Source organism: Ranitomeya variabilis, chromosome 3 (assembly GCF_051348905.1).
Source record: "Ranitomeya variabilis isolate aRanVar5 chromosome 3, aRanVar5.hap1, whole genome shotgun sequence".
Classification (NCBI taxonomy): Eukaryota; Metazoa; Chordata; class Amphibia; order Anura; family Dendrobatidae; genus Ranitomeya; species Ranitomeya variabilis.
The window spans coordinates 486,915,500-486,987,588 of record NC_135234.1 but is presented as its reverse complement, the minus strand read 5'-3'; the positions used below and the strand labels follow the sequence as shown (position 1 = coordinate 486,987,588).

The following is a 72,089-nucleotide window of genomic DNA, read 5'->3' as shown; positions in this document are numbered from 1 at the left end:
ATGATTCTCCAGGTAATTACGAGTTCATAGACACTATGAACATAGACACTAGGTTTATTTTTATCTAAGTGGTGAAAAAAAATTCCAAACTTTGCTAAAAAAGCAAAAAAAAATTGTGCAATTTTCCGTTACCCATAGAGTCTCCATTTTTCGTGATCTTCGGTTGGGTGAGGGCTTATTTTTTGCGTGCCGAGCTGATGTTTTAATGATACCATTTGGGTGCAGATACGTTCTTTTGATCTCCCCATTTTGGTGGCGCTCATAGCAATCAGTCATCAACAACCATAGAGGTCTGCAGGAGACCTCTGGTTGTCATGCCAATGCACGTGACGGGGGTCAGCGGTGTGCACATTTAACTAGTTAATAGGCGCCCGTACCTATTGCGGGCACATGTCAGCTGTTCAAAACAGCTGACATGTCCCGGCTTTGATGCAGCCTCACTGCCGGAGCCCGCATCAAAGCGGAGGTTCTGCCATCAGACAGAATAGTTTGTCTAGGGGTTAAGAAGCCCTCCTACTCTGCACTCATTACCTGTATTAATTTCACCTGTTTGAGCTCATTGCCTGTATAAAAGACACATGTCCACACTCTCAAACACACTCCAACCTCTCCACCATAGCTAAGAACAAAAAACTGTGTGAGGACACCAGGTACAAAACTGTAGACCTGCACAAGGCATGGATGTTCTACAGGACAATAGACAAGCAGCTTGGGGAGAAGGCAACAACTGTTGGCACAATTATTAGAAAATGGAAGAAACACAAGCTGAGTCAATCTTCATCGGTCTGGGGCTCCATGTAAGATCTTGTTTCATGACATAAGGATGATTCTGGGGAAAGGTCAGGAATCACCCTAGAACTACACAGCAGGACCTGGTCAATGACCTGAAGAGAGCTGGCACCACAGTTTTAAACATTATCGTTAGTAACACTACGCCGTTATGTATTAAAATCCTGCAGGGCACGCACGATCCCCCTGCTCACACCAGTACATGTCCAGGCCCATTTGAATTTCGCCAATGACCATCTGGATGATCCAGAGGAGGAATGGGAGAAGGTCATGTGGTCAGATGAGACCAAAATAGAACTTTTTGTTATCAACTCCACTCACCGTGTTTGCATGAAAAAGATGGATGAGTACAAACCCAAATACACCGTCCCAACCGTAAAGCATAGTGGAGGAAACATCACACTTTGGGGTGCTTTTCTGCAAAGGGGACAGGATGACTGCACTGTATTGAAGGGAGGATGGGTGGGGTCATGTATTGCGAGATTTTGTCCAACAACCTTCTTCCCTCAGTAAGAGCATGGAAGATGGGTCATGGCTGTGTCTTCCAGCTTTACAATGACCTGAAATACACAGCCAGGGCAACTAAGGAGTGGCTCTATGAGAAGCAGTTCAATGTACAGGAGTGGGCTAACCAGTCTCCAGACGTGAACCCAATAGATAATCTTTGGAGGGAGCTGAAACTCAATGTTGTCCTGCGACAGCCTCGAAACCTGAAAGATCTGGAGGTTTTCGTACTAAATACTAAGTTATGTTTTTCTATTGTATCATATACTTATTTCATGCAATAAAATGCAAATTATGTAAAAAATCATACAATGTGATTTTCTGGTTTTTATTTTTAGATTCTGTCTCTCACAGTTGAAGTGTATCTACAATAAAAAATTGCAGACCTCTCCATTCTATGTAGGTGGCAAAACTTGCAAAATTGGCAGTGTATGAATTATAGTCCCCACTGTATGACTTTTTGATCGCTTTTTTATTCCATTTTTGTGTCAGTCTGATCAAAAAATCTACATTTTGGGCGTTTTTTTTATATATTTATTTTACAATATTGAAATATTTCTAAATAATTTTTACAATATATAAATAACATGGTCGTCACAGTCACAGCGATACCAATTATGTCTACTTTTTTTTTTTACTTTTCTTTTTTCACAAAAGCGGCATTTTAAATGGTGTAGCAGCTATTTGTAATTTTTTTTTTACATTTTTCACGTTTTATTTATTTTTCCTAGTTTCACTGTGGGACATGAGTAGATTTCACTTTGATCGCTGGTCTCATGCACTGCAGTACCAAAGTACTACAGTGTATGAAACCTGAAAGTCTTTCACTGACACAGACTGTAAGACTCAGCTGAAGGTAGGGGTCTAAAAAGCCACCGAGATCCAATGTCATTACAAGACCTCGGGTTGCGATAGCAGCTATTCCCTTCACCTGCGATGGCGTTTGTGGGAGCTGATAGGATTAAAGAAAGAGCCTTCTCACTCTTTAAACCGTTTAAATGCCGCCATCGCTTTTGACAGTGGCATCTAAGGAGTTAATCGCCTCATCTGACCTGCATGTGCCTTTCCCCAGATTTGTGCCTCAACTCAACTTTATGGTATTGCTTTTGCTGATATATAGTCAACGTTGACAATGTAAGGCTAATCACGTGGTAGATACAAGGAGCTCAACTTTTTGTCCCTGGAAAACCTGTTTAAATGTATTTTACAATAAGGCTGCAATGTATTAATATGTATAAAATACAAATGGGTCTAAAACAGTTCATTTTGCATTACACGGGTAAGGTTACAGCCTGGACAAAAAGTGCAATTTGCCCAGGTTTCCTCCATTCACAAATATACCGTATATACTCGAGTATAAGCCGAGATTTTCAGCCCACTTTTTTGGGCTGAAAGTCCCCCTCTCGGCTTATACTCGAGTCATACCCGGGGTCGGCAGGGGAGGGGGAGCGGGGGCTGTCTAATTACACTCACCTACTCCAGGCACGGTCCCTGCACGTCCCCTGGCTTCCCTGGCGCCGGCAGCAGCAGCTTCTTCCTGTACTGAGCGGTCACATGGTACCGCTCATTACAGTAATGAATATTCCCATAGAGGTGGAGCCGCATATTCATTACTGTAATGAGCGGTAACGGTGACCGCTCAGTACAGGATGAGGCTGCGGCGTCGGGGAAGCAGGGACTGCACAGCGCCAGGACCAGGTGAGTATAACGGGGAGGGGGAGCGCAGCGCTGCGCGATAGTCACCTTTCCTCGTTCCGGTCGCCGCTCTGTCTTCGGCAGTGACGCTGAGGTCAGAGGACGCGGTGACGTGGTTAGTGCATGCCCTCTGCTGAACGTCAGTGTTGAACATGGAGCGGCGACTGGAACGAGGAGCAGGTGACTATTGAAAGTGCCGGGGCCTGAGCGACGGAGAGGTGAGTATGTGATTTCTTTTTTTTTATCGCAGCAACAGCAAATGGGGCAAATGTCTGTATGGAGCATCTATGGGGCCATAACGTTTGTGCAGCACTATATGGGGGCCATAACGTTTGTGCAGCACTATATGGGGCCATAATGTTTGTGCAGCACTATATGGGGCCATAATGTTTGTGCAGCACTATATGGGGCCATAACATTTGTTCAGCACCATATGGGCCCATAATGTTTGTGCAGCACTATATGGGGCCATAACGTTTGTGCAGCACTATATGGGGCCATGATTGTGCAGCACTATATGGGGCCATAATGTTTGTGCAGCACTATATGGGGCCATAATGTTTGTGCAGCACTATATGGGGCCATAATGTTTGTGCAGCACTATATGGGGCCATAATGTTTGTGCAGCACTATATGGGGCCATAACATTTGTGCAGCACCATATGGGGCCATAACGTTTGTGCAGCACTATATGGGGCAAGTGTCTGTATGGGGCCATAATTAACGTTTGTGGAGCATTACGGTATATGGGGCAAGTGTCTGTATGGAGCATCTTATGGGGCCATAATCAAGGTTTGTGCAGCACTATAATGGGCAAGTGACTGTATGGAGCATCTTATAAGGCCATAATCAGCATTTGTGCAGCATTATATGGGGCAAATGTGTCTATGGAGCATCTTATGGGGCCATTATTAACCTTTATGCAGGATTATATGGGGCATATTTTAATATGGAACATCTTATGGGTCCATCATAAACTGCATGGAGCATTATATGGGGCTCCTGATTCAATATGGATATTCAAAAACACTTAACCTACTGATGTCTCAATTAATTTTACTTTTATTGGTATCTATTTTTATTTTTGAAATTTACCAGTAGCGGCTGCATTTCCCACCCTAGGCTTATACTCGAGACATTAAGTTTTCCCAGTTTTTTGTGGCAAAATTAGGGGGGTCGGCTTATACTCGGGTCGGCTTATACTCGAGTATATACGGTACATTTCCTATGTGTAAAAGTATTGCAAATTTACAAGAATTATCACGTTACAGTGCTATTATTTGGCACTATATGGCATTGTCACAAGCTCACTTTTTTCTGCTAATATATGGTCCACACAATAGTATTTTACGCAATGTATTCTACTGTCATGAGTTTGGTGGCATTATTCAGCCAATATAAAGAATCAATTTATCTCGATTTTTCCAAAAAATTCCATGCACTACACATTGTCCCCAGGGGTCTCCACAGACCATGGCTGACCATCTGTCTAACACTTTACCTTTTATTCTTTATGAAAGAGGAATTACGTCTGCTGTCAAGATGTTAGCTACTAATGTCAGCAAAAAATGAAATGAGGCAGATAAGCCTGAGTAAATATTTAATCACTTAACAGCACAGGACCCTGGCTACAAAGACCTGTTATGGCTGTAAACTCATGGGAAAAGATTGTTCGCATATTTCATATATTACAGTGAATTTGTCACCAGGTTTTTGCCACGCTGAGCACAATGAATGGGCAGAGATTCTGATTCCAGCTGTATCATTACTAAGCTGCTTGCTGTAGTTTTTTTTTTATAAAATACCTGTTTTATCTGCTGCAGATCTAGCTGTTCTCTGAATGCTGAGCTCTGTATAACCTCGCCCACATCACTGATTGGACAGTGTGCACAGGAGGCTGTCAATCAGTAGTGGGGGCGGGGTTTTACAAAGCTCATGAATATAGAGGACTACCTGGCAGCAGACTTTCTAGTCCTCTAGTGATAATCTCCTGCTGATAAAGTAATGATTTTATCAAAACTACACTAAGCAGCCCAGTAAGCGACACATACCCGCAATCAGGATCAGGGATCTGTCTCTACATTATGCTGCTCTCAGATGAGGGGGGAAAAAACTGGTGATAAATTAAAAAAACAATAATAATAATTAGAAAATCCAGAAAAAAAAAAAATATAAAAAATTACAAAGTGACCCCCTGCATTTAATGGTTAGCATATTATTGAATGTCTAAAGTGAATGGAGAGGTCACAGACCCCCACTACGGTAAAATGTCTTGCAATGATTTGCTATATTGTTTATCCCGTTAATTCTGATGTCGGACGCTATTCTCCTATCTGTTGAAACCTGTATAATACCATCAGTTGTATAATTCACTGTATATACTTTATTTATTTGCTATTATTTTCTTTTATTTAGTACATTGATGAAGGTCTATGACCGAAACGTCATATTGAATGTACTCTCCTCAAATTAAATTCTCACTTGCATCTCATCACGTGTGTGCCAAGTTTATCTATAATATTATATGGTTTGGGCACCTACTTGTGCACCACTATCAATAGTAGTGCCTACGGCTATCTTTCACATACCGTAAAAGACAAACACTGCAGAAAAAAAATGTTGAACGCAATGCAAACTTGCATACTTTGGACCCTGCTTGACTCATTATACTCAATGATTCTCATGGGGGATCATCTGGATCCCATTATTCTGTGTTTCAGACAGAAGCAAGTGATCGAGTCAGTAAAAGAGCACAAAACGTGGCGATATACTTGCCTAAGCGAGCGACAGTACTCATTCAAATCATCAGTATCCATATCTATCTCTAACAAAACATCTCTTCATTCAAAGGAAACCATTTTAAAGTGTCTTATTCTGCATATTAAAGAATCATCATTATTACCATAAATCCTTATTTAAAGGGAATGTCCAGTTCTCAGATATTAGCGATCTCTGACAGGCTGCAGTGCTCACGTGGTAAAACAATGTCACACGACACTTGGCAGACTCAGCGTTGACATCGCTGGAATGGCATCAACATTACTGAAATGGCACTCATGCAGGAAAATGGTGGAGGTCCACAAAGCAGAAGACGGCTATAAGTAGATAGCAAAGCGTTTTCAAGTTGCCCTTTTCTCAGCTCAAAATGTAATTAAGAAATGGCAGATAACAGGGACAGTGGAGGTCAAGATAAGGTCTGGAAGAACAAGCAAAATTTTAGTAAGAGCTGCTCGTAGGATTACTAGATTGGCAAATTAGAACCTCCACTTGACTGCAAAAGACCTTCAGAAATATTTAGCAGACTCTGGCGTTGTGGTACAGTTGTGGCCAAAAGTATTGACACCCCTGTAATTCTGTCAGATAATACTCAGTTTCTTCCTGAAAATGATTGCAAACACAAATTCTTTGGTATTATTATCTTCATTTAATTTGTCTTAAATGAAAAAACACAAAAGAGAATCAACATTTCACACAAAACTCCAAAAATGGGCCAGAAAAAAGTATTGGCACCCTCAGCCTAATACTTAGTTGCACAACCTTTAGCCAAAATAACTGCAACCAACCGCTTCCGGTAACCATCAATGAGTTTCTTACAATGCTCTGCTGGAATTTTAGACCGTTCTTCTTTGGCAAACTGCTCCAGGTCCCTGATATTTGAAGGGTGCCTTCTCCAAACTGCCATTTTTAGATCTCTCCACAGGTGTTCTATGGGATTCAGGTCTGGACTCATTGCTGGCCACCTTAGAAGTATCCAGTGCTTTCTCTCAAACCATTTTCTAGTGCTTTTTGAAGTGTGTTTTGGGTCATTGTCCTGCTGGAAGACCCATGACCTCTGAGGGAGACCCAGCTTTCTCACACTGGGCCCTACATTATGCTGCAAAATTTGTTGGTAGTCTTCAGACTTCATAATGCCATGCACACGGTCAAGCAGTCCAGTGCCAGAGGCAGCAAAGCAACCCCAAAACATCAGGGAACCTCCGCCATATTTGACTGTAGGGACCGTGTTCTTTTCTTTGAATGCCTCCTCTTTTATCCTATAAACTCTATGTTGATGCCTTTGCCTAAAAAGCTCTACTTTTGTCTCATCTGACCAGAGAACATTCTTCCAAAACGTTTTAGGCTTTTTCAGGTAAGTTTTGGCAAACTCCAGCCTGGCTTTTTTATGTCTCGGGGTAAGAAGTGGGGTCTTCCTGGGTCTCCTACCATAAGTCCCTTTCATTCAGACGCCGACGGATAGTACGGGTTGACACTGTTTTACCCTCGGACTGCAGGGCAGCTTGAACTTGTTTGGATGTTAGTCGAGGTTCTTTATCCAACATCCGCACAATCTTGCGTTGAAATCTCTTGTCAATTTGTCTTTTCTGTCCACATCTAGGGAGGTTAGCCACAGTGCCATGGGTTTTAAACTTCTTGATGACACTGCGCACGGTAGACACAGGAACATTCAGGTCTTTGGAGATGGACTTGTTCACTTGAGATTCCTCATGCTTCCTCACAATTTGGTTTCTCAAGTCCTCAGACAGTTCTTTGGTCTTCTTTTTTTTCTCCATGCTCAATGTGGTACACACAAGGACACAGGACAGAGGTTGAGTCAACTTTAATCCATGTCAACTGGCTGCAAGTGTGATTTAGTTATTGCCAACACCTGTTAGGTGCCACAGGTAAGTTACCGGTGCTGTTAATTACACAAATTAGAGAAGCATCACATGATTTTTCAAACAGTGCCAATACTTTTGTCCACCCCCTTTTTTATGTTTGGTGTGGAATGATATCCAATTTGGCTTTAGGACAATTCTTTTTGTGTTTTTTCATTTAAGACAAATTAAATGAAGATAATAATACCAAAGAATTTGTGTTTGCAATCATTTTCAGGAAGAAAATGAGTATTATCTGACAGAATTGCAGGGGTGTCAATACTTTTGGCCACAACTGTACATTGCTCTACTGTTCAGAGACACCTGCACAAATATGGCCTTTGTAGAAGAGTTATCAGATGAAAACCTGCTCCTGCATCCTCACTATAAAATTCAGCATCAGAAGTATGCAAAATAACATCTAAACAAGACTGATCCATTTTGGAAATAAGTCCTGTAGACCAATGAGATTAAAATAGAACTCTTTGGCCACAATGATCAAAAGTATGTGTGGAGAAAAAAGGGCACAGAATTTCAGGAAAAGAACATCTCGCCAACCATTAAACATTAGGGTAGATCAATCATGCTTTGGGGTTGTGTTGCAGTCAGTGGCATGCGGAACATTTCATGGGTAGAGGGAAAAATGGATTCAATGAAATTTCACCAAATTCTTGATGCAAACATAACACCATCTGTAAAAAAAAAGCTAAAGTTGAAAAGAGGATGGCATCTACAAATGGATAATGATCCTAAACACAGGTCGAAATCCACAATAGACTACCTCAAAAGGCATAAGCTGAAAAGTTTTACAATTGCCCTCACAGTTCCCTTATCTGAACATCATTGAAAATCTGTGGCTAGACCTCAAAATAGCAGTGGATGCAAGATAACCATGGAATCTCACTAAACTGGAAGACATTTCCAAGGAAGAATGGATGAAAATCCCTCGAACAAGACGTGAAAGACTCTTGTCTGGCTACAAAAAGCGTTTACAAGCTGTGATACTTTCAAAAGGGGGTGCTACTAGGTACTAACCATGCAGGATGGCCAAACTTTTGCATAGGCCCATTTTCCTTTTTGTAATTTTAGGATGTAAAAGATATATATATATACACTCACCGGCCACTTTATTAGGTACACCTGTCCAACTTCTTGTTAACACTTAATTTCTAATCAGCCAATCACATGGCGGCAACTCAGTGCATTTAGGCATGTAGACATGGTCAAGACAATCTCCTGCAGTTCAAACCGAGCATCAGTATGGGGAAGAAAGGTGATTTGAGTGCCTTTGAACGTGGCATGGTTGTTGGTGCCAGAAGGGCTGGTCTGAGTATTTCAGAAACTGCTGATCTACTGGGATTTTCACGCACAACCATCTCTAGGGTTTACAGAGAATGGTCCGAAAAAGAAAAAAAATCCAGTGAGCGGCAGTTCTGTGGGCGGAAATGCCTTGTTGATGCCAGAGGTCAGAGGAGAATGGGCAGACTGGTTCGAGCTGATAGAAAGGCAACAGTGACTCAAATCGCCACCCGTTACAACCAAGGTAGGCCTAAGAGCATCTCTGAACGCACAGTGCGTCGAACTTTGAGGCAGATGGGCTACAGCAGCAGAAGACCACACCGGGTACCACTCCTTTCAGCTAAGAACAGGAAACTGAGGCTACAATTTGTACAAGCTCATCGAAATTGGACAGTAGAAGATTGGAAAAACGTTGCTTGGTCTGATGAGTCTCGATTTCTGCTGCGACATTCGGATGGTAGGGTCAGAATTTGGCGTAAACAACATGAAAGCATGGATCCATCCTGCCTTGTATGGAGCATCTTTGGGATGTGCAGCCGACAAATCTGCGGCAACTGTGTGATGCCATCATGTCAATATGGATCAAAATCTCTGAGGAATGCTTCCAGCACCTTGTTGAATCTATGCCACGAAGAATTGAGGCAGGTCTGAAGGCAAAAGGGGGTCCAACCCGTTACTAGCATGGTGTACCTAATAAAGTGGCCGGTGAGTGTGTATATATATATATATATATATATATATATATATATATATATATATATATATATATATATATATATATATATATATATATATATATATATATTTGCATAATATACAAAGGATGTCATCTTTAACTTTAAGCTTTTTAGAGATCATTTCATCTTCAACTTGCTTAAGTGTTCACATTAACAGTCATTTTTATCAGGGGTGCCCAAACTTTTACATGCCACTGTAGCATGTGGCAGAGCTCAGAAAGTTAATCCTGCCCCCACCATAGCTTTTGCGTACATTGTCTATTGACAGTGAGCTGCTTATCAGAGGAGGGTGTGTGGTCGGTCTAAGGGTACTGTCACACTATACGATTTACCAACGATCACGACCAGCGATACGACCTGGCCGTGATCGTTGGTAAGTCGTTGTGTGGTCGCTGGGGAGCTGTCACACAGTCAGCTCTCCAGCGACCAACGATGCCGAAGGCCCCGGGTAACCATCGGGTTACTAAGCGCAGGGCCGCGCTTAGTAACCCGATGTTTACCGTGGTTACCAGCGTAAAAGTAAAAAAAAAAAAACGTACATACTTACATTCCGGTGTCTGTCCCCCGGCGTTCTGCTTCTCTCCACTGTGTCTGCGCCAGCCGAAAAGCACAGCGGTGACGTCAGACGTCACTGCTGTGCTCGCTTTCCGGCCGGCCGGCGTTCACAGTGCAGAGAAGCAGAACGCCGGGGGACAGACACCGGAATGTGAGTATGTACTGTTTGTTTTTTTTACTTTTACGCTGGTAACCACGGTAAACTTCGGGTTACTAAGCGCGGCCCTGCGCTTAGTAACCCGATGTTTACCCTGGTTACAAGCGAACGCATCGCTGGATCGCTGTCACACACAACGATCCAGCGATGACAGCGGGAGATCCAGCGACGAAAGAAAGTTCCAAACGATCTGCTACAACGTACGATTCTCAGCAGGGTCCCTGATCGCTGCTGCGTGTCAGACACAGCGATATCGTATGGATATCGCTGGAACGTCACGGATCGTACCGTCGTAGCGACAAAAGTGCCACTGTGTGACAGTACCCTAACAGGCATGTGTGACCTAGTCCAGGCAGTGATAATCTAATTCTGGTAAACCCCTCATTGTAAGTAAACAACAGCACACAGTCTGATAAGTGACATATCCCTGAGTGTTTTAACCCTTACCTCATGCTGTCCTCAGAGTACATAGCAAAAACCTGCTGACAGATTCCCTTTAATAAAGGGTTGTCTGAGTGCTGGACAGACACTTTAAGGAGCCGATGCAATTATTTAGACTAAAGTACATGACAAATACTTTTTTACTGTAACAAGAGTGTTAATGAACAAACCTCCATACGTGCAGATCATCGAGTGTGTGTTGAAAACAAATGAATCACTGAACTCCTGTTCTACTATAACATCCGGGTAATTGACATTCTTCCCATTGGGTGTGGTAACGTTTGCCATAACACACAATAGACTGTCTATTAAAAGCAAACATATTTTAGACACATAATATTTGGACATTGATAACCTAAAATGTAACTTGTGGGTTTTCCATTTAATTGAATGGACACCCTGTCAGGGGTAACACATGAGCCAATCGAATTGATAATCTTGTACAGCATACGTCAGACCAGCATAAATACCCTTTATTATAGGTGGGTCTCGTAAAATTGTATTTTGTTAGTTGTAGTAAGGGATTAAATAAAGCATATTGTAATATGACATTTCCTGTGTGATAAAGGCTCTAGATAACTCTTTGGAGCTACACACTGTCCCTACAATAAAAAGGGATACACCGGTTTCACATTATTTGGACTTGAGCTAAAATGCAGAGAAAATCCAGTGCCATCATGTCAATATAAATGTTGCCTTAAAAAAACTGCTGCTAAAAAGGATCTGTCACAAAAAATAGTGATAAAAGTACAAAAACAGGAGTTGACATTGCAAGCAAATGAAAACTAAAAGTTTCTAAAGCTATGATGGCTGAAGTATCGGCACATAATGCTATAGAATATGGCTTTTTCAGTCATCTATTAGCCCTCGAAAAACGAATAAACTGTGATCAAAACATTGTAAATTCCCCAAAAGGGTAGTAATAAAAAGTTACACTCACCAAGCAAAGCAAAAGAGCACTCAGCTCCATTGATAGAAAAATAAAAAAGTCACTGGCCACATAAAATAGGGACACTTATTACAAAGATCGGAATTATTTATAAAAAAAAATAAAAATGTATGTTTGGTATTGTGAAAGTTGTGCTGAATTGAAGAATCATGTCGCCAGATTATGTCCACAGTATAATGTACACAGTAAAAACAAGACCCTCAAAAAACTATTGTGGAATTACATTTTTTTACTATTTCACCCCAATTTGACGTTCGTTCTTTTTTTCAGTACATTTTGTGGTTTTCATTGACACAATTCATCTTCCCACAAAAAAAGTTCTCATAAAAGGGAACCTGTCACCATGATCATGCAGTGCAATCTGCAGGCACACTGTTATGGAGCAGGAGGAGCTGAGAAGACTGATATGCAGTTTTGTGAGAAAAGATCCAGTATAACCGGTGTTTTATCATTTAAGCCTCTGCAATTTCAGAGTCCAGATGAAGGTCTTATCAGTGACTGACAGCTGTCTTTTGCATAATTGTGCATACAGAGGTAGCTGTCAGTCACTGATAGGACAGGCCACTGGACTGAAAATCCCAGAAAGAGCGAAGGATTAAATGATAAAACACCGGTTATACTGGATCTTTTCTCACAAAACTGGATATCACTTCACTCATCTCCTCCTGCTCTATAACATGGGGCCTGCAGATTTGACGGTATTATTCATGGTGACAGGTTCCATTTACAGACGGGGAGGAAAAAATGAAAACTAAATTTACATTTACAAATCAACTTAGGCCCTATACAACCCTCACCTCCACATGTACATTCAGTGGTGAGCATCAGAGACACACAGGTGCTTCTCACAAAATTAGAATATCACCAAAAAGTTAATTTATTTCAGTTCTTCAATACAAAAAGTGAAACTCATATTATATAGTCATTTCAGAGTGATCTATTTCAAGTGTTTATTTCTGTTAATGTTGATGATTATGGCTTACAGCCCATGAAAACACAAAAGTCATTATCTCAGTAAATTAGAATACTTTATAACACCAGCTTGAAAAATGATTTTAAAATCCAAAATGTTGGCCTACTGAAATATATGTTGTGTAAATGCACTCAGTACTTGGTCAGGACTCCTTTTGCATCAATGTGGCGTGGCATGGAGGCGATCAGCCTGTGGCACTGCTGAGGTGTTATGGAAGCCCAGGTTGCTTTGATAGCAGCCTTCAGCTCGTCTGCATTGTTGGGTCCGGTGTCTCATCTTCCTCTTGACAATACTCCATAGATTCTCTATGGGATTAAGGTCAGATGAGTTCGCTGGCCAATCAAGCTCAGAAATACTGTTGTTTATAAACCAGGTATTGGTACTTTTGGCAGTGTGGACAGGTGCCAAGTCCTGCTGGAGAATTAAATTTCCATCTCCAAACAGCTTGTCGGCAGAGGGAAGCATGAAGTGCTCTAAAATTTCCTGGTAGATGACTGTGCTGACTTTGGACTTGATAAAACACAGTGGACCTAAACCAGCAGATGACATGGCTCCCCAAACCATCACTGATTGTGGAAACTTCACACTAGACCTCAAGCGGCTTGGAATGTGTGCCTCTCCACTCTTTCTCCAGATTCTGGGACCTTGATATTCAAATGAAATACAAAATTTACTTTCATCTAAAAACAACACCTTGGACCACTGAGCAAGTCCAGTTCTTTTTCTCCTTGGCCCAGGTAAGACGCCTCTGGCGTAATCTATTGGTTATGAGTGGCTTACCACAAGGAATGTGACACTTGTAGCCCATGTCATATGTCTGTGTGTGTTGGCTCTTGAAGCAATGACTCCAGCAGCAGCCCACTCCTTGTGAATTGCCATCAAATTTTTGAATGGCCTTTTCTTAGCCATCCTTTCAAGGCTACGGTTATCCTGGTTTGCTTGTTCACCTTTTTCTACCACTTTTTCCTTCCACTCAACTTTCCATTAATATGCTTGGACACAGCACTCTGTGAACAGCCAGCTTCTTTAGCAAAGGCCTTTTGTGGCTTACTCTCTGTGTGGAGTGTGTTAATGACTGCCTTCTGGACATCTGTCAAGTCAGCAGTCTTCCCCAAGATTGTGGAGCCTACTGAAACAGAATAAAAAGGACCTTTTGGTTTTTTTGTTAATTATTCTAAGTCACTGAGATAATGACTTTTGGATTTTCATTGGCTGTAAGCCATAATCATCAACATTAACAGAAATAAACACTTGAAAAAGATCAGTCTGTCTATATAATATAGGAGTTTCACATTTTGTATTGAACAACTGAAATAAATTAACTTTTTGATAATTTTGCGAGATGCACCTGTATGTAAAATGATTGTCTAGCTTTGATTAAAAAAAAAAGGGGAAGCAACACACGTACTAAGACAGGCAAATGGGGAAACTAAAGTTTTATTGCACAGCAGATATAGAGCACTCAATATTAATAATCCTATTTTGGGGTTTTATTTAAGTGTTGATCTGGAATCTGAGAGGAAAATTCCTACATAAGTCCTCTGCTTGCTTGATTTGGATACAATTGTCATGTGACAGAAGGACATACGGCTCTACACAAGACCCTGCATTATGGTCTTTACCAGAGTGCTAAGAAACCTGAAAATTAGAGACATCATCGCTTTCTCAATCTACACCAACAGCATGAAGTCTTTTTCTCCAACAACATAAGATGAAGTTTTTTTTATTTGAAGTGTTGTCTGGTCTTATAATATGGATGATCTGTTCGTAAAATGGTCTGATGGGTAGAGGGTCCAACCAGTAGCATAGCTACCGGAGGGCAGGCAGAGGGTACAGTCAGCCCTGTTCTTGGAGTAGCCCACCCGAAGCTACCGTTAACTATGTCAGCGTACCAATATACAGAGTGGGCCATTAATATGGATACACCTAAATAAAATGGGAATGGTTGGTGATATCAACTTCCTGTTTGTGGCATATTAGTATATGGGAGGGGGAAAACTTTTCAAGATGGGTGGTGACCATTGCGGCCATTTTGAAGTTGGTCATTTTGGATCCAACTTTTTTTTTTCCAATGGGAAAAGGGTCATGTGACATATCAAACTTATTGAGAATTTCACAAGAAAAACAATGGTGTGCTTGGTTTTAACATAACTTTATTCTTTCATGAGTTACTTACAAGTCATGACCACTTATAAAATGTGTTCAAAGTGCTGCCCAATGCAACCCTCTTCTCCCACTCTTGACACACTGATAGCAACACTGCAGAATAAATGCTAGCACAGGCTTCCAGTATCCGTTGTTTCAGATGCTGCACAACATATCTTCACAACATAGACAATTACCTTCAGATGACCACCAAAGATAAAAGTCTAAGGGGGTCAGATTGGGAGACTTTGGTGGCCATTCAACTGGCCCACGACGACCAATCCACTTTCCAGGAAACTGTTCATGTAGGAATGCTTGGACCTGACACCCAAGATGGTGCACCACCACATTAAGGCCATTTATAAAGTTGGATCCAAAATGGACGATTTCAAAATGGCCGCCATGGTCACCACCCATATACTAATGTGCCACAAACAGGAAGTTGATATCACTAACCATTCCCGTTTTATTTAGGTGCATCCATATAAATGGCCCATCCTGTAGTTAATCTCTGTGGAAGAGCAGGGTGGTACCATCTCTCTGCGCTACTGCTCTCTGATCTGTAGACCGCAGGTGATGTGCCAATTGCATGCACAGGACTTAAGTCACGTCACGTGCGATGACGGCACCTTAACCGCATGACTCATCAGGATCCTGGATTATGTGCCTTTAATTTTATTTAAAACGTGATGGGTTTGGGGGGCATCAAAGCAGCTTAAAAGTAAATCCGTTGGCCCTTATACAGTGTGGTAGCAAACTCAGTGGCCCTTACAGTGTGGAACTTAATGCCAGGGTTCTTATACAGCATGGGACCTAATACCAGTGGCCCTTGCATACAGCTTGGGAACTACTGCAGGGGCCCTTATACAGCATGGGACCTAGTACCCAAGCCCTTATTCAGCATGGGAGGTAATCTGGGAGCCCTTATACAGCATAGGAACTAATTTGGGGGCCATCATACAATATTGAAGCTAATGCCAGGGTCCTTATACAGTAATGGCCAAAAGTACTGGCACCCTTGAAATTGTTCCAGAAAATGAAGCATTTCTCCCCCAAAATTATTGTAATTACAAATGTTTGGTTAAATACGTTATGTTTCATTTCTGTATATTGGAATACAAAAAAAGGTTAATTTGATATAATTTCACAGAAAAACCCAAATATGGGCCAGACAAATTTGTTGGCACCTTTCCAAAACTGTGGATAAACAACTTTGTTTCGAGCATATGATGCTCGATTTAACTCACCTGTGTCACGTAACAGCTGGGGTAATATGAAAATTACACCGGAAACCAGAAAAAAAGGGGAGAAGTTCTCACACTTTGCATTGCATGTGTGTGTGTGCGCTGCACTAAGTATGGTGAACAGAAAGCGAAAAGAACTGTCTGAGGACTTGAGAACTAAAATTGTTGAAAAATATCAACAATCTCAAGGTTACAAGTTCATCTCCAGAGATCTTGATGTTTCTTTGTCCATGGTGCGCAACATAATCAAGATGTTTACAACCCATGCCACTGTAGCTAATCTACCGTAAATGGCAGAGAAAAATTGATGAAAGGTTGCAATGCAGAATAGTTCAGAGGGTGGATAAGCAGCTCCAATCAAGATCCAAAGAAATTAATGCACCCTGAGCCTGCTCGACCGCTTGAGTGTCAGCGCAAACGGTCGACATTTGAACAAAATGAAACACTATGGCAAGAGACCCAGGAGGACCCCACTGCTGACACAGACAAAGAAGCAAGACTGTAGTTTGTCAAAATGTATGTAAGCCAGAATCCTTCTGGGAAAGCATCTTGTGGACAAATGAGACCAAGATAGAACTTTTTGGTAAAGCACATCATTCTACCGTTTACAGAAAACAGAATGAGGTATACAAAGAAAAGAACACAGTACCTGCCAACATGGTGAAGATGCTTTGGAGTGGTTTTGCTACCTCTGGAACTGTGTACAAGGCATCAGGAAATCTGAAGATTACCAAAGGATTTTGGGTTGCAATATAGTGTCCAGTGTCAGAAGGCTGGGTTTGCATCCTAGGTAATAGGTCTTCCAGCAGGACAATGACCCCAAACATACTTCAAGAAGATCCCAGAAATGGATGGAAACAAAGCACTGGAAAGTTCTTAAGTGGCCATCAATAAGTCCAGATTTAAAACCCATTGAACACCTGTAGAGATCTTAAAATTGCTGTTGGTGGAAGGCATTCTTCAAATATGAGAGACCTGGTGCAGTTTGCAAAAGAAGAGTGGTCCAAAATTCCAGTTGAGAGGTGCAAGAAGCTCGATGATGGTTATAGGAAGCGATTGATTGCAGTTATTTATTCCAAAGAGTGTGCAACCAAATATAAAGTTGAGGGTACCGACAATTTTATCAGACCCATTTTTTGGGGTTTTGTGTGGAATTATGTCCAATTCGACTTTTGTTCTGTTTTTTTTGTGTTATTCCAATACAAACAAAGGAAATAAACATGTGTATAGCAAAACAATGTGTAATTGCAATCATTTTCTGGGAGAAATCATTCTGAAACAATGTCAAGAATGCCAAAACTTTCAGCCTTGATTGTATAGCGTGGGAGCTAATCCGGAGGCCCTTGTACAGCATAGGACCTAATGGTAGCGCTCTTATACAGCATGGGAGCGAATGCCGTGGACATTATACAGTGTGGGGGCTAATAAGGGGGCACCAATACAGAGTAGGAGCTAATCTGGGGGCTATTATACAGTGTGGAAGCTAACGCCGGGCCCCTTATACAGCATAGGAGCTAAATAAGGGGGCCCTATACAGCATTGGACCTAATGGCGGGTGCGTGTACAGTGTGGGAGCTAAATCGGGGTCCCTTATACAGGTACCTAATGCCAGGGCCATTATATGGCATGTGAGCTAATGCCGGGGCCCTTACACAGTGTGGGAGCTAATCAGAGGGCCCTTATACAGCATGGGAGCTAATCCAGGGACCATTATACAGTGTGTGAGCTAATACAGGAGCCATTGTTCAGTGTGTGAGCTAATGCAGAGCCATTATTCAGCTTGAGGGCTACTGTGGGGGTCATCATACAGTGGGAGGCCTTTATACAGTCTGGGAGCTACTATGGGGGCTGTCACGCTGTGGTGACTACTTTAGGGGCCATTATACATTGTGGGAGCTAATGTGAGGGACATTATACAGTGTGGTGGCTACTGTGGTGACCTTCATATAGTGTGGGGGTCATTATACAGTGTGGAGGCTACTGTGGGCACCATTTAAAAGTGTGGAGGGCATTATACAGTGTGTGGACCATTATGCTTTGTTTTGGGTGAGCTGTGGGTCCATCATACTTTAAACAGGGGAGCTGTGGGGCATTATACGGTGTATAGTGGAGCTGTGGAACCATCATTATTCATAGGGGAGGTATAGGGAGCTGTACATGGGGGGGACTCCAGGGACATTATTAGATGTTAATTGGGCACTTAAGAAGCATTACTGTTTTGTAAGTATTGTGATGGTCAAAGGTACACATGGGGCATTATTGCTTTCTAGTGGCAAAATGTGGACACTGTTTTCTACGGTACTTGCACATGGCTTTACTATTTTCTATGGGGCCATTTTACCATCTAGTTGTCACAAAGGAGGCATTTTACTATATAAGGGGGCACAGTGGAGGGAATTATGTGGGGCAGTAAGAGGACAGTTTTTGTACCCCTTTCCAAATGTACTAAAGAAACAAAATCGTGTAATAATTTGAAATATATAGTTTATTTCCTTTTATTCAAACATTTAGAAATATACAAATTTAAAAATTTGTCTACGAGACATACCATTAACTTAAACGCTTCCTCTATAAATTTATAAGAAATACATTGAACGACTGCCTTGTCATACATATTAAAATACAATAAAAGAAAAAACCTATATTCAACTAAATATACTTTTAATAGTCATTTTACTTATTCCTATATACTGTATAACTATAGTCCTTCATTGTAGGTACATCCATCTGGGGATATTTCAAAGAAATTCTTAAAATAGAGATCAATTCACAAACTAAGCGATTACTATCTTACTGCTATATTCCTTATCCAAAAAAAAAAATCCAGCTTTAGTGTGGGGGTTCTAATTGTGTATAGCCCCCATTACTAGTTATATGTTGTAGGTTGATGAAAATACAAGATAGAAAAAGATTGCTGCCACCTAACAGCAGGAACAAAAAATAAAAATAAATGGGGAAAAACAGAATTCTATTGCGGAGATGTACTAGGGTCACTATATAATAGTGAACAATAACGTGCAGTTTCATAGAAACAAACTTTCATTTGCCCCTTACATTGGGCAAACCTATTTACATAACAATGACTGCCTAACTGGCGTGAGTCTAAAAGTTCCGAGAGCCTAATAAGACGGTAACCGTTGCTGAATCGCTTTTCCTTTGAGAACCCGTCTAATCTGTAAAAGAAATAAAAAAATGGACACATTAGAAAGAGTCAAAAATGCACATGCCTTAGTATACTTCTATCCATCCGTCCAAAATGCTTTCACAATGTTTGCAAATATTTATGCATGCCTTTAGTCACAGCATAATATTCTAGACTAAAAGTGCAGGTTGGCCACTACTTTTTAGTTGATGGCATATCCCCCATCGGTAGGACAGGTCATCAATATCTGATTGGTGGTGTGCGACACCCAGGACCTCTGCCAATCAGCTGTTACTGGCGCCAGCAGTGGTGGGAAGTTCCTGGATTCTGCTGGAACACAGCACCTCCGTCATTCCTAAAGTGGGCGCAGCTAGGTACTGCAGATCCTCGCTCCATAGGGGGTGGATTGGCAATACCCAGCCGCTACTATAGAAATGGCAGAGCCGATGTGTTCTGGCAGCATCTGAGAACTTCCAGCCGGCGTTGGTAACATCTAATCGGTGGGGCGCTGGGTGTCACACCTACGCCATTTTAAGAGAAATAAAACTGTATAATACTCTTCATGTTTTCGCACTTCATTATGAAATGCAAACTGGTCACCGTCCTGAAGTTATAAAACTAACAATATACTATACTATACACAAATATTACCTCTTCGCCTACAGCTCCATCTGAAACAAGGTGCACAGGCTGCTCATTCTCTAGGTTCCTAATGCTGGGGTCAGCCCCCTTCCTCATCAGCAGTCGCACAGCCCCCACATGGGCTCTTCTACTCTGTAAGCTTGCTGCAACGTGCAATGCCGTGTTTCCATTGTAGGCCTGAGAAAAAGAAATAACTTTAGTCTGGTTTGAAACATTAACAGCAGGAAGCAGTTCAAACTATTTCCTTTACAAATATTGGATTTTCAAGTTAAACTTAAAAAAGGAGAACTGAATGTGAACTTAGTATGTGAAAGTAATATTGACCACAACCAAAGGAAAGCACAGCTCACAGTTACCTTAGCATTAATAAACACCAGACTGGTTGGCAACTCCAAGAACAGGCTCATCAGTTCAAGGTTTGCTTCTTCACAAGTTAGATGTAGGGCCGTTCTTCCACTTTTACGGTCCTGTAAATAAGTTTAATTCAGGCTTTAGAAGGGAATTCAGAATTATCATCCACTACAAAAATTAATTCACCTAGACTTCAATACTGGGCCATATGATGCTCCATTAAATAGAAAGTGGAGAAATCTGGGTTCCTACCAAGTGCATCCTACTTCCTAATGAAGCACAGATGTGTTTAGAGTATGGTCAGTGAATATTTTGCCAGTTCTTCATGCTCCAGTGGAGATCTGACAGTTGAGTGGGTAATATGGCCACTGGTGCTCAGCGCTGGATAGCGATGTAAAGTTACATACATACAGGAGAAGACCTTGGTGGATTCATAGAATTTGCTTTATAGAATGCCATCCTGTGGTACAAAGAAATGTCAAGCATGAAGATGAAACAGAAACTCACTGTTGAGTCCACAGAAGCTCCCATGTGAAGAAGGGTCTTAACGGTGTCCACCATGGCCTTGTTCTTCATCAGCAGGTCATCTGTTGCGGGTGTACTGAACTGCAATTTCTGAACTATGGCATTGTGAGCAATTACAGCACAATGCAGTGGGGTCAGACCTATGTAACACAAGAAAAACTATTAAAAAGGCAAGCGACAGGAAACTAAAGATTCACTTTGTGTCAACTAAATGCCTTGACCTAACATTATCAAAGACTTACCATCATAATTGACCGCATCCACGTCAATGTACTGATTGCCAGCTGAGGCGCTTTTCTGGATTGCCTAAAAGTACAAAAGTTAAACCATTAGAAAGTTAGAACTAAAAGAATATATGAAATTGCCTAAACTGTGCAAATTTAAAAACAAAAATAAAAAAAAAAAAAAAAATGTGCTGATAAACAAAACAATGACTGTGCCATTGAGCAAAGCTTGACTCTGGCCCACCTGTAGCACTTGCGAGTATCCCCGTTCTGCACATACATGAAGAGGGGTACGGCCCCAGAGATCCGTAGTGTTGACTTGTGCTCCAAGGCTGATCAAGTCTTGAACAATCAGATGTTGGTTTGCAGCTACAGCTAACTGAAAGGCACTCTGCATGGTTGAAAGGGAAAGTGTTAAAGGAACAAGGAAATAAAGCTAGAAAAACACACACACAAACATAAGAACGAACAAACTGATAAGACAAGGAGAGATGGTGACAGGGTAAGGTGATACCAGCCCCTGGGAATGGACTTTGAGTTCCATTATCTGAATGATAAGGATAGCTGCTCTACACCATCAGGGTTGCTGATTAACAATATGGCATTGAAAAGAGGAACTTCATACATCATGATCTAACCTCCTGCGTAGTAGAGCGTAAAAAAGGGAAATGTACCAAGAGTGGCATGTTACCTGCTTGTTATGTTCTTTAATATCCAACATATGGAGGGATGCCATCTTCTGAGCAATTACATAAGACCGAGCACGTCTTCCTTGTACAACTGCAATGTGGAGCATTCTGTAAAAAAAACAAGGAAAATAGAGTTACAACAAAACAATCCTGCTAAAATTTACTGCAGTCTTACTTACAATTATACCATATATTTTTAATAAAAAAAACTATTGTATAATGATTCTGTCCTTGTATCAAACAGAACCGTGAACCAGCTGTAATATGAACACAAAAAAAATGATTGTTCCACTTACGTATCACCATCTGCATCTTGAGACAGAAGCTGCTCCGGGGATAACATGGCCAGTTTACTCTCTTCTTGTTCTATTTGCCAGTGGAAGAAGGACTTTCCGATCTGGAACGGGTTTGTCTGGTTGACCTCAGTGTGGCACACTGGTGGAGAAGACTGGACGGCATTTTGACTTAAAAACTGATTACAAGGAGGGTGTACAGGCAAGCTGAAGGGTGGAATGACTGACTCTGTAGGCATCTTCTCAGCTGTAATTTCAGGGGGGGAGTCAATGAGTGACAGGTAGCTCTCTATGGCGTAGCTGTCAAAGACGCCCTGAGTATTTAGGGTATCTTGGTTGTTTTCTAGCCGAGGGTAACCGTTACAGTCTCCAGCATAGTGTGGAGAAACATTCTGGACTTGAGGGACTTCAGTCTGGTACTGATCATTGTTATGTTGTGAGGAGCAACCACTGAAGGGCTGAACACATTCATCGGGTAAGAAGCCCTGAGCTCCAGGTTGATAAAACTGTCCTTGTGTGTGCATCCAGTCTACTCGCACCGTGTTCAGGGACACCTGGGGGGACTCATTTTTTATGTTCATTAAACTCAGCAGATCTGAGTCTCCAGTCATCTCGGTTTTTGAAGCATCATCCATGGTTTCACCAGAATTTGGTGTACTTGGCGGGGTCTAGATAGGAGAGAGAGAAATATTAGTTGGTTGCTATGTAATTTATAATACCGTAACGTAATAGAAGAACTGTATCGCATTTACCAAGAAAGAGCTGGACTGGTAGGCACAGGCTTTCTTTGGAGCTGGTGCATCCAGCATGAAATCATTAGTCCGCTTCTGGCCAAATATGCCCTTTATTTCTGAGAGGAAAGCACACATTTAGCCATTTGTGGGATTTAGAATGATCCTAACATTACTTCATAGTTTAAAATCTATACATACCAGTGTAGTGTTCAGGGCTTTTTGGTTTCTAGTGGGGAAAGAAAAAAAAAACATGCAATGAGTATCCTCTAGTACATTCTCCAACGCTTTCTGAAAGTTAATATTAAATATCTAGCATTAACACCACCGTCACCTCTTATGAAACGCAGCTGCCTAGCGGCCAGTTATATAGGTGGTGAAAGACTCGCAGAGTTTACTGTGAACAAAACCAGAGACAAGTACCTGTAACTGGCAATCGTCTGCTCCATGTCCGGCCTGGTTTCTCATCCGGGTAAGGAGTTCCCGCACAGAATTCTTCACTCGAACCCCCTGAAAGGCTCCTTTTGGCTGACGTCCTGCACCATTGGCTTGTTCAGCTGAAAAGTGGAAAAACATGTGTCTTATATACCTGTAACCATTTATGACATGTTAGGGTTAATATGCTAGACATGTAGATATAGCGTCAGCTTTAATAATCAGTAAAGTCAATGGGATTTATGTTTAATATCCATAAAAACAGCTGGCCGGGCTATGTTTGTATCCACTTTGCTATTTAGCGTTCTTTGCCTCATTATTCTGTAGAAAAGTCTAAGAGGTGCCAACCGCCATAGTTCAGAAGTGTTTATGGTGGGGGCGATACCTTCAAACGAAAATCTTATTATACTACAGTTATAAAGCCCACTATGCACAAAGCTTCAAACACGGGACTGTAACCAAACATGTCACAGCGGTAAAAGGGAAGATATTGTTGTTGAAAATGGAAATAAAAAGGTTTCCTAACTGGAGTGGTGACTTAATTAAAAAAAAAGCAAAACAAACAAAGGGACAGAAAATGCAGCAGGAGCCCGGCTTCTGTACTGACGGAGGAGACGCAGGCCGGGAACGCTGCCAGCAGCAGACGGGACGGTCGGCATCGCCCAGGCGCACCTCGCCTCCGCTGACGTCAGCAACGCTGAATCACGGCAACAAACGTTTCTGCGAGTTTAACTATACAAGTGCCAGTGGTTTCCTGCCGCCACAAGACAAGTAGCCAAGAACTGAAGAACTGCATTAGCTCCAAATAGATAGCGATCAGCACAATATTCATAATGCCATTATTACTGATAGTGACTGGCAGCCACAGCACATAACGCAGGAGGCCAGTACGGGGAAGGTTGTGCCCACAGCACCTATGGTAGATAATATGAGGTCTTACCGCTCTGGGTGCGGGGCCAGGAGCTGCCGCCCTCGCCGTCCGAGGAGGGGGAGCAGGGGCCGGAGGAGCCGGAGTGTGACGGGGAGGACGCGGGCTCGGAGCCGGGGGAGCCGCCACACACAGAGAAGAACTCCATGGGGCTGTTCATCCACTCCTGCTCCAGACACTCCCGGGAGTCCTCGATCACCCGATCCAGGATCATGGCCGCCGCGGCGCTGCTGCTGGGATCTGCTCTGCTGGGATCTGCTCTGCTGGGATCTGCTGGGCTCGCACTAACTTACAGGTGGGAAATTCCACCAGCGTTATGTATGACAGCTGTCAGCGCCGCGCCCACGCCTTCCGGGGCCTGACCAATGAGAAGCTGGCGTCCTGGGAGCTGATTGGCTGTTGCTACGTACAGTGCAGGGGGATGGGCCATTAGGGCGGGACTTACGGGAAGCAGAGGACGAGATTGCGCAATGTCGCCGGTTCTCACCACTGCAGGGATCCGGAGGGAGGCACGTCAGCCGGAAGCTACAGCGGCTGGGGGAGGGTCACCACATGCAGCGCCAGCCACACTCCTGCTCTTACTGGGCAGGTTAATGACTCATGCTGGTGCACACAAGTCTTATAGCCCACCGCCATGCTGGGAGAGCCACACACCGCTCTCCGCTACAATACACTTCATATGTGACCTAGTATGCAATGCACACAGTGAGGCTGGCAACATCAGCTGGCCGTCACTATCGGGAGCTGTGCAATACTGCCTGCTGGTGGCAAGCCGCGGTGCTGCACTCGGCATGCCCGCCACCTGAATAACGTGCTGTCCCTGGTCTCACCGAGGTTACACTCTAAGGGCAGAATTGCAGGAAAAAGATTTGCTGCTTCCATAATCCGATTATTTCTAAACACTCTTTTTCGGTGATTACTTTGCATCTCCGTTCATACTGCACCCACACACATAAATGATACACCATTTGAAACGTAAACTTGCCCCCTTCAGCAAGAAAATATCCAAACAAACCACACTTCCACGATGCGATCACAAAATACAGTTTAAACAATTTTCATAACCCTGCAGTAAGGAAAAATGACTTGCAGGTGGCACCACACTACCCCAAAGCACACGACCACAAACCTGCTTACAGACATCACAAATCCTAACATTTGCCTTGGGGGCTTTCCAGCTTACCGAACTCCTTGCCCAGCCAATTTCAGGCACATTGGAGAATTGCACACTTCACTGCAGGTGAGTCACAGATGCAAACACATTTGTAAACATGCACTGCTTTTTCGGTGATTACTTCGCCACACACTCACAAATACACCATTTGAAAGGTAAACTTGCCCCCTTCAGCAACAAAAGACACAAACAAACCACATATTCACGATTTGATCAATAAATACAGTTTAAACATTTCCAGAAACCAGAAAAAAACAACCTGCCACACCACAACCTCAAGACCGCCCCTGGGTGAGTATAATCTAACCTGTTTTTCTCATCTTTTAGGATACATCGTGGGCTTATCTACAGCATTACAGAATGCTGCAGATAAGCCCCTGATGCCGGTGACCTTAGCTCATATACGTTTTTTTGGGGTGACAGATTCCCTTTAAATCCAACCTCCCATAAAACGAAGTAGGAAAAAAAATCTGTCAAAAAGTTGCATGTACCTCACAATCTAAAATTCCTTATCTCTTTATTTTTTTAAAAAACGAACAACCTCTTATTTTACCCATTTATAGAGCACTATCAAACTCCACAGCACTCTACAGATGTTACCATCAATGCCCCCACTTGGGCTCACAATCTAGATCCCTATCAGTATGTGTTTGGAGTGTGGGAGGAAACCGGAGTACCCGGAGGAAACCCACGCAAACACGGGGAGAACATGCAAACTCCTTGCAGATATTAATAACAAAAGACTGACCATCACATCCAAACAGAAAACTGGTGTGTACAGTCATGGACAAAAATTTTGAGAATGAGACAAATATTAATTTTTCCAAAGTCTACTGCTTCATTTTTTCTAATGGCAATTTGCATATACTCCTGAATGTCAAGAGTGATCAGCTTAACAGCAATTACTGTACTTGCAAAGTCAATATTTGCCCAGAAAATGAAACTTTAACCCCCAAAACACATTTCAAAATCATTGCAGTCCTGCCTTAAAAGGAGCAGCTAACATCGTTTTAGTGATTGATCCATTAACCCCTTTCTGACATCTGATGTACTATCCCGTCGAAGTGGGGTGGGCCCGTATGACCACCGACGGGATAGTACGTCATACGCGATCGGCCGCGCTCACTGGGGGAGCGTGGCCGATCGCGGCCGGGTGTCAGCTGCATATCGCAGCTGACATCCGGCACTATGTGCCAGGAGCGGTCACGGACCACATGATCGCGGTGTGCCTGCGGTACAGGGAAGCATCACGCAGGGACGGGGCTCCCTGCGGGCTTCCCTGAGACCCCCGGAGCAACGCGATGTGATCGCGTTGCTCCGAGGGTCTCCTACCTCCCTCCTCGCCGCAGGTCCCGGATCCAAGATGGCCGCGGCATCCAGGTCCTGCAGGGAGGGAGGTAGCTTACCGAGTGCCTGCTCAGAGCAGGCGCTGGTAAGCCTGCAGCCCTGCACAGCAGATCTGTAATGTCCCCCCCCTGGGACAAAGTAAAAAAAAAATTCCCCACATGTGTGTAAAAAAAAAAATAAAAAAAATATCCTAAATAAAGAAAAAAATATATATATATTATTCCCATAAATACATTTCTTTAGCTAAATAAAATAAAAAAAACAATAAAAGTACACATATTTAGTATCGCCGCGTCCGTAACGACCCAACCTATAAAACTGCCCCACTAGTTAACCCCTTCAGTAAACACCGTAAGAAAAAAAAAACGAGGCAAAAAACAACGCTTTATTATCATACCGCCGAACAAATTGTGGAATAACACGCGATCAAAAAGACTGATATAAATAACCATGGTACCGCTGAAAACGTCATCTTGTCCCGCAAAAAACGAGCCGCCATACAGCATCATCAGCAAAAAAATAAAAAAGTTATAGTCCTGAGAATAAAGCGATACCAAAATAATTATTTTTCTATAAAATAGTTTTTATCGTATAAAAGCGCCAAAACATAAAAAAAATGATATAAATGAGATATCTCTGTAATCGTACTGACCCGACTAATAAAACTGCTTTATCAATTTTACCAAACGCGGAACGGTATAAACGCCTCCCCCAAAAGAAATTCATGAATAGCTGGTTTTTGATCACTCTGCCTCACAAAAATCGGAATAAAAAGCGATCAAAAAATGTCACGTGTCCGAAAATGTTACCAATAAAAACGTCAACTCGTCCCGCAAAAAACAAGATCTCACATGACTCTGTGGACTCAAATATGGAAAAATTACAGCTCTCAAAATGTGGTAACGCAAAAAATATTTTTTGCAATGAAAAGCGTCTTTCAGTGTGACGGCTGCCAATCATAAAAATCCGCTAAAAAACCCGCTATAAAAGTAAATCAAACCCCCCTTCATCACCCCCTTAGTTAGGGAAAAATAAAAAAATTAAAAAATGTATTTATTTCCATTTTCCCATTAGGGTTAGGGCTAGGGTTAGGGCAAGGGTTAGGGATGGGGCTAGGGTTAGGGCTAGGGTTGGGGCTAGGGTTAGTGTTACGGCTAGTGTTAGGGCTAGTGATAGGGCTAGGGTTATTGCTAGGGTTAGGGCTAGGGCTAGGGTTAGGGCTACAGTTAGGGTTGGGGCTAAAGATAGGGTTAGGGTTTGGATTACATTTACGGTTGGGAATAGGGTTGGGTGTGTCTGGGTTAGAGGAGTGGTTAGGGTTACTGTTGGGATTAGGGTAAGGGGTGTGTTTGGATTAGGGTTTCAGTTATAATTGGGGGGTTTCCACTGTTTAGGCACATCAGGGGCTCTCCAAACGGGACATGGCATCCGATCTGAATTCCAGCCAATTCTGCGTTGAAAAAGGAAAACAGTGCTCCTTCCCTTCAGAGCTCTCCCGTGTGCCCAAACGGGTTTACCCCAACATATGGGGTATCAGCGTACTCAGGACAAATTGGACATCATCTTTTGGGGTCCAATTTCTCCTGCTACCCTTGGGAAAATACAAAACTGGGGGCCAAAAAATAAGTTTTGTGGGGAAAAAAAAGATTTTTTATTTTCACGGCTCTGCGTTATAAACTGTAGTGAAACACTTGGGGGTTCAAAGCTCTCACAACACATCTAGATAAGTTCCTTAGGGGGTCTACTTTCCGATATGGGGTCACTTGTGGGGGGTTTGTACTGTTTGGGTACATCAGGGGCTCTGCAAATGCAACATGACGCCTGCAGACCAATCCATTTAAGTCTGCATTCCAAATGGCGCTCCTTCCCTTCCGAGCTCTGTCATGCGCCCAAACAGTGGTTCCCCCCCACATATGGGGTATCAGCGTACTCAGGACAAATTGGACAACAACTTTTGGGGTCCAATTTATCCGGATACCCTTGTGAAAATACAAAACTGGGGGCTAAAAAATCATTTTTGTGAAAAAAAAAAGAATTTTTATTTTCACGGCTCTGCGTTATAAACTGTAGTGAAACACTTGGGGGTTCAAAGCTCTCAAAACACATCTAGATAAGTTCCTTAGGGGGTCTACTTCCCAAAATGGTGTCACTTGTGGGGGTTTTTAATGTTTAGGCACATCAGGGGCTCTCCAAACGCAACATGGCATCCCATCCTAATTCCAGTCAATTTTGCATTGAAAAGTAAAATAGCGCTCCTTCCCTTCCGAGCTCTGCTATGCGCCCAAACAGTGGTTTACCCCCACATATGGGGTATCGTCGTACTCAGGACCAATTGCACAACAACTTTTGTGGTCTAATTTCTTCTCTTACCTTTGGGGAAATAAAAAAATGGGGGCGAAAAGATCATTTTTGTGAAAAAATATGATTTTTTATTTTTACGGCTCTGCATTATAAACTTCTGTGAAGCACTTGTTGGGTCAAAGTGCTCACCACACATCTAGATAAGATCCTTAGGGGGTCTACTTTCCAAAATGGTGTCACTTGTGGGGGGTTTCAATGTTTAGGCACATCAGGGGCTCTCCAAATGCAACATGGCGTCCCATCTCAATTCCAGTCAATTGTGCATTGAAAAGTCAAATGGCGCTCCTTTCCTTCCGAGCTCTGCCATGCGCCCAAACAGTGGTTTACCCCCACATATGGGGTATCAGCGTACTCAGGACAAATTGTACAAGAAATTTTGGGGTCTATTTTCTCCTGTTACCCTTGGTAAAATAAAACAAATTGGAGCTGAAATAAATTTTTTGTGAAAAAAAGTTAAATGTTCATTTTTATTTAAACATTCCAAAAATTCCTGTGAAACACCTGAAGGGTTAATAAACTTCTTGAAAGTGGTTTTGAGTACCTTGAGGGGTGCAGTTTTTAGAATGGTGTCACACTTGGGTATTTTCTATCATATAGACCCCTCAAAATGACTTCAAATGAGATGTGGTCCCTTAAAAAAAATGGTGTTGTAAAAATGAGAAATTGCTGGTCAATTTTTAACCCTTATAACTCCGTTACAAAAAAAAATTTTGGTTCCAAAATTGTGCTGATGTAAAGTAGACATGTGGGAAATGTTACTTATTAAGTATTTTGCGTGACATATGTCTGTGATTTAAGGGCATAAAAATTCAAAGTTGGAAAATTGCGAAATTTTCAAAAGTTTCGCCAAATATTCGTTTTTTTCACAAATAAACGCAAATTATATCGAAGAAACTTTACCACTATCAAGAAGTACAATATGTCACGAGAAAACAATGTCAGAATCGCCAAGATCCGTTGAAGCGTTCCAGAGTTATAACCTCATAAAGGGACAGTGGTCAGAATTGTAAAAATTGGCCCGGTCATTAACGTGCAAACCACCCTTGGGGGTGAAGGGGTTAACACAGGTGTGGGTGTTGATGAGGACAGGGCTGGCGATCAATCAGTCATGATTAAGTAAGAATGACATCACTGGACACTTTAAAAGGAGGCTGGTGCTTGGTATCATTGTTTCTCTTCAGTTAACCATTGTTATCTCTAAAGAAACACGTGCAGCCATCATTGCACTGCACAAAAATGGCCTAACAGGGAAGAGTATCGCAGCTACAAAGATTGCACCTCAGTCAACAATCTATCGCATCATCAAGAACTTCAAGGAGAGAGCTTCCATTGTTGTCAAAAAGGCTCCAGGGCGCCCAAGAAAGACCAGCAAGCGCCAAGACCGTATCTTAAAACTGTTTCAGCTGCGGGATCGGACTACCAGCAGTGCCGAGCTTGCTCAGGAATGGCAGCAGGCTGGTGTGAGTGCTTCTGCACGCACTGTGAGGCGGAGACTCTTTGAGCAAGGCCTGGCTTCAAGGAGGGCAGCAATGAAGCCACTTCTCTCCAGAAAAAACATCAGGGACCGACTGATATTCTGCAAAAGGTACAGGGAGTGGACTGCTGAGGACTGGGGCAAAGTCATTTTCTCTGATGAATCCTCTTTTCGATTGTTTGGGACATCTGGAAAACGGCTTATTCGGAGAAGAAGAGGTGAGCGCTACCACCAGTCTTGTCTCATGCCAACTGTAAAGCATCCTGAAACCATTCATGTGTGGGGTTGCTTCTCAGCCAAGGGAATCGGCTCACTCACAGTCTTGCCTAAAAACACAGCCATGAATAAAGAATGGTACCAGAATGTCCCCCAAGAGCAACTTCTCCCAACCGTCCAAGAGCAGTTTGGCACCCAACAATGCCTTTTCCAGCATGATGGAGCACCTTGCCATAAAGCAAAGGTGATAACTAAATGGCTCATGGAACAAAACATAGAGATTTTGGGTCCATGGCCTGGAAACTCCCCAGATCTTAATCCCATTGAGAACTTGTGGTCAATCATCAAGAGACGGGTGGACAAACAAACCAACAAATTCTGGCAAAATGCAAGCATTGATTATGCAAGAATGGACTGCTATCAGTCAGGATTTGGTCCAGAAGTTGATTGAGAGCATGCCAGGGAGAATTGCAGAGGTCTTGAAGAAGAAGGGTCAACACTGCAAATATTGACTGCTGACTTGCTGCATTAACTCATTCTGTCAATATAACCTATTGGTACTCACAATATGATTGCAATTATCTTTCTGTATGTGATATAAACATCAGACAAACACTAATAAAAACCAGAGGGCAGCAGATCATGTGAAAATATAATTTTGGTGTCATTCTCAAAACTTTTGGCCATGACTGTACAGGTGCATACTAAGAGTAGCCATCTCCATACATAACAAAAGAAGTTGCACTCTGCAGTGCTATAATACCTGAAATATTAACTGCATAAGGCTATGTGCACACGTTGAGCATTTGATTGCAGAAATTTCTGCAATGTTTCTGCATTTGAATTTGTTGGAAATAATGCTCGTTTTTGATGCATTTTTGGACAGCAATGAATACTTTTTGGAGCTAAATAAAGATATTGGAAAAAAGCAAAAATTCTAATATTATGGCACCAACCTGACACTGTCTGTAGGTTACTCAGCACAATGCAGCTGACAGGTTCCCTTTAATCTATGCATCCCTGCTCATCTGCATTTTTCTCTGCTAAGATCGGACTGGGGGACAAAAAAAAGCAAACAAAAAAACGGACTGCATATGGACCATGCAAGTCGAGTCCAAGTTTTATACACCCATGTAACTAAAAGCCTAACATTTCATCTGCCGCGTACAGTAAAATCACAGCGTGACCCGACAATAGGATAGATTACAAATATACACATAGAATAGATATACAGAGGTCAGCGACATACAATTAGTGCAGTGCTTGTGTAGCTTACTGTACATGTATTTTATTACTAAACAAATTATTTTCAGAAAAAAAATGGCATGGGGTCCCCTGAAATGTTTATTAAGCAGCAGATGGAAAGCCGACAGCTGGGAGCAGATGTTTATAGCCTGGGGTGGGGATAATACCTATGTAGCTTCCCAGGCTATTAAGATCAGCTCACTGCTGTATATTTCACCTTTACTGGTTATTAAAATGGGGGACCCCTCCAAAAAATGACATAGGGTCCACATATAATTAATAGCAAAGCAAATGTTTGGCAGACAGCTGTGGGCTAATAATGAAAGCCTACGAATGGGCAATGGATATTGGCCCCATCAAGGCTAAATAAATAAAACCAATTTTTCACCTGCAGTTGACTTTTTCATTCTGCCTCCCAAAGATTACAGTAAGGCTCTGCTCACACTTATCCTGCGCTGTGCGCTGAACACTTACACTGGGCTGTCCATGTAAATCTCTGAAATACATGATTCAGACAGAACCCACAGCAGAAAATACCCTGAAAGGAGGCAGATGGAGCCACTGTGGACGCCATAGGACCTGTAATCACTGGTGTCCGTCTTTTCAGGATTACATAAAAGTGCCGTCGGCCACAGTTTTGTGCACTTCTGAAAAGACAACACTGAACAGGGGCCAGACGGAGTGCACAGAAACTGTGTTGCCTCATTATGGTGAATTAATCCCTTGTGGGTTTCATCTGAATCACGTCACTCGGAGATTTAGATAGAAACCACCAAAGTGGTCAGTGTAGAGCGCTGGATAAATGTGATCCTAAACGTTATTTAAGATGTTCCCAATAAAAGTTTCAAACCAATCCTCAAAAAAGCAAGCGCTCACTCAGGTCTGTCATCTGTTAACGGAAATATAGGGGGCTTCCACGTTACTGGTAGCACAAAGGCTCTGGAAAAGTGAAACAACTCCTCACCCTCCTAAAGAAAATCAGCAAATTCTGCGCTCCCACATTCACATGGTCCCCTCCCTTTTGAGCCCCACAGTGTACTTAAACCACATATAGCATTTCATGTGTTTGGCATTTCTGAAGCAATGAGAGCCCCCAAGTTATGGGTGCATGTTTTCACATGTAAAGCGCCATGGAATAAATGGCACTATAAAAATGAATAATAATAATAATAAATGTCTCCCGAAGCAAGAGCTAGGCATAATGTACTGGTCACTACAACAGCAGTTTGAACTCGCCAACATGCACTGCTGCTTGTTTCTAGAAAACACCCATGGAGTCAAAATCGTCACTACACCTGTAGAAATTCTCAAATGGGTATAGTTTCCAAAATGGGGTCACTTGAGGGGGATTCTGCTCTTCTAGCAATTAGGGGCTCTGTAAATGGAGTCCGCAAACTGTTCTAGGAAAATCTGCGCTCCAGGAGGCAAATAGCACTCTCCGTGTGGAGTCTCTCCATATGGCTATGTAGTACTGTACAGCCAAATATGGGGTATTGCCACGTTCAGTAGAAATTGTGGTTCAAATTATGGTGCCATTTTTACCCACTTCTTGTGTGAAAATGTAAAATCTGTGGCTAAAACTAAATTTTGATGGTAAGAATGTAGTTATTTTTCCTTCAATGCCCAATGGTATAAAATTCTGTGACACACACCTGGTGTCAATATGATCAATGCACTCCCTAGATAAATTAGTTGAGAGGTGTAGTTTGTAAAACGGGGTCACTTATAGGGGGGTTCTGCTGTGCTGACAACTCAGGAGCTATCCCAGTAGGTCATGGCACTCGCAAACCAGAACAGTGAAATCTGCACTATAGTATGGCAATCATTTCCTTCTGAGCTTTGCGCTGTGCCTGAAAAATATTTCCCGATTACATGTATTGGCGCTCAGGAAAAAATGGACCTCAGTTTGTTGTAAAAAAAATTCCCATTATCCCTTTTAATTAAAAACTTGGAGCTAAAACAACATTTTAGTGGTAAAATTTCTTTCTTTCTACACCGCTCAATGGTATAAAATTCTGTGAGGTACATGTGGTGTCCTAGGATCACTGCACCCCTAGATTAATTAATTGGGGAGTGTAGTTTGTAAAATTAGTTAATATATACGTGGTTTGTTGTTCTGGCACCTCAGGGGCTCTGGCGATGTGTCATGGCACCCTCAAACCATTCCAGCAAAATCTGAACTCCAATATCGTGCCTCTTCCCTTCTGAGATTTGCACTGTGCCTCAAAAGTAATATTTCCCCACATATGGGGTATCGGCGTACTGAGGAGAAATTGCACAACAAATTATATGGTGCAATTCTTCCTGTTACTCTTAAGAAAATGCAAAATTAGGGGCAAAAATAACATTTTTGTGGAGAAAATGTGATTTTTTTTTTTTGTTTTCATGGTTTAACATGATAAACTTCTGAGAAGCACCTGGGGGTTCAAGGTGCTCACCACACATCTAAATTCTAAATACATTCCTTTAAGTGTCTAGTTTACAAAATGAGTTCACTTGTGGGGGTTTTCCACTGTTTAGGCACATCAGGGGCTCTGCAAACGGGACATGGTGTCCGCTAATGATTTCAGGAAATTTTACATTCAAAAAGTCAAATGACCTTCCGAGCCCTGCCATGCATCCAAACAGTAGTTTTCACCCTCATATGGGGTATCAGCGTATTCAGGAGAAATTGCACAACAAATTTTGGGGTCCATTTTTCCTGTTACCCTTGTGAAATTAAAAAAAATGTTTGGGACTAATGTACATTTTTCATGAAAAATTTTTTTAAATGTTCACTTTTTTCACACATTACAAAAATTCCTGTGAAGCACCTGAAGGGTTAATAAACCTCTTGAATTTCGGTTTGAGCACCTTAAGGGGTGCAGATTTTAAAATGGTGTCACTTTTGGGCATTTTCTATAATATAGACCCCTAAAAGTCACTTCAAATGTGAGGTGGTCCCTAAAAAGAATCGTCTTGTAAATTTTGTTGGAAAAAGGAGAAATCTCTGGTCAACTTTTAACCCTTACAACCTCTTAATAATAATTTTGTTTAAAAAAAAAGTGTGCTAATGTATAGTGTTATGATCCAGTCCGGGGTTTGTTTTGTGCTATGCTCTCTCTCGACTGGTCATGCAGGGGTTAATCTCCTCTGCCTTGTTTTGGAGCTGGCTGGGCTTTTTCAGTCCTCTGCAATCTGCTGGCCAGCATCAGTGATAGTTCTTGCTTCCAGGCTAGAGCAGCTGACCCGTATACCCTGGTGATCCTTCTGCCTCTGACTTCCCGTATTTGTGCGAGACCCATTCCCTGTCACTGACTTGGTGTTCGTCTGGTTGTTCCCCTTCAGTGTATGACTCGGCCTGATCTCTGTACCCCACCTCTTGTTTTCCGTTCCCCGACCGGTATAGACTCACTGGCTTGTACCCAGACTTCGTCTTACGTCTCACATTTTGAATACCGCATTCCCATTTGGCTCGGACTTCTGGCTTGTCTCTGACTACGTGCATTGCTGTGACCTCTGGTACTTCTGCTCCTGACAGTTTCTCGCTCAGCTCGTCTGACCACTCTTTCGTTACCTGTGACACTTGTGCGGCTGCCCAGTGTTGCTTCACTGTTTGTGTGCAACCTCTCTTCTCTCACCAGCACCCCCTGGTAGAGATTGCGCTATACTGCACTGCAGCCACATCACATATAGTAGACATGTGGAAAATGTTATTAACTATTTTTGCGTGACATCTCTCTGATTTAAGGTCATAAGAACTCAAAGTTTTACACATTTTTGCCACATTTCCATTTTTTTCACAAATACAAGAAGCAAGTTATATTGAATACATTTTACCACTATCATGAAGTACAATATGTCACGAAAAAACAATCTCAGAATCAGTGGGATCCATTGAAGCGTTCCAGAGTTATTACCTCATAAAACGACATTGGTCAGAACTGTAAAAATGTGCCTGGTCAGTAACATGCAAACTACCTTGCAGGGTAAAGGTTAATTGAAAGAATGAAACAGACTCCTTTAATGAATCTAAATTAAACCATACTCATGTCATCGCCCAGTCCACTGAAGCCAATGTCCCCTATAACAGAATTAATATAATAAACAACCATATTCCTCAACTGTCCGGCGATAAGATAATCCATAATCTCTGTCAACGATCCTGATGAGTTTGAGAGCAGTCACTAATGTGATTGCTCTCAAGGACCGTAGGCTACACACTGACAGGAGCTAATCGCTCCTGCACTGTGTAGCGCTGAGCTGCCCTGAGAAAGTTCACTGGAGTTCATCAGCTGATGAACCCCGATGTGCTCACTGACGGCGGTGCTGCATGAGAACTTTCTCAAGCAGCGGTGCTGTAAGTGAGATCACAAGCCTAAAACATCAAATAGTATCTACTAGTGATGAGCGAGCATGCTCTTTACTTGAGTTTGCATTGGGTGCTCGAGTTTAATGTTCGTATACCTGCCAATGCCAGGACATATGTTGCTTCTGCTACTGTGAGCAGACTGAGTGATCTAAGCATGCTACCAAGATCTGCAGCGTCTCCGGATTTGTCTCCAATTACACACATCTTAGAGGTCATTGTTGGGAATTGCAAAGTGAGCTGTACGCAGAGGATATTGATAACATGTGCTCAAGTGCACTCAGCAGTGGTAGAAAATTCCTCAAACGATTAATAACCTCAGTGATGGCAACCAAGGTGTGTAAAGGTACCTTCACACTGAACGATATCGCTAGCGATCCGTGACGTTGCAGCGTCCTGGCTAGCGATATCGTTCAGTTTGACACGCAGCAGCGATCAGGATCCTGCTGTGCCATCGTTGGTCAGAGCAGAAAGTCCAGAACTTTATTTCGTCGCTGGATCTCCCGCTGACATCGCTGAGTCGGCGTGTGTGACGCCGATTCAGCGATGTCTTCACTGATAACCAGGGTAAACATCGGGTTACTAAGCGCAGGGCCGCGCTTAGTAACCCGATGTTTACCCTGGTTACCAGCGTAAACGTAAAAAAAAACAAACACTACATACTTACATTCCTGTGTCTGTCCCCCGGCGCTGTGCTTTCCTGCACTGGCTGTGAGCGCCGGCCAGCCGTAAAGCACAGCGGTGACGTCAACGCTCTGCTTTACGGCTGGCCGGCGTTCACAGTGCAGGGAAGCAGAACGCCGGGGGACAGACACCGGAATGTAAGTATGTAGTGTTTGGTTTTTTTACGTTTACGCTGGTAACCAGGGTAAACATCGGGTTACTAAGCGCGGCCCTGCGCTTAGTAACCCGATGTTTACCCTGGTTACCAGGGGACTTCTCATAGTTGGTCGCTGGAGAGCTGTCTGTGTGACAGCTCTCCAGCAACGCTGCAGCGATCGGGATCGTTGTCTAGATCGCTGCAGCGTCGCTAAATGTGACGGTACCTTAAGTGCAGTGATTTCGGCATGTGGTTGATACAGAATAAATCGAGATGTTTTTAACAGTCTGTGTCCATTTTTGCATCATTTGCATATAATTAACATACCTATTGATCTTGTGATTTTCAGAATTCCACAACTTTTCCTTCTTAGTTTTACAATTTCAATTTTGAGAAGTGTATATATATTTTTATATTATATTATATAATATATATATTTAAAAAAAAATAAGGGGAACACTAAAATCACACATCCTAGATATCTCTGAATGAGATACTCCAGTTGTAAATCTTTATTCATTACACAGTGGAATGTGTTGAGAACAGTAAAACCTAAAAATGATCAACGTAAATCACAACTAATATCCCACGGAGGTCTGGAGTTGGAATGATGCTCAAAATCAAAGTAGAAAATAAAGTTACAGGCTGATTTGACTTCAGTGGAAATGCCTCAAGACAAGGAAATGATCCTCAGTAGTGTGTGTGGCCTCCACGTGCTTGTATGATCTTCCTACAACGCCTGGGCATGCTCCTGATGAGACAGCAGATGGTTTCCTGAGGGATCTCCTCCCAGACCTGGACTAAAGCATCTGCCAACTCTTGGACAGTCTGTGGTGCAACGTGACGTTGATGGATGGTGCAAGACATGACGTCCCAGATGCGTTCAATCGGATTCAGGTCTGGGGAACGGGCGGGCCAGTCCATAGCTTCAATGCCCTCATCTTGCAGGAACTGCTGACACACTCCAACCACATGAGGTCTGGCATTGTACTGCTTTAGGAGGAACCCAGGGCCAACCACACCAGCAAATGGTCTCACAAGGGGTCTGAGGATCTCATCTTGATACCTAATGGCAGTCAGGCTACCTCTGGCGAGCACATGGAGGGCTGTGCGGCCCTCCAAAGAAATGTCACCCCACACCTTTACTGACCCACTGCCAAACTGATCATGCTGAAGGATGTTTCAGGCGGCAGATCGCTCTCCATGGCGTCTCCAGACTCTCTCACGTCTGTCACATGTGCTCAGTGTGAACCTGCTTTCATCTGTGAAGAGCACAGGGCGCTGGTGGCAAATTTGCCAATCCTGGTGTTCTGTGGCAAATGCCAAGTGTCCTGCATAGTGTTGGGCTGTGGATGTCGGGCACTCAGACCATCCTCATGGAGTCGGTTTCTAACAGTTTGTGCAGACACATGCACATTTGTGGCCTGCTGGAGGTGATTTTGCAGGGCTCTGGCAGTGCTTCTCTTGATCCTCCTTGCACAAAGGCTGAGATAGCAGTCCTCCTGCTGGGTTGTTGCCCTCCTATGGCCCCCTCCACGTCTCCTGGTGTACTGGCCTGTCTCCTGGTAGTGCCTCCAGCCTCTGGACACTACGCTGATAAACAGTAAACCTTCTTGCCACAGCTCGCATTGATGTGCCATCCTGGATGAGCTGCACTACCTGAGCCACTTGTGTCGGTTGTAAAGTCCATCTCATGCTACCACGAGTGTGAAAGCACAACCAACATTCAAGTGACCAAAACACCAGCCAGAAAGCATTGGTACTGAGATGTGGTCTGTGGTCCCCACCTGCAGAACCACTCCTTTATTGAGTGTGTCTTGATAATTTCCAATAATTTCCATCTGTTGTCTATTCCATTTGCACAACAGCATGTGAAATAAATTGTCAAAAAGTGTTGCTTCGTAAGTGAACAGTTTGGTTTCACAGAAGTTTGATTTACTTGGAGTTATATTCTTTTGTTTAAGTGTTCCCTTTATTTTTTTGAGCAGTGTATAATATATATATATATATACAAAAAATGTTAAAGAAGCATTTTAAATATGCAGCTACAGTTCAATTACCGTATATACTCGAGTATAAGCCGAGATTTTCAGCCCAAATTTTTGGGCTGAAAGTGCCCCCTCGGCTTATACTCGAGTCACGGTCGGCGGGTGAGGGGGAGAGGGCGCTGAGGCATACTTACCTAGTCCCGGCGATCCTGACGCTCCCCCTGCCCGTCCCACTGTCTTCGGGTGCCGCAGCTCTTCCCCTGTTCAGCGGTCACGTGGGACCGCTCATTAGAGAAATGAATAGGCTGCTCCACCTCCCATAGGGGCGGAGCCGCATAATTCATTTCTCTAATCAGCGCTAACGGTGACCGCTGACAGAGGAAGAGGCTGCGGCACCGAAGACCAGCTGTCCGGGGGAAGGAGCGGGACGCCAGGAGCAGGTAAGTATTACATAGTCACCTGTCCGCGTTCCACACGCCGGGCGCTGTCTCCATCTTCCCGGCGTCTCTCTGCACTGACTGTGCAGGTCAGAGGGCGCGATGACGCATATAGTGTGCGCGCCGCCCTCTGCCTGATCAGTCAGTGCGGAGAGACGCCGGGACGGGACGCTGAGGAGCTGCAAGCAGCAAGAGAGGTGAGTATGTGATTTATTATTTTTATTGCAGCAGCAATGGCACAGCTATGGGGCAATAATGAACGGTGCAGAGCACTATATGGCACAGCTATGGGGCAATAATGGTGCAGAGCACTATATGGCACAGCTATGGGGCAATAATGGTGCAGAGCACTATATGGCACAGCTATGGGGCAACGGTGCAGAGCACTATATGGCACAGCTATGGGGCAATAATGGTGCAGAGCACTATATGGCACAGCTATGGGGCAATAATGGACGGTGCAGAGCACTATATGGCACAGCTATGGGGCAATAATGGTGCAGAGCACTATATGGCACAGCTATGAGGCAATAATGGACGGTGCAGAGCACTATATGGCACAGCTATGAGGCAATATTGGACGGTGCAGAGCACTATATGGCACAGCTATGGGGCAATTATGGTGCAGAGCACTATATGGCACAGCTATGGGGCAATAATGAATGGTGCAGAGCACTATATGGCACAGCTATGGGGCAATAATGGTGCAGAGCACTATATGGCACAGCTATGGGGTAATAACGGTGCAGAGCACTATATGGCACAGCTATGGGGCAATAATGGTGCAGAGCACTATATGGCACAGCTATGGGGCAATAATGGTGCAGAGCACTATATGGTACAGCTATGGGACAATAATGGTGCAGAGCACTATATGGCACAGCTATGGGGCAATTCTGAACGGTGCAGAGCACTATATGGCACAGCTATGGGGCAATTATGAACGGTGCAGAGCACTATATGGCACAGCTATGGGGCCATAATGAACGGTATGGAGCATCTATTTTTATTTTTGACATTTACCGGTAGCTGCTGCATTTTCCACCCGAGGCTTATACTCGAGTCAATAAGTTTTCCCAGTTTTTTGTGGCAAAATTAGGGGGGTCGGCTTATACTCGGGTCGGCTTATGCTCGAGTATATACGGTAATTCAATAGAATGTCTTTCTTTTTTTTAGTGCATGTCCATTTCATATATAGCAGACAAAAATGTGTTCCGCCCTCATCATCAAAATTGTATAAATTTCCTGCTGTTTAACCAGTAAAAACGATAACAATTTAAGGTGACCTTTCATCAGGTGAAAATGAGTTAGTTTTTTTACTTTAATTTTATTCCTGCTTCTTCCACAAGTATTCTGATGTTTTCTTTTTAATATCAGCCATACGGTTTAAGAGATGTACTTTACATTTTATTCTATTTTTTGGGGTCTTTACAAAGGGGTTGTGGCTTCTAAGATTCTCTGGGTAATGTTAGGGTGTCTTTATGCTTCTTTACCCCTTGGTAAAGACCATGAACAAAGTAAAAAGACCAATATCTCTAGAACCGTATGGCAGATTTATTAAACACCAACTTCTGGCAGCATTTTTTAATAATCTTAAGCTGGTTTCACACTTGCGTTGGGCAGAGCTGCCCACTGCCACACCTCTTCCATTCAGCTCCGCCTACGCCTGCATGCGTCCTGCGTACCTATCTTTAACATTGGGTATGCAGGCCATGTGGATGTATGAGAGCGTTCGTTCGCATGCGTCGTTTTGACGCTGCACCGAACGAAACATGTTGCATTTTGCTGCGGTCAGTGCAGCATCAAAACAACGCATGCGGACGCATCCGCAAACATCCGCATGGCCTGCATACCCAATGTTAAAGATAGGTACGCAGGACGCATGCAGACGTAGGTGGAGATGAATGGAAGAGGTGTGACAGTGAATGGGGCTTAACAGAGGAAGTACGCAGCCCTCCACAGCTTTGCCCAATGCAAGTGTGAAACCAACCTTAGCCCATTCACCATAGAAAATGGCCCATGTTCACGTGCACAGCCCCATAGACCATTATTGGTCCAAGTGTGATCCGATGTTTCGTCAGATCGCTCTTAGACAGAAAATATGTTTATCTGCACCTGTTCTTAGGCAGAGTTTATTTAATTATATGATTAACTTGTCCTCCTCTTTCCATACCAAAGGTCCACGGGCCCAAAAAGTTTGTTAAATTTCTTCGCTCCCCAGAAGAAAATCCCCAAAGTTCTGGTATTATTTGTTTTTCAGCACATTCAAGCTGACGTTTCTTGTTTTTTTAGGTCAGTAGCGGTGTACGCCTTCAGTGTTTAACATGCGCCTAAGGGCTCCTTTCCACTTGCGAGATAAACGTCTGTCTCGCATGTGAAAACCAAGCTCTGGCGCCGGCACTTGGGAGCGGAGCGTGCGGCCGCATAGCAACACATGGAGCCGCACGCTCCGCTCCCAAGTGCCGGCGCAGAGCTTGGTTTTCACATGCGAGACACGGACGTGTTTCTCGCAAATGGAAACGAGCCCTTAATGTACAAACTGTGTCGGCTGTGACCAAATCTTGCAGTATGTCTTTTGCAGTCACCTATGAGATTTTAGCCACTTGCCTCCTCAGGAATCTGGTGGCAATCAGTAATAGCTTTATCTTTCTGCCATGTACAAGTAGTGGAGCCAGTGTTTTCATAACTTTAAACTTGCTAACTATGCTTCCAACTGTATCTCTAGGAACAGTCAGTGCCTTTGCTACCTTTTGGTAGCCTTTTTTTTTTAAGAAAGGTAATGATCTCTTTAATTTTTGGACTACTCTGCTGATGAAGACCAAGAATATAAATAAACTGAAGGCCATTCATTGCCCATGAGGAATGGGCTAAGGTTCCTTAAGAATGCTGCTAGAATCTGGTGACTGGCTAAGCAATATGCTTCCAGGAGTTGCGGAGTGCCGAGGAGCATAGTGCAAAAAAGATTCATAAATGCTGTGCTGACTCCAAACCTCCTGTGACTTTAACAGCGGCACAAAAACTGTGCATTGAGTTCTTCATGGCATAGATTCCTATGGTCTAGCAGCAGCATGCAAGTCTTAAATCACTAAGCACCAAGCATTGGATGAAGTTGTAAAACTTGCTCTGTAGTGAGATGAATCGTGCTTCACTACCTGGCAGTCCAAAACAGGAGTTTGGATTTGGCAAATGCCAGGAGAGTAGTGCCTGCATGACAGCATTGTGCCAACTGTAATGTTTGATAGAGGAATAATGGCATTTTGTTGTTTTTCTATGGTGGCCTAGGCCACTCCGTTCAAGCGAAAGAAATCGTAAAGCATCAGCATAAAATAAGGCATTTTGGATAATTGTATGCTTATAATTTTGTGGGAATAGTCTGCCCAAGACTCTTTGCTGTTCCAGTGTGACTGTTCACTGATGCACTAACCAAGGTCAAGACATGGTTGGTGAATGTAGTGTGGAAAAACTTAAAGGGGAGGTAAAAACAAATTTTTACTGTGCCTGTCCTCAAACAATAAAGATGAAGTGCCCAGTGGAGTTATATTATCTTTCGAACACTTGTAATTCAGTGTGACAGGAGCTCATATCTGCAGGTTAATAGCATTTTTGCGAGTGACAGGTTCCCTTTAAATGACACCAATTATTTTCACTATACAATGCACTGGATAAATATAACAAACCTACATTTCTTCCTATTGTTTTGGGGTTTTGTTATTACAGGTTTTCTTGTTTGTGAGTTAAAAATGGACTTGCATAATTTTTCTCCAGGTCAGTACAAATATGGGGATACCAAGAAAGTGTCATGAATCTGTAAAAAAATAAATAAAAAAAATTTACCATATGGGGTGGGGGGTGGGTGGGGGGGGTCTTCATGTGGTGCTCCGATTAGGTATTCAAAATGCAGCCAGCTAAAAGATCCCTCAATGACCCACCCCCTAGTTTACATAATGAATATCTGTACATACTGAATGAAAAAAATACCCTTCTGCAGGCAGGTGCCAGCCGTGGCCCCTCTGCTGCAGCATATTCACTTTGGTTAGTGTCCTAGTAATGACTGTTCTTCACGTTATTGATCAAGTACAAAAAAAAAATCTATTTGAAAATGGCGCCCGCCGTGCCTGCGCAGTAGCAGCTATGGGTGCATAGAGGTGATCCGATAGCTGCTATTGCGCAGGCACCAGCGGCGCCATCTTTCCTCCTCCAAGATGGCGCCACCCACACCTGCCCAAGTAACAGCTCTTGGAAATCTCCGAGCACCACATGAAGACCCCCCATAGGCCGCCTCGCAACACGAGCATATCATTAAGTCAAAATTGAAAATAAAGATTTAACAACAACCACAAGACGGTCCAAGGTATTATTTTAATCAGTATAACAACGCTGAACTGGCAGTGTCTGTAGGTTACTGTGCACAGTTCTGCTGACAGGTTCCCTTTAAATAAAACAACCTAGACATGTTTGTGTCAGTGAACCCGTAGTGACCTGGAGAATCATAATGGCAGGTCAGTTTTAGGATACAGTGAATATAGTTAAAAACAAAATATGGAATTGCACTTTTCTTGAAATTTTTCCGCACTTGGAATTTTTTTCCCATTGTCCAGTACACTATATGGTAAAACCAATGATGTAGTTCAAAAGTACACTTCTTCCCGCAAAAATAATGCCCTCACACGGTCAAAACGTAAAAAAAGTTATGGCTTTGGGAAAACAGGGAGCAAAAAACTGAAACACAAAAACGGAAAACCCCAAGGTCGTGAAGGGCTTAAATACCACATTCAATTTATGACAAAACTCTTTAACCCCTTTCTGATATTAGACGTACTATCCCGTCGAGGTGACCTGGGCCTGTATGACCATCGACGGGATAGTACGTCATATGCAATCAGCCGCGCTCATGGGGGAGTGCGGCCGATCGTGATTATCACAGCTGACATCCGGCACTGTGCCAGGAGCGCTCACGGACCGCTCCTGGCACATTAACCCCCGATACACCGCGATCAAGCAAGATCGCAGCGTTCCAGTGGCATAGGGAAGCATCGCGCAGGGAGGGGGCTCCCTGCGTGCTTCCCTGAGACACCGGAACAACGCGATGTGATCGCGTTGTTCCGAGAGTCTCCTCCTGTCTCCTCCCTGCAGGCCCCCAGATCCAAGATGGCCGCGGGGTCCTTCCGGGTCCTGCTGAGAGCAGGCTTCGGCAAGCCTCCTGCACTGCCTGTCAGATCGCTGATCTGACACAGTGCTCTGAAAAGTGTCAGATCAGCAATCTGACACTATATAGTGATGTCCCCCCTGGGGCAATGTAAAAAAGTAAAAACAAAAATATTACACTGTGTAAAAATATATATTTTTTAAATTCTTAAATAAAGAAAAAATAAATATTGTTCCAATAAATACATTTATGTACATAAAAAACAAACAAACAATAAGTACACATATTTAGTATCGCCATGTCCGTAACGACCCTACCTATAAAACTGTCCCACTAGTTAACCCCTTCAGTGAACACCGTAAAAAATAAAAAACGAGGCAAAAAACAATGCTTTATCATCATACCGAAGAACAAAAAGTTGAATAAAATGCGATCAAAAAGACAGATATAACTAAACATGGTACCGCTAAAAACGTCATCTTGTCCAGCAAAAAACGAGCAGCCACACAGCGTCATCAGCAAAAAAATAAAAAAAAGTTATAGCCCTCAGAATAAAGCGATGCAAAAATATTTTTTTAAATAAAAGTTTTTATTGTAGAAAAGCGCCAAAACATAAAAAAAATATATAAATGAGGTATCGCTGTAATTGTACTGACCCGAAGAATAAAACTGATTTATCAATTTTACCAAATGCGGAACGGTATAAACACCCCCCCCCCCTCAAAAGAAATTCATGAATAGCTGGTTTTTGCTCATTCTGCTTAACAAAAATCGGAATAAAAAGTGATCAAGAAGTGTCACGTGCTCGAAAATGGTACCAATAAAAACGTCAACTCGTCCCGCAAAAGACAAGATCTAACATAACTCTGTGGACCAAAATATGGAAAAATTATAGCTCTCAAAATGTGGTGATGCAAAAACTAATTTTTGCAATAAAGAGCGTCTTTTAGTGTGTGACGGCTGCCAAATAAAAACCCGCTAAAAAACCCGCTATAAATAGTAAATCAACCCCCCCTTCATCACCCCCTTAGTTAGGGAAAAATAAAAAAAATAAAAAATGTGTTTATTTCCATTTTCCCATTAGGGTTAGGGTTGGGGCTAAAGTTTGGATTACGTTTACGGTTGGGTTAGGGGTGTGTTGGGGTTAGGGGTGTGGTTAGGGTTGGGATTAGGGGTGTATCGGGATTAGTTTTAGGGGTGTGTTGGGGTTAGGGTTGGAGTTAGAATTGAGAGGTTTCCACTGTTTAGGCACATCAGGGGCTCTGCAAACGCAACATGATGTCCGATCTCAATTCCATCCAATTCTGCGTTGAAAAAGTAAAACGGTGCTCCTTCCCTTCCGAGCTCTGCCGTGCACCCAAACAGTGGTTTACCCCCACATATGGGGTATCAGCATACTCAGGACAAATTGTACAACAACTTTTGGGGTCCAATTTCTCCTGTTACCCTTGGGATAATAAAAAATTGGAGGCAAAAATATCATTTTTGTGAAAAAATATTTTTTATTTTTATGGCTCTACATTATAAACTTCTGTGAAGTACTTGGGGGTTTAAAGTGCTCACCACACATCTAGATAAGTTACTTAGGGGGTCTGCTTTCCATAATGGTTTCCACTGTTAATAATAAAAAAAATAATAAAAAAAAAAACATTTAGAATTGCTGCATCTGTAAAAGTCTAATCTATCAAAACATAAAACTAATTAACCTGTAAAATAAACACGACAAAAAGAAAAATCAAAATGCTAGAATTACTGTACATTTTTTGGTCACCATACCTTAAAGGGAATCTGTCACCCCAAGAATCGTATATGACCTAAGGCCACCGGTATTAGGGGCTTATCTACAGCATTCTGGAATGCTGTAGATAAGCCCCCGATGTATCCTGAAAGGTAAGAAAAACAGGCTATATTATACTCACCCAGGGGCGGTCCCGCTGCGGTCCGGTCCGATGGGCGTCACGGTCCGGCGCCTCCTATGTTCATACGATGACGTCCTCTTCTTGTCTTCCTGCCCCGGCTCCGGCGCTGTCGTACTGCAGTGCGCAGGCGTTGGGAAAGGTCAGAGAGGCCCGGCGCCTGCGCACTGCAGTACTTTGAACTGCCTCAACAGGACAGACAAAGTACGCCTGCGCCGGAGCCGCTGCAGGAAGACAAGAAGAGGACGTGATCGTATTAAGATGGAAGGCGCCGGATCCCGGAACGCGATGCCCATTGGACCGGACCGCTGCGGGACCACCCGGCAGCGGGACCACCCCTGGGTGAGTATAATATAACTTGTTTTTCTTATCTTTCAGGTTACATTGGGGGCTTATCTACAGCATTACAGAATGCATTACAGAATGCTGTAGATAAGCCCCTGATGCCGGTGGCCTTATCTCATATACGATTTTTGGGGTGACAAATTCCCTTTAAAAAACAATAAAAAGCAATCAAAACATCATATGTACTCCAAATTGGTATGATGGAAGTTTAATCAAAGTGACCTGACTGACCATCATGTTTCCAGATCATCTTTACTGAACAAGGAATGCTGTAAAGACAAAACCCCAAAAAACAACGGCAGAATTGCATTTTCATCACCATTTCATTTGGATTTTTATTCTCCCTTTTCAATATATTGTTTAACAAAATGAAAAGCCCTCATATGTCTATGCTGACAGAAATATAAAAATCATGGCTCTTGGAAGAAGGAATAAAAGAAAATAGCACAAAAATGAAAAATTCCCTTGTCATTAAAGGGCTAATACAACTATCATCTTGTGTTACTTTTATTGGGTTCTATTTTTAGAACTCATGAAGATCTGAACTAGTTTTTGACCAATTATAGGTAGATATAAAAAAAAATAACAAAATATTTGACATATGGCTTAAGCATTACAACCACAGTGAGGGGGACAATTATGTAATCAATTCAGTTAACAGCTTGGATCAATTAGGCTATCTACACACTACGGTTTTTTTCAGCTTTCTTTTGTTTTTTTATGGACATTTTCAGCTGTGTTTTACATAACCAGCAAAGTCTATGATATTTCAGAAATGTAATGCACACACATTGGGTTTTTTTCTGTCAATAGTATTTTGCATGATTTTTTTCCACAATGGAGCATGGCACTACTGTATCCTCCGGCTCTGTGGCCTCCCCTCTAACACTCTCGCACCCCTCCAATCTATTCTAAACTCTGGTGCCCGACTAATCCACCTGTCCCCCCACTATTCCCCAGCTTCTCCCCTCTGTCAAGTCCTTCACTGGCTCCTCATTGCCCAGAGACTCCAGTACAAAAGCCTAACCATGACATAGAAAGCCACCCACAACCTGTCTCCTCCATACATCTGTGACCTCGTCTCCCGGTACTAACCGTATATACTCGAGTATAAGCCGAGATTTTCAGCCCAAATTTTGGGGCTGAAAGTGCCCCTCTCGGCTTATACTCGAGTCATGATCGGTGGTGGGGTCGGCGGGTGAGGACTGTCATATACTCACCTAGTTCCGGCGTTCCTGGCGCTCCCCCTGCCCGTCCCACGGTCTCCGGGTGCCGCAGCCTCTTCCCCTGAGCGGTCACGTGGGACCGCTCATTAGAGAAATGAATATGGACTCCACTCCCATAGGGGTGGAGCCGCCTATTCATTTCTCTAATGAAGCGGTGCCGGTGACCGCTGATAGAGGAAGAGGCTGCGGCACCGAAGACCAGCTGTCCGGGGGAAGGAGCGGGACGCCGGGAGCAGGTATGTCATATTCACCTGTCCACGATCCACACGCCGGGCGTCGCGCCATCTTCCCGGCGTCTCTCCGCACTGACTGTTCAGGTCAGAGGGCGCGATGACGCATATAGTGTGCGCGACGCCCTCTGCCTGATCAGTCAGTGCAGAGAGACGCCGGGACGGGACGCTGGGGAGCTGCAAGCAAGAGAGGTGAGTATGTGTTTTTTTTTTTATTGCAGCAGCAGCAATGGCACAGATTTATGTGGAGTATCTATGGGGCAACGGTGCAGAGCACTATATGGCACAGCTATGGGGCAACGGTGCAGAGCACTATATGGCACAGCTATGGGGCAACGGTGCAGAGCACTATATGGCACAGCTATGGGGCAACGGTGCAGAGCACTATATGGCACAGCTATGGGGCAACGGTGCAGAGCACTATATGGCACAGCTATGGGGCAACGGTGCAGAGCACTATATGGCACAGCTATGGGGCAACGGTGCAGAGCACTATATGGCACAGCTATGGGGCAACGGTGCAGAGCACTATATGGCACAGCTATGGGGCAACGGTGCAGAGCACTATATGGCACAGCTATGGGGCAACGGTGCAGAGCACTATATGGCACAGCTATGGGGCAACGGTGCAGAGCACTATATGGCACAGCTATGGGGCAACGGTGCAGAGCACTATATATATGGCACAGCTATGGGGCAACGGTGCAGAGCACTATATATATGGCACAGCTATGGGGCAACGGTGCAGAGCACTATATATATGGCACAGCTATGGGGCAACGGTGCAGAGCATTATATATATGGCACAGCTATGGGGCAACGGTGCAGAGCATTATATATATGGCACAGCTATGGGGCAACGGTGCAGAGCATTATATATATGGCACAGCTATGGGGCAACGGTGCAGAGCATTATATATATGGCACAGCTATGGGGCAACGGTGCAGAGCATTGTATATATGGCACAGCTTTATGTGGAGCATCTATGGGGCCATAATGAACGGTATGGAGTATCTATTTTTAATTTTGAAATTCACCGGTACCTGCTGCATTTTCCACCCTAGGCTTATACTCGAGTCAAGTTTTCCCAGTTTTTTGTGGCAAAATTAGGGGGGTCGGCTTATACTCGGGTCGGCTTATACTCGAGTATATACGGTACCTGCACGCAATCTCCGATCCTCACAAGATCTCCTTCTCTACTCCCCTCTTATCTCCTCTTCCCACAATCGTATACAAGATTTCTCTCGCTCATCCCCCCTACTCTGGAACTCTCTACCACAACATATCAGACTCTCACCTACCATCGAAACCTTCAAAAAGAACCTGAAAACCCACCTCTTCCGACAAGCCTACAACCTGCAGTAACCACCGATCCACCAAACCGCTGCACGACCAGCTCTATCCTCGCCCACTGTATCCTCACCCATCCCTTGTAGATTGTGAGCCGGCAGGGTCCTCTCTCCGCCTGTACCAGTCGTGACTTGTATTGTTCAAGATTATTGTACTTGTTTTTATTATGTATACCCCTCCTCACATGTAAAGCGCCATGGAATACATGGCGCTATAATAATAAATAATAATAATGTCAATTTCAGCGTTTTTCACACATTGAAAGTAATGGGTGATGAAAAAAGCTGAAAATCTGCACCAAACATGCAGGTATCAGGTTTTGCAGTATTTTTTGTGCCAAAACCTGATTAAATAGAATGAGATTTTGTTTTTGCACTAAAAACCTTATCAGCATACATGAGACAAATGTAGCATGACAAAAACGCATAAAAAAATTGCAAGAAAAACCTGCCTTTTTTCTGCAGCTTATTCCCTTCCAATAAAGCAGGTTTTGCTGCAGAAAAAAAACGCATAATGTGAACATATCCTTATACTGATCAGTGGGGAACAGTTTTTCACTTGTGCAGATTTGTATAGCTACTTGCTTTATTATAAAAATGTATGTAAAAGGGGCCAGTGTTATACATTTTCTGAAAATGCAAAGACAGTCGTTCCCAAAAGGTATAGAAAGGAAGCAGTGACAGATACTGTATAGCACGTTAATGTTTTTACAAACAGGTATGCAACAACGTTTCCTTCGCACGTACCTGTCATAGGTAAATGTACCTCACATAAAAAAATTAAATATGACATAGTAAATGAAATATTGCGTGTTGTGTATTTTATGACAACCTCAATAATATTTCACTGTTCAATGGTGTAATTCTTAAAAAAAAACTATATGACCCACCTGTGTCATTTCTGCAACATATTTATACCACAAAATTGTGAAAATATTGAAAAAGGTTTGGTCACACGATTGACAAGAAAAACAGAATATTTGCTGGCTTGAGAAAGTATTTTTCCCTTGGCATTTTTCGATCTCGAATTTCACATTTTTGTGAGGGTTTGAGTCAGTTCATGTAAACAATATGAGATCAGAAAGGAGTCCAATATGGTGGCATCATACACAGGAATGTAAATCAAGAATGTCACCTGTATGAACCCGACATGAAGGGGAACAGGCAAACACAGATAGCCACTTCATCAGGGTTATATAGATTTTATTGATCAAATTGTTAAAATAGACAGAACAACCAATTATATTAAACACAAGGTGCCTCTTGTGTGAGGGACTGCACAATAAATAACCTCTGTATGTACTGGCAATGAATCATTAATTCACATAATTTTTATAGAGATCCAAAAAAGATTAGAGGCTCCATATAGATTCACTTACATCAAAAGGTGCAAGTGCATAGGAACGGGGGTTTGGATTTATCCCCAGGTACACCTTCACCAACGTAGACTATTAGGCTAGGTTCACATTGCGTTAGGGCAATCCGTTTAGCGCTAGCGGATTGCGCTAACGCAATGTTTTTGTAGGGGCCGCGTTAGGGGTCGCGCTAACGTCTCCGCTCTCGCAGATCCCCGATCTGCAAGAGCGGGGTACAGGCCTCGGGCGCGCCGCGGAAGCTGCAAGCAGCGTCCGCGGCGCGTCACAAAAGAACGGCACATCGCTAGCCGAAAAAGGCACGCGCTAGCGATGCGCTGCAGGCAAAATTTACATTGCTGTCAATGGGTGCGCTAACGGACCCGTTGAAAGGCGTTAATTGCGACATTTTCGCCGTGCAACGCTGTCCGTTAGCGACCACCCACTAATGCAATGTGAACCTAGCCTTATAGTGCTGATCTATCACACACAAATCGAATTACACAAATATTTAAACACAGATTGTAATGTAACAAAATAGCTAAAAAGCCAAGGGGAATAAATACTTTTGCAAGCCACTGTACATGTGATTTCATAGGCCAATTGCTGGATTTTCGGTGACTTTGGCTATGTGCACACGTTGCGGATTTTTCCGCACTGAATCCTTATCTCTCAGCAGAAAACACAGTTGCGTTTTTTGATGCGTTTTTGAAAAACAAAACAAAGATCTATTATTGAACAAAAACGCATGGAAAACTGCTGCGGATCCGCAGCGTCAAATCCGCAACGTGTGCACAGACCCTATATGATCAGAAGTAGTTGCAATGAATGAGGGGATAGCAGTTTTCTGTATGACTCACCTGGAAAAGCCATCTCCATATTAATTCAGATCATTGTCTACAAAGAATGTAAGTCCGCAAGGACAGGGTTCTCTCCCCTCTGTACCAGTCTGTCACTGTAAACCTGTTTACTGTAAACAATATCTATAACCCTGTATGTAACCCATGGAATTAATGGTGCTATATAAATAAATAATAATAATAATAATAATTGTCTACATAGAAAACTGGTTGCTCTGGGTGGTTACACCACTTTATGTCTGCTAACATATTGTGTCTTGTGTATGTAGACAACTCTGTGTCTCCATGTTACGTCTCAAGTACTAGCAGATCATGTGCAGGGGGTTGTGTGGAGTCTCTCAGAGCTATAGACCCATTGTGCTGCTGTCTGATGCCATATTACCAAAGTATACTCTCCTACAATCATGGCTTCTAGGGAAAAACTGCCAAATAACAGCTTCCAATGGCGGATGATACAATTTTTGTTCATGGAGAATCCAATAAAAAAGGGTTATGTGTACCTCTGCACAAAATCAAAAGCATACAGAGGTTTAATGTGGCTCCATATATTTTGATAGTTCTATAAAACCTACAGATGAGTAGAGCCGTAATATAGCCATATATATGAGAACATAATCCAGAAACACAACTGTCCTTTGGAAATTCATCACAGTGACATAGGTTTAATCTGTGAATGTTCAGTACCTGTTCTGCTATGATTGGCTCTCTTTAAAGCGGCCCACCTCTCAGCTATGTGCTTCTGCCCTTTTGTTTTGGCAAACAGTGGGTCTTAGCATCTAAGATCCCCAACAGATTAAACCTTCTGACATCTCTGAAATGTGTAGTTTTGTGAAAGGACAGTTGCTTTAACATATTAGGGTATGTCTCCACGTTCAGGATTGCATCAGGATTTGGTCAGGATTTTCCATCAGTATTTGTAAGCCAAAACCAGGAGTGGAACAATCAGAGGAAAAGTATAATAGAAGCATATGCACCACTTCTGCATTTATCACCCACTCCTGGTTTTGGCTTACAAATACTGGTGGAAAATCCTCACCAAATCCTGATGCAATCCTGAACGTGGAGACATACCCTAACACTTTGGTCCCGTTTGCTTTCCCATTTCCACCGCTTGAAGCACTTTTTGCAACTTTCTAATTTTCGCGATGAAAATCTAATGACTTCTGTGTAGTGTGCGATGTGGAAAGTCACACCATATCAGGTCTCCATGTAGCCTCAGTCTTACAAAATGCTCTAATAACAAAGTAACATAATTGTAACTATACGTAAAAAACAAAACAAAAACTTGGCACTCAGAGTGTATGTTTCCACGGTACGGAAACGCTGCTTGTTTGACGCTGCAGCGTCAAACAAGCAGCGTCCAGATGTTCCAGCATAGTGGAGGGGATTTTATGAAATCCCGTCTCCACTATGCGTGGAAACCCGCACGCGGCGGCCCTGCGACTCCGGACATGCTGCGCGTCTTTTCAGAACGCATGTCCGTACACCTTGCGGGGACGCAGCGTCCCCGCAAGGCATATCACAGGGCCCTATGGCGAGGGGTGCGATGATCCCGGATGTGTACTGTACACATCCGGCACCATCGCGTCCCAGAAAGGGGGCGGGGCTTAGCGCCGAGCGGCTTCGCCGCTGCGGCGATCCCGCCGGCGAAACGGACCGTGGAGACGTACCCTAAGGGTATGTGTCCACGTTCAGGAAACGCTGCGTTTTTGACGCAGCGCTGAGCCGCAGCGTCAAAAACGCAGCGTCCAGATGTTACAGCATAGTGGAGGGGATTTAATGAAATCCCGTCTCCACTGTGCATTTAAAAACGCATGCGTTTTTCCCGCAAAAACGCACATGCGTTGCGCGTTTTTTCAGAACGCAGCATGTTGCTACAATGAGCAAAACACGCAGGAACACCGCAGGTGACCTGCCAGTGACCTCAGGTGCATTTTTGGTCAGGATTTTACCTGCATAAAATCCTGACCAAAGCCTGAAGCAAACCTGAACGTGGACACATACCCTAAGAGTAGATGAAATTAAATAAATTATTTAATAATCAATCCAACAATAATGGTTCACAAACGTTTTGGTCTACATTAGACATCTTTTTGAACCAGCGGAGGACACCCCGTCCACTGTTGAACCTATGCGATTAAAAATCACTTCTTCAAGTTCCCTTGTGGGACTGATAAAGATTGATTATATATATATATATATATATATATATATATATATATATATATATAGCAAAAAAATAAAAAAATAAACATAACGTTAAGTGTTTATTACAAATAAAAGGTGAAAAAAATATTAAAATCAGTTTTACTGTATCTCTTAAAAAAAAACAAACAAAAAAAAAAGTACCCCACAGAAACTCACGTTTTTGGTAAACTTTTTTTTTTTTTCATGCCTATGACCCCCCAAAAAGTTTTTTAAACAGTAATCTAAAAGTTGTACCTCAAAAAAACAAGCCCTCTTACAGCTCCATATACAGAGAAAAAAGGGTTATGCAATTCTATTTTCTGGTTATTTTTAAACACCATTCACTGTTCAGAATAATTGTCATGTTAAGGCTACTTTCACACTAGCGTTTTTTGCAATACGTCGCAATGCGTCGTTTTGGCGAAAAAACACATCCTGCAGAATTGTCTGCAGGATGCGTTTTTTCCCCATTGACTAACATTAGCAACGCATTGCGACGCATTGACACACGTCGCAACCGTCGTGCGACGGTTGCGTCGTGTTGTGGCGGACCGTCGGCAGCAAAAAACGTTGCTTGCAACGTTTTTCGCTGTGTCGAGAATGTCTTTTCCGACCGCACATGTGCGGCCGGAACTCCGCCCCCTCCTCCCCGCACCTCACAATGGGGCCGCGGATGCGCTGAAAATCAGCATCCGCTGCCCCCGTTGTGCAGCGCAAACAACGCTAGCGTCGGTACGTCGGCCCGACGCACTGCGACGGGCCGAGTACGACGCTAGTGTGAAAGTAGCCTTACTTTTATTCTGTGGGTTGATACGATCTTGCCAATACCAAATTTATACAGCACATATACAAATATATTTACTTAGAAAATTTGGGAAGTGTTCAATACTTATTTCACCCGCTGTATGTTTTGCTATTTTTGTACTAGAAATAGCTTTATAAAATAATATTTATTTTTGTTCTTTTTTGACTCTCAAAGAGTTACTAAAAAGTGATCATAAAGAAACATGTACCACAAATTGGCACCAATGAAAACTACATTCTGTCACGCAAAACATAAGCCCTCATACAGCTCCACTGACTTAAATTTTTAAGATTAGTGGCTCCCAAAATATGGCACACTAAAAAAAAAATGTTTTTTTTTTCCATAGTGTATTAATTATACATAGGAAATAAAACTATATGAATTTCATATCGCCTTATTCGTGGCTTACCGACTACACAGCCCTGGTACGGCAAATAAAATTTAAAACAAATAAAAATCAGATTTTTTTGTTTTATTTATATTCTTTCCCATTAAGAGGTAGTAAAAGTTTGTTAATAAGTTATATGTACCCTAAAATGATGCCACTGATGAACACAACCCATACCCAAAATAACAAGCTCTCATATGACTATGTAGACAAAAAAAGGTAACAAAACAAATTATCCCTCCTGGAACGTGACATTAGAAAACTGGCCGTGACATCAAGGCGTTAAAGGAGTTGTTAGTTGAAAACAAGTTATCACCTAGCAACAGGATAGGCGATAACTTATTGATCCTTGGGGGTCCTAAGTGCTATGTTTTGAACGGATTGGGAAAACGGGGAACTTTTATCCCTGTTAAATGGAGGGGCAGTGTGCATGCTCGTCTGCTGCTCCATTCATTAAGTATCTATTTCTAGAAGTAACTGACCCATACTCCACGATTGCTTCTTGCCGAGGTGGCAAAGGTAGAGAAATTGCACATACATCAGTCAAACCACCTAAATGCTACAATCAGTGCTTGACAGCAGCATCTAAGTAGTAAACAGCAGCGACCTCCAATCAATGCTGTGAAAGTAAATATTGTCTAAAAAAAAAAAAAAAAAATGCCACAACTACTGCTTTATGGTCAAAGCCTCCAAAAAATATTACATTAAAAATCAATAATCCATATGCAAGCTTAAATAGTTTCTATGACATCTAAAGCACAAAAGTAACAAAGCTCAAATAGGTCCATTAAAAAAGTAACAAGGTTATGGCTTTCAGAATATAACAACAAAATGTTTTAAAGGCTTTTTTCGCTGGTTTAATTTTAAATTATAAAAAGAAAAACACCTTTGGACCACAGCGGACACTTGCCTCACGTGACGTCTTCTACAAACGTTCTGGATTAGAAGCATTTTGAATAAGTTTGAGTGGTGAAGGCAAATTGGTCAATCCCAAGCCCATATGCTCCAATATTATCTAAATGTTGGTCTGTACATGGTCACCTGCAGCATGGTCATGCTGCAGCATCAGCCAGCTTATAATGGAGAGTCCAGCTAGACACTGGGAAACCTGTTTAACTAAATGGGGTTTGGAAAAAGTGGTCATCCACATTAAAAGTTTTGATAAGTGAACCCACCACAAAGTCCAATAACTGTAGCCCACAGCGATTTCTTTATGGTAGTCCTACAGTAGCATCCGTAACGTTTCTCATACGTAAACAGATGAACAACAGTTTTTTGGATCCAATTTTCAACATTGTCATAATTTTTACCATCAATGTTTCATCACTCATTTTTCACTGATGGAAAGAAAAAACTGCAAGGCTTCTCCTATCCATTACAGTGTTATTCACGGAAAAGGAGGCCATCCATGTGTAATCCATGATACTCATAGACCCATAGACTTGTATGGATAATTCTGATCCGTGATTCTGATAAAAAAAACGGACATATCTCCCTGTTTTACTGCTGGATCCCTCGGCCTACAAAAAGTATAGCCCCAAAGACTATACTGGATTCTAGCCATACAAAACACGGGCAGAAAATGTACATCTAAATGAGGCATGATTATGATACAGAGCCAAAATGCATGGTGGAAACCCAACACATCCTGCAGCTAAATTATCTATGTATATAGATACAGGTGCTTCTCACAAAATTAGAATATCATCAAAGAGTTAATTTATTTGACTTCTTCAATACAGAAAGTAAAACTCATTATATTATATAGGGTCACTACAAACAGAGTGATCTATTTCAAGTGTTTATTTCTGTTAATGTTGATGATTATGGCTTACAGCCAATGAAAACCCAAAAGTCATTATCTCAGTGAATTAGAATACTTTATAACACCAGCTTGAAAAATGATTTTAACCCCTTAATGACCACCAATACGTCTTTTAACTGACCTGAGATATAAGAGAATAGCCTCCCCATACAGGTAACAATCCAGCAGCTGTCGGCTGTACACTATAGCTGACAACTTGCTGCATCAGCCACAATCAGTGTTTGCACCGTCCATATCTGTTTAACCCCTTAGATGCTGCTGTCAATATTGACTACATCATATAAATGGTTAACACAGTGTGGGGGTTTCCTCTTTATCCAAAATTGTGCCCTCAGATCATTATTTTGTGGTCCTGATGTTTGCGATGTCAATTCACGTCCAAAAAGCGGCCTTACAGTCTGACAGCTCTAGTAATCTGTTCAGAAGTTAGAGGCATTTAGGTGGTAAAAATACACATTTTCATTTGTGTCATACCACTTTGCATTAATTCCTGTAAAGCATCTGAAGGGTTAATAAACTACCTGACAGCAGTTTTCAATATGTCAGGGGTGCTGTTTTTAAAATGGTATCACGTTTGGGGGTTTCCCAATATATGGGACCCCTAAAGTCACTTCAAACATGGATAGGTCCCTAAAAAAATAAATTTTGTAAATTTCCTTGAAAAAATGAAAAATTGCTGCTACATTTTCAAACCTCCTAAAATGATAACAAAATAAAATAACATTTTAAAAATGGTGCTGATGTAAAGCCAATATGAGGGAAATGTTAATTATTAATGGTTTGCGGTGGTATGACCATCTGGATTAAAGGGATAATCATTCAAATTTAGAAAATTGCTAATTTTTAAAAAATGTTCTCACATTTTTTATATTTTTTATAAATAAACACAAAACATATTGATCTAAATTTACCGTTATCATAAAGTATAATGTGTCACGAAAAAACATTCTCAAAATCACTGGGATTTGTTGAAGCATTGCAGAGTTATTACCACATAAAATGACACTGGTCAGATTTAAAAAAAATTGGCTCCGTCACTAAGGGGTTAAAATCGAAAATGTTGGCCTACTGAAATGTATGTTCAGTAAAGGCACTCAATACTTAGTCAGGGCCCCTTTTGCTTCAATTACTGCATCAATGTAGCGTGGCATGGAGGCGATCAGCATGTGGCCGCCGGATCCGTTTTTTTCTCAGACTTGTATTAGCGACGGATTGTGACGATTGGCCGCACATTTCATCCGTCGTTCGCCGGATCTGTCGAAAATGGTTTGTACGGTGGCCAGAGACAACGGACTTAGGCTACGTTCACATTTGCGTTGTTGGGCGCAGCGTCGCCGACGGATACTGACGCATGCGTCATGCGCCCCTATCTTTAACATGGAGGGCGCATGGGCATGCGCCGCTATGCGTTGTCTAGCGTTGTCTGACGCATGCGTCATTTGGGTGCAACAGTCCGGGCGCAGCCGACCCTACATGATGCAGTTTTTCTTCGGCCAAAATTCATGTAAACGTTGAACGCTTGCGTCAAAAAACGCTGCGTTGTGTATGCGTTTTGCGTTGCGTCGGCGACGCTGCGCCCAACAGCGCAAATGTGAACGTTACCATAGTAACGTTTTTTGTGTCCATTGAAAAAATGGATAGTGACGGATCTGTCGGCGTCCGTCGTTTGCTAGAATGGAAGCCTATGGCGCCGGATCCGTCAAATGATGGAATCTGGCGATGGATTCCATTTTTTTTAACTGAGCATGCTCCGATTTTTTTAGGATCCAATTAGTCGGATCAGCTAGTCGGATCTGGCGAAAAAACGGAACAGTTGCATCAGTTTTTCACAATCTGCGAAGGATCCGTTTTTTTCAAAATTCGACGGATTGTGTCTGATGGCAAAAACTGATGTGTGAAAGCAGCCTTATCTTCCTCTTGACAATACTCCATAGATTCTCTCTGGGGTTAAGGTCAGGCGAGTTTGCTGGCCAATCAAGCACAGTGTTAATATTGTTTTTAATCCCTTCACCCCCGGAGGTTTTTTTTTTTTCGTTTTTCCGTTTTTCGCTCCCGTTCTTTCCAGAGCCATAACTTTTTTATTTTTCTGTCAATATGGCCATGTGGGGGCTTATTTTTTGCAGGACGAGTTGAACTTTTGAACGATACCATTGGTTTCACCATGTTGTGTAACAGAAAACAGGAAAAAAATTCCAAGTGCGATGAAATTGCAAAAAAAGTGCAATCCCACACTTTGTTTCGCTTTTTTGCTAGGTTCAGCAAATGCTAAAACTGACATGTCATTATGATTCTCCAGGTCATTATGAGTTCATAGACACCAAACATGTCTAGGTTCTCTTTTATCTAAGTGGTAAAAAAAAATTACAAAGTTTGCTAAAAAAAAAAAATTAAAAAAAAATTGCGCAATTTTCCGAGACCCGTAGCGTCTCCATTTTTCGTGATCTGGGGTCGGGTGAGGGCTTATTTTTTGTGTGCCAAGCTGACGTTTTTAATGATACAATTTTGTTGCAGATACGTTCTTTTGATCCCCCGTTATTGCATTTTAATGCAATGTCACGGCGACCAAAAAAACCCTTAATTTTGGTGTTTTTATTTTTTTTTCTCGCTACGCCATTTAGCGATCAGGTTAATCCTTTTTTTTTTTATTGATAGATTGGTATCGCCGCATTCAGAATCACCCAAATATGTGTAGGTTTGATTTTTTTTTTTTTTTTTATTGGGGCGAAAGGGGGGGGTGATTTAAACTTTTATATTTTTTTTATTTTTTTAACCACTTTTTTTTTATTTTGGCATGCTTCAATAGCCTCCATGGGAGGCTAGAAGCATGCACTACTCGATCGCCTCTGCTACATAGAGGTGAAGCACAGATCACCTCTATGCAGCAGAATTGCAGGCTTGCTATGAGTGCTGACCACAGGGTGGCGCTCATAGCAATCTGCCATCAACAACCATAGAGGTCTCAAGGAGACCTCTGGTTGTGATGGTAAAGCACCACGCACCGATGACCCCCGATCACGTGACGGGGGTCAGCGGTGCGAGTACATCCGGCCGCACGGCCGGCAGCGCTTGTTAAATGCCATTGTCAGAGTTTGACAGCGGCATTTAACTAGTTAATGGGCGCTGGTGGATCGCGATTCCGCTCGCGCCCATTGCGCGCACATGTCAGCTGTTGAAAACAGCTGACATTTCGCGGCTTTGAGGTGGGCTCACCGCCGGAGCCCACCTCAAAGCGGGGGATACTGCCAGCTGACGTACTATTCCGTCAGCTGGCAGAAAGGGGTTAAACCAGGTATTGGTACTTTTGGCAGTGTGGACAGGTGCCAAGTCCTGCTGGAGAATGAAATTTCCATCTCCAGAAAGCTTGTCAGCAAGGGGAATCATGAAGTGCTCTAAAATTTCCTGTTATATGGCTGCAGTAAAACACAGTGGACCTACACCAGCAGATGACATGACTCCCCAAACCATCACCGATTGTGGAAACATCACACTAGATCTCAAGCAGCTTGGATTGTGTGCCTCTCCACTCTTCCTCCAGACTCTGGGACCTTGATTTCCAAATTAAATGCAAAATTTACTTTCATCAGAAAACAACACCTTGGACCACTGAGAAACAGTCCAGTTCTTTTTCTCCTTGGCCTGGGTAAGACACTTCTGGCATTGTCTATTGGTCATGAGTGGCTCTTGAAGCTATGTCACAGGCTAATCGCCTCCATGCCACGCTGCATTGATGCAGTAATTGAAGCAAAAGGAGCTCTGACCAAGTATGGAGTGCCTTTACTGAACATACATTTCAGTAGGCCAACATTTAGGATGTTAAAATAATTTTTCAAACTGATGTTATAAAGTATTCTAATTAACTGAGATAATGACTTTTGGGTTTTCATTGGCTGTTTGCCATAATCATCAGCATTAACAGAAATAAACACATAAAATAGACCACTCTGCTTGTAATGACCCTATATATGAGTTTCACTTTCTGTATTGAAGAAGTGAAATGAATTAACTTTTTGATGATATTCTAATTTTGTGAGAAGCACCTGTATATATTTATTATATTGCCAGTAGTAAACCATCCGTGCCTCCTCTATGTGTAGTTAAGGCTACGTTCACATTAGCGTTGTGCGGCGCAGTGTCGGGCGCTGCAGCGTCGCCGCATGCCTCATGCGCCCCTATATTTAACATGGGGGCGCATGGACATGCGTTGTCGTGCGTTTTGTGACGTATGCGTCTTTTTCAGCGCACGCATCAGGGCGCAGAGGACGCAGCAAGTTGCATTTTTTGTGCGTCCAAAATCAAGCAAAAAAAGGACGCATGCGTCACAAAACAATGCGTTTTGCATGTGTTTTGCATGCGTTGTGTCGCCGACGCAACACACAACAACGCAAATGTGAACGTAGCCTTAGCTGTCTCTGACTCCTGCACAATCTCTCTGTGGTTGAGGATCTTCTAAAATGTCTTTGTGGAGTCATAGATTGATCACCACAACATTTTAAACCATTGGGCAGCTGGTGAGTAGTTAATGAAAAATAACCAATCTGCATCCTAAGCATAAAATGTATTGTATCATTATTTAACCCCTTCCTGATATCCAACGGACATGTAAGGGTGCGTGTCCACTGTCCGGATTGACGGCGCTTTGGACGGAGCTGAAAATCAGCTCTGCCCAAAGCGCCGCCCACTTCTATATGCGCGGTGATTCTGGATGTGCTCATTGCACACATCCGGAATCTCCGCACCCCATTCATAGGACCATGTTATTTACCTTGCGACGACGGAGCTTCGCTGCAAGGTAAACAGACATGCTGCGTTCTAAAAAGACGAGCCGTATGTCCGGAAATGCAGGGCCGCCGGATGCGTGTTCGCACACATAGTGGAGACGGAATTTCTTAAAATCCCCTCCACTATGTTGTAACATCTGGACGCTGCGGGTTGTACGCAGCGTTCAATCCGCATGTAATCCGGCCCGTGGACACATACCCTTACTTGCAAGTCAGGAGTGGGCTCACAGGCTAAGCTGGCACAATAGCCAGCAGAGAACAGCTGTGTGTCACAGCTAGGAACTGGCTCTAACAGCTGCTGGTGGAGCGGACCTTCGCCCGCAGCTTAACCTGTTAAATGCCATTGTCAATCTCTTACAGTGGAATTGCATTAACAGCGCAACGACATGAGGCCGCATCATTCTATATGTCCATCAGCCAACCAGGGATGTGATCGTGGGACACTGATGGGTTGCTATGAGGCTCTACTGATTGTGCACAGTAACCTACAGTCATTGTCAGGTCGGCGCCATTATACTGATTAAAATGATACCTTGGTTGATGAAATCCGTCTTGTGGCTGTTTCTTAAACTTTTCAGTTGTGTTAATGAGATTCTCGTGCCCTAAGGCGGGGCTGGGATATGTGGTGCTCTGATTATATATTCATAATGCAGCCTGCTGACTGGTCACTGATTCCTCACTGACCCGCCCCCTAGTTTACATAATGAATATCATCACATACTGAATGAAAAAAACACTTCTGCAGGCAGGTGTCGGCCGTGGCACCTGCGCTGCAGCATAATCGAATGGTTACTGTGCACTTAATCCCTTTTGCTTATTTAGGCTACTTTCACACTTCCGTCGGTATGGGCCGTCGCAAACCGTCAGGCCCGACGTACGTTGTGCTAAATTTAGCACAACGTGGGCAGCGGATGAAGTTTTACAACGCATCCGCTGCCCATTGTGATGAGCGGGGAGGAGGGGGCGGAGTTTCGGCCGGGCATGCGCGGTCGAAAATGGCGGACGCGTCGCACAAAAAAAAGTTACATTGAACTTTTTTTGTGACGACGGTCCGCCAATTACCGACGCATCCAGTGCCACGTCGTATGGAATGTGTGTCCATACGTCGTGATGCCTCGGTAATACAAGTCTATGTGCAAAAAACGCATCCTGCAGGCAACTTTGCAGGATACGTTTTTTGCACAGAACGACGCATTGCAACGTCTTTATAAAGACGGAAGTGTGAAAGTAGCCTTAATTGAGGAAGGAAAAAAAAAAAAAGGCAATTTGAAAATGACGGCTGCACAGTAGCAGCTATCGGCGATCTCCGAGATCTATTGCGCAGGCGGCGCCATCTTGCTGAAGGAAAAAAAAAACCGATTTGCTCTTCTAAGATGGCGGCGCCCGCGCAATAGAAACTATCGGTGATCTCCGAGATCTGCTACTGCGCGGGCGCCACCATTTGAGGAGGACATTTTTTTCTTCTCCAACAAGATGGCGTAGCCGGCGCAATAGCAGATCGCCGATAGCTGCTACTGCACACCATTTTCAAATTTACTTTTTTTTCCCTCGCTTAATTAAATAAGCAAAAGGAATTAAGTGCACGGTAAACGTGCAATTTTGATACAGCGCAGGTACCACAGTCGGCACATGCCTGCAGAAGTTTTTTTTATTCAGTATGTGCTGGTATTCATTATGTAAACTAGGGGGAAGATCAGTGAGGGATCAGTGACCAGTCAGCAGGCTGCACTATGAATATATAATCAGAGCACCATATACCCCAGCCCCGCCTTAGGGCACGAGCATATCATTAGCACAAAACTGAAAATAAAGATTAAGAAACAACCACAAGATGGCTTTCATCAACCAAGGTATCATTTTAATCAGTATAATGGCGCCGACCTGACACTGTGTGTAGGTTACTGTGCACAATCCTGCTGACAGGTTCCCTTTAAAGGGAACCTGTCACCCCCAAAATCGAAGGTGAGCTAAGCCCACGAGCATCAGGGGCTAAGGGTGCTTTCACACTAGCGTCGTACGACGCACGTCGCAATGCGTCGTTTTGGAGAAAAAAACGCATCCTGCAAAGTTGTCTGCAGGATGCGTTTTTTCTCCATAGGGTTGCATTAGCGACACATTGCGACGCATTGCCACATTGCGTCGTGTTTTGGCGGACCGTCTGCACAAAAAAACGTTACACGTAACTTTTTTTGTGCGTCGTGTCCGCCATTTCCGACCACGCATGCGCGGCCGGAACTCCGCCCCCTCCTCCCTGGACATCACAATGGGGCAGCGGATGCGTTGAAAAACTGCATCCGCTGCCCCCGTTGTGCTTTTTTTTCACAGCATGTGTCGGTACGTCGGCACGACGCATTGCGTCTTACGACGCTAGTGTGAAAGTAGCCTTATCTACAGCATTCTAGAATGCTGTAGATAAGCCCCCGATGTATCCTGAAAGATGAGAAAAAGAAGTTAGATTATACTCACCCAGGGGCGGTCCCATCTGATGGGCGTTGCGGTCTGGGGCCTCCCATCTTCTTACGATGACGTCCTCTTCTTGTCTTCACGCTGCGGCTCCGGCGTACTGATTTGCCCTGTTGAGGGCAGAGCAAAGTACTGCAGTGCGCAGGCGCCGGGCCTCTCTGATCTTTCCTGGCACCTGCGCACTGCAGTAGTTTGCTCTGCCCTCAACAGGACAGAAAATACGCCTGCGCCGGAGCCGCAGTGTGAAGACAAGTAGAGGACATCATCGTAAGAAGATGGGAGGCCCAGGACCGGACCGCGACGCCCATCAGATCGGACCGCCCGCCCCTGGGTGAATATAATCTAACCTTTTTCTCATAATTCAGGATACATCGGGGGCTTATCTACAGCATTACAGAATGCTGTAGATAAGCCCGATGCCGATGGGCTTAGCTCACCTTCGATTTCGGGGGTGACAGGTTCCCTTTAAGATTCCCATACCTACTATCACAGAGTTGTGTTGGAACCCCAGCCTATGGCTGAGCTTCAATGGAGACTTTGCTTTCTACTGTAAGTAGCAATACTGAGGCTACCGCACTTCCAAATGGCCAGACGCTTCTAGGACTGACAGAGACCTCCGGAGAGGAGCAATTTGAACTGGTAGCACCAGACGGTGAGTCTGCCATCGTTTATTATCAATCCATGGCTAGTTTTGTTTTATTTAACTCTTTTAGGCTATGTGCACACTTTGCGGATTTTGCTGCGGATCTGCAGCTGTGGGTCCATAGCAGCTTTCCATGCGTTTACAGTACAATGTAAACCTATGGAAAACGCAATCCGCAGTGCCCATGCTGCGGAAAAAAAAGTGCAGAAACGCTGCAGGTTACATTCCGCAGCATGTCAATTCTTTGTGTGGATTCCGCTGCGGTTTACACCTGCTCCTCTATAGGAATCCGCAGGTGTAAAACAGCAGGTGGAATCTGCACAAATTCCGCATAAAAACCGCGGTAAATCCACAGGTAAAACGCAGTGCCTTTTACCTGCGGATTTCTAAAATCCGCTCCTTTCTACGTGTGCACATACCCTTAAGGTTTTCCAAGCTTACAGCATATGTGACCCATCTTGTTTGTAACCACCAGGTATAAACAATGTACAAAATTTGTTACCACAGCATCGTTCACTGTATCGCTAATAGCAGCAGACCACGCAGTCACTATGGGGCTCGTAAGTCGGGAGGCCCAGTGCCTATGCCAGCTGCGGCTCCCCCACCCTGCATCATACTTTCAGCTGTATCGCATCCTGGATACATGTACAGTTGAAGTCAATGATGGAACAGGGAGCCGTCAGCTTCCTCCACCAACATTTCCCTGTGCGTCTGACGTCTCAGTGCAGTGGGTGTAGTGACTTCACTACATCTCGACCGCTGTGCAGAGCGTCAGAGAAACGGGGAGAGAGGAGTATTTTGATTTCATCAATGAGTAGTTTGTGGGGGCAATCATACTATTTGGAAGGCTATGTGTGGGCCATTATACTGTTTGAAGTGCTATGGGGGAGGACATTATAATGAGTGCGGCCCATTATACTGTATTGAGGGACCATCATACTGTATGGAGGGCTGGGAAGGGGCCATCCATCTATATAATCGTCTAAGGGGCACTTCCGTCTGTTTGTCTGTCTGTCACGGGCACAGTCCGGCCGCGAATTCGCCCCTTCCTACTCTCTGTCAGTGCCCCCTCCAGTCATCGCTCACACAGGGTTAATGCCTGCGTTACACCGCGTTATGCCGCGGTGTAACGCAATCCGTTAACGCTGCTATTAACCCTGTGTGACCAACTTTTACTATTGATGCTGCCTATGCAGCATCAATAGTAAAAAGATATAATATTAAAAATAATAAACAAAATAAAAAATCATTATATTCTCACCTTCCGTCGCCTTTCCCGCTGCTCCTCGCAACGTTCTAGTACATGCATTGCGGTCTCGCGAGACCGCTACGTCATCATCTCGCGAGAAAGCAATGCATTCTTGGGACCGAAGCGTCGCGAGGAGCATCGGTAAACGCCTGGGCTGGATGCGGGGGCCGATGGAAGGTGAGTATATAACTATTTTTTATTTTAATTCTTTTTAACAGGGATATGGTGCCCACATTGCTATATACTACGTGGGCTGTGTTATATACTACGTCTCTGCTATATACTACGTGGCTGTGCAATATATTACATGGCTGGGCAATATACTACGTGGCTGGGCAATATACTATGTGGGCTGTATGCTACTTGGCTGTGCTATATTTCTCTGCTGTATCTGTGCATCATGAATCATGGTATGTGTTAAAGAGGGGGACCCACTGAGACTCTTTCGCCCAGGGCCCTCAAAAACCTGGAGCAGGCCCTGGCTTCACTGATTGGTCACGCCCGGCTGCAAACAATCAGCGACAGGTGCAGTCCGACCGCGAATTGGTGCGGAATTTGAACCACGCTTCGCTAATTGGTCGCGCCCGGCCGAATCCTGTGTATAAATTGCATTATTCTGAAAACTTTATAAATAAACTACACACATATTCTAGAATAACCGATGCGTTAGAATCGGGCCACCATCTAGTCATACTATATGGAGGGCTGTGAAGAAGAGGCCATCGTACTCTGTGGAGGGCTGTGGAGGAGGCATCATACTCTGTGGAGGGGCCATCATACGCTGTGGATAGGGCATCATACTCTGTGGAGGGGGCATCATACTCTATGGAGAGCTTTGGAGGGGGCATCATATCCGTGGAGAGCTGTGGAGGGCTGCGGATGGGACATCATACACTGTGGAGAGCTGTGGAGGGGGCATCATACTCTGTGGAGAGGCCATCATACGCTGTGGAGAGCTGTGGAGGGGGCATCATAGTCTATGGAGGGGCCACCATAATCTGTGGATGGGCCATCATACTCTGTGGAATTGGATGGCTGTGGAGGGGCATCATATTCTGTGGAGAGCTGTGGAGGGGCCATCATATTCTGTGGAGAGCTGTGGAGGGGCATCATATTCTGTGGAGAGCTGTGGAGGGGGCATCATAGTCTATGGAGGGGCCACCATACTCTGTGGATGGGCCATCATATTCTGTGGAATTGGATGGCTGTGGAGGGGCATCATATTCTGTGGAGAGCTGTGGAGGGGCCATCATATTCTGTGGAGAGCTGTGGAGGGGCCATCAGACTGAGTTGGGGTCACCGTAGGGGTAACATACCTTGCTGGGGCAGGAGGAATTCAAAGGGCGGGCGATTTCACTATATTAGGGTGCAGTTTTGTTAGTCATGCCTTACGGGGACAATAAAAGGGTATCTTCGTGTGTGGGAACACGCAGGGGCTTTATTAAGGGCAAAATGACTTCTTTGTAAGGACTGCAGAGTTGTGAGGTGTGCCTTTCTGTGACCCCACTTAATATTTTTTTTTTCTTTTCGGGGGGAGGCACTTAGGACTTCTGCCATGGGCTATGTACCCCCTGCTATTACACACACTATGACACCGCAGCCCCATCGGTGCCAGCACACTGTATACAGTCATACACCTCCTCCAGTCCATGAATAATGGCTTCAGGGCAGGAGACGGTCAGAGCGCAGGAACCACAACTATGCCCGGCCACACTACACAGGTATGAGAGGCAGTCATGGAGGGAGGGGACAGGCGCTCACACCGCCGCTACCAATCTTGTTTTTCCAGTCGCGTCCGCTCCAATGGCCCTGCGGCTGAGTGGAGTAATGAGTGGAGTACTGAAGTGGAGGGGCAGAGGTCACGTACCTGAGGCAGAGGTCACGTACCTGAGGCAGAGGTCACGTACCTGAGGTAGAGGTCACGTACCTGAGGCAGCAGCCGCCGCTCTGCGCTCCGTCCTGCGCTCCCCGCACAGGTGCTATGGCGGGCTGTGTGGCGCCGGCTCACTCCTGTCCTGTGACTGGAGCCGTGTACTGATGAGAGCTGAGGCGTTAGCGGGGCTGGAATTTCCGCCACACAACACGTGCAATGAGGGACATTCCCGGCCAGTGATGCGCCCCATGTTAGTAATACCGGGGAATGCTGGCTGCCGCTCACAGGAAATCATTGCCTTTTACCTTACTTTCTTTTTCGCCATTATTATAAGGGGATGTTTCCTCGCGTGTTCGTGACACTGTGGTTTTATTCTCCTGGGAACGTGCTCCTGAAAGCAGAAGCACGGACTACCTGTCACCTCAGGTGACTGCGGGGAATTGGCCTCAAAAGAAAAATCCACTCACTTCACAGATGTCAGTCAGCGGGTCTGGGGACTAGTAGGGATTCGATAACCCTGTGGGACAGAGACTATTGTTTATTATTGGCTAATTTCCTGTGGTTTACCAGCCAGAACGCTTTATTTTTTTTAAGCTTTCTACTTATTTGAGGCATAATTATTTTGGGGGCTGTTTTGTAGCCATTAGAGCATATACCGTACATGAGTGTTTAAAGCACCACTCCAGCGTTTGGGGCTGTTTATCAGCGCTGGAGTGGTGCTTCTAATCTAAGGTCCCTGCCTGTAGTCTTATACTTACCCACTGCCGTCTTCACCTTTCATTGGTGCTGCTTCAGTCCCTGACTAGTCTTATACTTACCCGCCGCCGTCTTCACCTTCTATTGGTGCTGCTTCGGTCCCTGACTGTAGTCTTATACTTACCCACTGCCGTCTTCACCTTCTATTGGTGCTGCTTCAGTCCCTGACTAGTCTTATACTTACCCGCCGCCGTCTTCACCTTCTATTGGTGCTGCTTCGGTCCCTGACTGTAGTCTCATACTTACCCGCCGCCGTCTTCACCTTCTATTGGTGCTGCTTCGGTCCCTGACTGTAGTCTTATACTTACCCACTGCCGTCTTCACCTTCTATTGGTGCTGCTCCAGTCCCTGACTAGTCTTATACTTACCCGCCGCCGTCTTCACCTTCTATTGGTGCTGCTTCGGTCCCTGCCTGTAGTCTCATACTTACCCACTGCCGTCTTCACCTTCTATTGGTGCTGCTTCGGTCCCTGACTGTAGTCTCATACTTACCCGCCGCCGTCTTCACCTTCTATTGGTGCTGCTTCGGTCCCTGACTAGTCTTATACTTACCCGCCGCCGTCTTCACCTTCTATTGGTGCTGCTTCGGTCCCTGACTGTAGTCTCATACTTACCCGCCGCCGTCTTCACCTTCTATTGGTGCTGCTTCGGTCCCTGACTGTAGTCTCATACTTACCCGCCGCCGTCTTCACCTTCTATTGGTGCTGCTTCGGTCCCTGCCTGTAGTCTCATACTTACCCGCCGCCGCCTTCACCTTCTATTGGTGCTGCTTCGGTCCCTGACTGTAGTCTCATACTTACCCGCCGCCGTCTTCACCTTCTATTGGTGCTGCTCCAGTCCCTGACTAGTCTTATACTTACCCGCCGCCGTCTTCACCTTCTATTGGTGCTGCTTCGGTCCCTGACTGTAGTCTCATACTTACCCGCCGCCGTCTTCACCTTCTATTGGTGCTGCTTCGGTCCCTGCCTGTAGTCTCATACTTACCCGCCGCCGCCTTCACCTTCTATTGGTGCTGCTTCGGTCCCTGACTGTAGTCTCATACTTACCCGCCGCCGTCTTCACCTTCTATTGGTGCTGCTCCAGTCCCTGACTAGTCTTATACTTACCCGCCGCCGTCTTAACCTTCTATTGGTGCTGCTTCGGTCCCTGACTGTAGTCTCATACTTACCCGCCGCCGTCTTCACCTTCTATTGGTGCTGCTTCGGTCCCTGCCTGTAGTCTCATACTTACCCGCCGCCGCCTTCACCTTCTATTGGTGCTGCTTCGGTCCCTGACTGTAGTCTCATACTTACCCGCCGCCGTCTTCACCTTCTATTGGTGCTGCTCCAGTCCCTGACTAGTCTTATACTTACCCGCCGCCGTCTTCACCTTCTATTGGTGCTGCTTCGGTCCCTGCCTGTAGTCTCATACTTACCCGCCGCCGCCTTCACCTTCTATTGGTGCTGCTTCGGTCCCTGACTGTAGTCTCATACTTACCCGCCGTCGTCTTCACCTTCTATTGGTGCTGCTTCGGTCCCTGACTGTAGTCTTATACTTACCCGCTGCTGTCTTCACCTTCTATTGGTGCTGCTTCGGTCCCTGCCTGTAGTCTCATACTTACCCGCCGCCGTCTTCACCTTCTATTGGTGCTGCTTCGGTCCCTGCCAGTAGTCTTATACTTACCCGCCGCCGTCTTCACCTTCTATTGGTGCTGCTTCGGTCCCTGACTGTAGTCTTATACTTACCCGCCGCCGTCTTCACCTTCTATTGGTGCTGCTTCGGTCCCTGCCTGTAGTCTCATACTTACCCGCCGCCGTCTTAACCTTCTATTGGTGCTGCTTCGGTCCCTGACTAGTCTTATACTTACCCGCCGCCGTCTTCACCTTCTATTGGTGCTGCTTCGGTCCCTGACTGTAGTCTTATACTTACCCGCCGCTGTCTTCACCTTCTATTGGTGCTGCTTCGGTCCCTGCCTGTAGTCTCATACTTACCCGCCGCCGTCTTCACCTTCTATTGGTGCTGCTTCGGTCCCTGCCTGTAGTCTCATACTTACCCGCCGCCGTCTTCACCTTCTATTGGTGCTGCTTCGGTCCCTGACTGTAGTCTTATACTTACCCGCCGCCGTCTTCACCTTCTATTGGTGCTGCTTCGGTCCCTGCCTGTAGTCTCATACTTACCCACCGCCGTCTTCACCTTCTATTGGTGCTGCTTCGGTCCCTGACTGTAGTCTCATACTTACCCGCCGCCGTCTTCACCTTCTATTGGTGCTGCTTCGGTCCCTGACTGTAGTCTTATACTTACCCACTGCCGTCTTCACCTTCTATTGGTGCTGCTCCAGTCCCTGACTAGTCTTATACTTACCCGCCGCCGTCTTCACCTTCTATTGGTGCTGCTTCGGTCCCTGCCTGTAGTCTCATACTTACCCACTGCCGTCTTCACCTTCTATTGGTGCTGCTTCGGTCCCTGACTGTAGTCTCATACTTACCCGCCGCCGTCTTCACCTTCTATTGGTGCTGCTTCGGTCCCTGACTAGTCTTATACTTACCCGCCGCCGTCTTCACCTTCTATTGGTGCTGCTTCGGTCCCTGACTGTAGTCTCATACTTACCCGCCGCCGTCTTCACCTTCTATTGGTGCTGCTTCGGTCCCTGACTGTAGTCTCATACTTACCCGCCGCCGTCTTCACCTTCTATTGGTGCTGCTTCGGTCCCTGCCTGTAGTCTCATACTTACCCGCCGCCGCCTTCACCTTCTATTGGTGCTGCTTCGGTCCCTGACTGTAGTCTCATACTTACCCGCCGCCGTCTTCACCTTCTATTGGTGCTGCTCCAGTCCCTGACTAGTCTTATACTTACCCGCCGCCGTCTTCACCTTCTATTGGTGCTGCTTCGGTCCCTGACTGTAGTCTCATACTTACCCGCCGCCGTCTTCACCTTCTATTGGTGCTGCTTCGGTCCCTGCCTGTAGTCTCATACTTACCCGCCGCCGCCTTCACCTTCTATTGGTGCTGCTTCGGTCCCTGACTGTAGTCTCATACTTACCCGCCGCCGTCTTCACCTTCTATTGGTGCTGCTCCAGTCCCTGACTAGTCTTATACTTACCCGCCGCCGTCTTAACCTTCTATTGGTGCTGCTTCGGTCCCTGACTGTAGTCTCATACTTACCCGCCGCCGTCTTCACCTTCTATTGGTGCTGCTTCGGTCCCTGCCTGTAGTCTCATACTTACCCG

General features: G+C 43.9%; 1 protein-coding gene across 2 annotated transcripts; it reads right to left on the bottom strand.

Annotated features, from left to right (window-relative positions):
• Positions 1 to 18,589: 18,589 nt before the first annotated feature.
• On the bottom strand, positions 18,590 to 68,359 carry NFKBIZ (NFKB inhibitor zeta). 2 transcript variants are annotated; one of them, XM_077296785.1, is made up of 12 exons: positions 68,183 to 68,359; positions 23,143 to 23,276; positions 22,921 to 22,948; positions 22,741 to 22,838; positions 21,992 to 22,656; positions 21,698 to 21,803; positions 21,251 to 21,397; positions 21,025 to 21,088; positions 20,765 to 20,922; positions 20,263 to 20,373; positions 19,916 to 20,083; positions 18,590 to 19,295 (listed from the first exon to the last, which is right to left on the bottom strand). In XM_077296785.1, the coding sequence occupies exons 2-12, from the start codon at positions 23,185 to 23,187 to the stop codon at positions 19,242 to 19,244; spliced, it is 1,644 nt and encodes a 547-aa protein (XP_077152900.1). In that variant the 5' UTR covers positions 23,188 to 23,276; positions 68,183 to 68,359; the 3' UTR covers positions 18,590 to 19,241. The 2 variants fall into 2 exon arrangements, with proteins under 2 accessions (XP_077152900.1, XP_077152899.1); XM_077296784.1 differs by lacking the exon at positions 68,183 to 68,359 and adding an exon at positions 24,095 to 24,379.
• Between the last annotated feature and the right edge of the window lie 3,730 nt (positions 68,360 to 72,089).

Bases quoted from the DNA above. Each gene is read 5' to 3' on its own strand.
- NFKBIZ (XM_077296784.1), bottom strand. From the start codon at position 24,296: ATGATCCTGGATCGGGTGATCGAGGACTCCCGGGAGTGTCTGGAGCAG. The intron at 22,949-23,142 runs GTACTTGTCTCT...TTTCCCCACTAG, and splicing joins CAGACGATTGCCAGTTACAG to AAACCAAAAAGCCCTGAACA. The intron at 19,296-19,915 runs GTAATATTTGTG...TTTCTTTTACAG, and splicing joins ATGGAGCTGTAGGCGAAGAG to ATTAGACGGGTTCTCAAAGG.